The 72,089-nt window shown below is 45.7% G+C and overlaps 1 protein-coding gene across 1 annotated transcript; it reads right to left on the bottom strand.

Moving 5' to 3' along the window:
- Positions 1-28,729: 28,729 nt before the first annotated feature.
- Positions 28,730-47,479, bottom strand: KIAA2013 (KIAA2013 ortholog). Its single transcript, XM_040430580.1, has 5 exons — positions 47,345-47,479; positions 42,067-43,196; positions 32,218-33,071; positions 29,186-29,595; positions 28,730-28,870 (listed from the first exon to the last, which is right to left on the bottom strand). The coding sequence occupies exons 2-4, from the start codon at positions 43,019-43,021 to the stop codon at positions 29,578-29,580; spliced, it is 1,827 nt and encodes a 608-aa protein (XP_040286514.1). The 5' UTR covers positions 43,022-43,196; positions 47,345-47,479; the 3' UTR covers positions 28,730-28,870; positions 29,186-29,577.
- Positions 47,480-72,089: the final 24,610 nt, after the last annotated feature.

Here is a 72,089-nt window from a genome sequence, read left to right on the forward strand (position 1 = left end):
TTAATCTTTTTAAGACATCGCTGTACTTCTTCCTGGATCAGACAAGGCACTTTTAATGGAGAATTTACTTTTACACTCTGCATTTCTAGTCACTCCCTCCATTCCACCCCCAGTTCCATTACCTCGCCCCAGGTCTCTATCTGCACTATCTTCCCCTCCTATAATGTAGCCCCTAGCTTAAACACTTCTATAACCTTCTAGCCATCTTTTCCCCCAAAACAGCTGCACCTTTCCCATTGAGGTGCATCCCATCCCTACGACAGAGCCTGTAGCTGACAGAGAAGTTGTCCTCGTTCTCCAGAAACCCAAATCCCTCCTTCCTACACCAGTTCTTGAGCCATTTGTTAACCTCCCTAATCTCCCGCTGCCTTTCTTGTGTCACTCGTGGTACAGGTAGCATTTTGGAAAATACTACATTTGAGATCCTTGCCTTGAGCTTGTGACCTAAATCCCAAAAATCTTTTTTAAGTACATTTAAGTGATAGATTCCCTTAACAAATTGTTGGGTCCCTTTCTTTAATTCAGCTGGCAGTTTGGGTAAAATCTTGTGCTAAACAGCTCAAGCACGTGCCAAATGAGTCCTCATATTCATGAGCTCCTGGCATTCTCTGCCCACCTGCTGATGATACATATGGAAAAGGTCAGTCAGAGGCAGGTGGGCGAGGAGCGCTGTGAGCTCATGAATATCAGGACTCGTTGGCATGTGCTGGAGCTGTTAGAACCAAGCAGCAGAAAACTGGTGACAGATTCCCTTTAATAAACCTTGAGTTCAATATGAAATATTTTCCTTATCCTCCATTCACATCCAAAGCTACATTCAAAATTCTTATGGTTTTCCTTGGGTCTGTGTAACTGTCAGGTGAACTCCAACAATGCTGGTAAGCCATAATAACCATAGGCACCATGCGGTTGAATTGCAGGGAGCCAATGAGGTGAGAGAGGGAGCCTCCTTTCTCTGTAAATCGCTAAGGTGTGATGGTCAGCATTAACCGCTGCAACTAAAGGGGTTAAGCCACTGTCATCAATACTGGCAGTTATGGGAGGGGCCTGGCTGTCAGAAATAGCCTGACTCCTGACCCCAGCAAGCACAGCTCCTGTCAGGGGCGTAGCTATGGGCTCATGGGCCCTGGTGCTAGAGTTCAGCTTGGGCCCCCCCCTTCCCTCAGTGCTTTGTGGCCAGGGGCAGGGGAGCACATAGCCTTCGTGCTGCCTGAGGCAAAAACCTCACCCTCACCCCTGACATGCCAAATTCTTGGCCTAACCCCTTCCCTCCAGCCAGAGGTGTAACTTGACCAGCGTGCACGTTCTATAAGCCAGTGTCTTTTTATGTGGCATAAGGGTCTTTGGGCCCCTTCAAGCTCCTGGGCCCGGTAGCAACTGCTACCTCTGCACCCCCTATAGCTACGCCCCTGGCTCCTGTGCTGTCCTTACACGAAAGGGGTTAAAGGGGAATACTCTCTAATGGTCACATAACCAGCCAGCCTCTCCAGTGACAGTAGTTGACTGTATATTTGCAGATCTCTGTATAAGAAGTTGGACAGCATCCATGTTGAACACGTTGCAGAACTATAAACCAGGTATTCACGTCCATTTGTTTTTGTCATCACACATACCGGTGTGTATTCCAACCCTCAGCTGCAGCCTCTGGCTTGGCATGTGCGGAATGATCACTTGCCGAACAGCAGCCACCAAGTCCAGGGACATTTTTGCAATTTCATCTGCGTGTTTTCCATTGCTCCTCTCTGGTAACCCACTAACCACCATATAAGCATCACCGATTGTTTCCACCTACGGCAAGAGATATAAATTACCTATACAGACAGGATTATATTATAATCTATATAATGCTACAAATGTATCTATCTCTAGGCTACAGCCTAAATTAGGATAAAGGAGTTGTCCCACAAAAAATATTCTACATTTTTTAAACCAGCACTTGGATCTTAAAGGGATTCTGTCATGACATTTTAGGCCTATAACCTAAACATATGGCCAGGTCCGTCCAAATAGTATGAATCCGAAACTGTACTTATTAAATGTGCCTGTGGCTCTATTAGCACATAAAACAGGTTTTTATAACCTGTCATTCACCTACCTAAGGTGCCCAAGGGGACGTCGCTTCATACACCTTAGGTAGGTGAATGACAGGTTATAAGAACCTGTTTTATGTGCTAATAGAGCCACAGGCAGATTTAATAAGGACAGTTTTTGATTCATACTATTTGGACGGACCTGGCCATATGTTTAGGTTATAGGCCTAAAATGTCATGACAGAATCCCTTTAAAGGCACTGGCCACTTTCTGATTACTGCTGATTATTGTGTTTGTAAAATAATTATTTGGCACTTATTAAATCTAGAAAACGGCACAGAATTATTAGTAAGTTATGGTCCCTTTGTTCGCCAAGTGCTTTGTGCTGTCCATACAGAGGTCCTGTCCATAAAATGGCTGCTGATGGAGGGTTTTTACATGTGGTATAGTTGTTGGGTTATTCAATAAATTTGTATTTGTATAGTCACCCACTGTTTGTGTATTTCTTTGTCTCTTTGTCCACCTCAACAACATCACAGAGGTGGTCCCAGATGCTCAGTTCCACCGCTCTCAGAGGCTATGATGGTGCAAAGCAAGATGGCAATGGAGGCTGGAATGGAGGTCTAGCCTCTTCAGCGATGAGTCCCACTTTTGTCTCAGATGCAATGATAGCTGAAGATTGGTCTGGAGACCACGTGGGTAACACCATGAAGATGCCTTCACAAGGGAATGTCATACCAGTCCAACTCCCAGGATTATGGTGTGGGTGGCATAATGTATGGTAGCTGTAACCTTCTAGTCTTCATTTCAGGTGTACCAACAGCTCAGGAGCTGGTTTTCAACAGGACAACACCAGGCCGCTCATGCTACTGTGAGCATCCTGCATGGCGTATTTTATATATAAAATGTCTCAGTAGGGGTTAAAACCGATCAGTGACAAAAGGCTAGTTTCACACATGCGTCAAAGAAATCCAGCAGGTTTTTCCAGCAGAGAAAAGATTGCTGGAGTTCTGGCATAGTCAGATAGTGCCACATGCTTGCTGGACACCATTGACTATAACAGGATGTGCTGAGGATCGACCCACTCCCTGGCATGTATGCTGGGATTCGGCCAGAGAAAAACCCTTGCGTCCAGCCCTGTAAATGAGCAGAGATCCCCTTTTTTGTCAATTAGTACTCATTATGGCCCACATCAGACCACCTAAAAGGACCCTATCCAGTGGTGTACCTATAATAGAGGCAGACCATGCGACTGCTATGGGGCCGGGGGTGAGGGTGCACGGAACTTGTTTTTCACTTCCCCATGTGAAAACACTGCATTTTCACACAGCCGCCACTAGGGGGAGCTCAATGCAAAGAGATTATTAGAGCTTTCATGGTAGTTTTATAGATTCCTATTCACAGAGCTCCCCCTAGTGGTGGCTGAGGCAGTCAACTAGCTTTGAAGAGAAGCAGGAGATTTATCAATGTATTTTTGGCAGTTGTCTGGTTCACATACATATAATATGATAATAAGCACCATATATTTGAAGCACTTCTTCCACTTTTTCTGACATACGTCGGATAAAGTGGGTGACGCCAAAGGCAACTTTTTTACTACAGTTTGTATTTAATTAAAATTTCTTCCACTCGATTAAAAGAAAAACAAAAAACTTAAATTCGTCAAAAATCTGAGGCATTGTGCATGTTCTGCATTGCCTGGGAGTGATTCACACATACACTGGGAAACTAGGTGCAGGGGGCCCATACTAAGTTATGCTATGAGGCCCTATGAGATCTGTGTACGACCATGGCCCTAACACTGGTTCATACCCACCTTATATACGTTGTATGACTCGATCCTGCTGTCAAAACAGATGTACAGATTATTCAGCATTTCCACGACCTGTAGAGGGGTGCAGGAAGCTGAAATTGAAGTGAACCCCACAATATCTGAAAAGAAGATAGTAACCTGCAAGGGACAAAAATATTGAAAACATATTATGCAGTACCAATACATCCCACAAGACTGAGGAACAGTGAGCTAAGAAAGCTGGTTTGGTATGAAACTACTACTATAGTAGCCATAGCAACTGCTACTGCGACCGCAATACTAAGGGGAAGTCCTTTTCCCTTCGGTAGCTGAGACCATAGCCTGCTGAAGGGGAGCTGCTGTAACCTGCATTATCTCAGGGCGTATAGCAGCTGGAGATATGAGCCAGGTCTTATTTTAAAACTGACAATTTTAACTTCTGATATATTGATGACTTGTACTCAGGATACGACATCAGGTTTATTTACAGATGCCTGAACAGGCAATAGAACCTATCTTGGCCCAGGGAAAAATTAACCTAACAATGAATGTGTGCGTGATACACTACTTGATTAGTCACAGACAAGAGAACAAAAAAGCTACAGGAATGTTAAAAACACAGTCATCACTCCACTGGTGAATGTGTTTGTTAGTCAATTAGAGGGGGTAAAGAGATGTGCACAATCTCTCACCCTGGTGACTATGGAGGCAGGTTCCTGCCGTACCGCGTCTGCGGTGTTATCGCCAAACTAGTCAAGTTGTCAAACACCCATGCAGGGTAGTGGGATACTTGAAACGTCAGCTTACTAGAAAGACTAGACGTATTGTTTGGCAGCTAACACTACATGCAGGCTTGACACACAGATATGACTCCTGTGTGCCAACTGATAGTTACACCAGACCTATCAAAGCAATCCAGCCGGACTGCTATTTGTCTCTTAGCAGTGGAGTGGTGACAGCTGTTTAACCACTTACCGTCACGCTAACGCCGAAAGGCGTCATTTCTGCGGCGCTCCCAGGTCACACTAACGCCGATTGGCGTCATCTCGCGTGAGCCGAGATTTCCTGTGAACGCGCGCACACAGGCGCGCGCGCTCACAGGAACGGAAGGTAAGAGAGTTGATCTCCAGCCTGCCAGCGGCGATCGTTCGCTGGCAGGCTGGAGATGTGCTTTTTTTTAACCCCTAACAGGTATATTAGACGCTGTTTTGATAACAGCGTCTAATATACCTGCTACCTGGTCCTCTGGTGGTCCCCTTTGTTTGGATCGACCACCAGAGGACACAGGTAGCTCAGTAAAGTAGCACCAAGCACCACTACACTACACCCCCCCACCGTCACTTATTAACCCCTTATTAGCCCCTGATCACCCCATATAGACTCCCTGATCACCCCCCTGTCATTGATCACACCCCTGTAAAGCTCCATTCAGATGTCCGCATGATTTTTACGGATCCACTGATAGATGGATCGGATCCGCAAAACGCACACGGACATCTGAATGGAGCCTTACACGGGCGTGATCAATGACTGTGGTGATCACCCCATATAGACTCCCTGATCACCCCCTGTCATTGATTACACCCCTGTCATTGATCACACCCCTGTAAAGCTCCATTCAGACGTCCGCATGATTTTTACGGATCCACTGATAGATGGATCGGATCCGCAAAACACATACAGGCGTCTCCCTGGAGCCTTCCAGGGGGGGTGATCACCCCATATAGACTCCCTGATCACCCCCCTGTCATTGATCACCCCCCCTGTCAGGCTGCATTCAGATGTCCGTATGATTTTTACGGATCCACGGATACATGGATCAGATCCGCAAAACACATACGGACATCTGAATGGAGCCTTACAGGGGCATGATCAATGACTGTGGTGATCACCCCATATAGACTCCCTGATCACCCCCCTGTCATTGATCACCCCCCCCTGTCATTGATCACCCCCCTGTCATTGATCACACCCCTGTAAAGCTCCATTCAGACGTCCGCATGATTTTTACGGATCCACTGATAGATGGATCGGATCCGCAAAACGCATACGGACGTCTGAATGGAGCCTTACAGGGGCGTGATCAATGACTGTGGTGATCACCCCATATAGACTCCCTGATCACCCCCCTATCATTGATTACCCCCCTGTCATTGATAACCCCCTGTAAAGCTCCATTCAGACGTCCGCATGATTTTTACGGATCCACTGATAGATGGATCGGATCCGCAAAACACATACAGGCGTCTCCCTGGAGCCTTCCAGGGGGGGTGATCACCCCATATAGACTCCCTGATCACCCCCCTGTCATTGATCACCCCCCCTGTCAGGCTGCATTCAGATGTCTGTATGATTTTTACGGATCCACGGATACATGGATCGGATCCGCAAAACACATACGGACATCTGAATGGAGCCTTATAGGGGGGTGATCAATGACAGGGGGGTGATCACCCCATATAGACTCCCTGATCACCCCCCTGTCATTGATCACCCCCCTGTCATTGATCACCCCCCTGTAAGGCTCCATTCAGACATTTTTTTGGCCCAAGTTAGCGGATTTTTTATTTATTTTTTCTTACAAAGTCTCATATTCCACTAACTTGTGTCAAAAAATAAAATCTCACATGAACTCACCATACCCCTCACGAAATCCAAATGCGTAAAATTTTTTAGACATTTATATTCCAGACTTCTTCTCACGCTTTAGGGCCCCTAGAATGCCAGGGCAGTATAAATACCCCACATGTGACCCCATTTCGGAAAGAAGAAACCCCCAGGTATTCCGTGAGGGGCATATTGAGTCCATGAAAGATTGAAATTTTTGTCCCAAGTTAGCGGAAAGGGAGACTTTGTGAGAAAAAAATAAAAAATATCAATTTCCGCTAACTTGTGCCAAAAAACAAAATTTCTATGAACTCGCCATGCCCCTCATTGAATACCTTGGGGTGTCTTCTTTCCAAAATGGGGTCACATGTGGGGTATTTATACTGCCCTGGCATTCTAGGGGCCCCAAAGCATGAGAAGAAGTCTGGTATCCAAATGTCTAAAAATGCCCTCCTAAAAGGAATTTGGGCACCTTTGCGCATCTAGGCTGCAAAAAAGTGTCACACATCTGGTATCGCCGTACTCAGGAGAAGTTGGGGAATGTGTTTTGGGGTGTCATTTTACATATACCCATGCTGGGTGAGAGAAATATCTTGGTCAAATGCCAACTTTGTATAAAAAAATTGGGAAAAGTTGTCTTTTGCCAAGATATTTCTCTCACCCAGCATGGGTATATGTAAAATGACACCGCAAAACACATTCCCCAACTTCTCCTGAGTACGGAGATACCAGATGTGTGACACTTTTTTGCAGCCTAGGTGGGCAAAGGGGCCCATATTCCAAAGAGCACCTTTCGGATTTCACAGGTAATTTACCTACTTACCACACATTAGGGCCCCTGGAAAATGCCAGGGCAGTATAACTACCCCACAAGTGACCCCATTTTGGAAAGAAGACACCCCAAGGTATTCCGTGCGGGGCATGGCGAGTTCCTAGAATTTTTTATTTTTTGTCACAAGTTAGTGGAAAATGATGATTTTTTATTTTATTTTTTTCATACAAAGTCTCATATTCCACTAACTTGTGACAAAAAATAAAAACTTCCATGAACTCACTATGCCCATCAGCGAATACCTTGGGGTCTCTTCTTTCTAAAATGGGGTCACTTGTGGGGTAGTTATACTGCCCTGGCATTCTAGGGGCCCAAATGTGTGGTAAGGAGTTTGAAATCAAATTCTGTAAAAAATGACCAGTGAAATCCGAAAGGTGCTCTTTGGAATATGGGCCCCTTTGCCCACCTAGGCTGCAAAAAAGTGTCACACATCTGGTATCTCCGTACTCAGGAGAAGTTGGGGAATGTGTTTTGGGGTGTCATTTTACATATACCCATGCTGGGTGAGAGAAATATCTTGGCAAATGACAACTTTTCCCATTTTTTTATACAAAGTTGGCATTTGACCAAGATATTTATCTCACCCAGCATGGGTATATGTAAAAAGCCACCCCAAAACACATTCCTCAACTTCTCCTGAATACAGAGATACCAGATGTGTGACACTTTTTTGCAGCCTAGGTGGGCAAAGGGGCCCATATTCCAAAGAGCACCTTTCGGATTTCACTGGTCATTTTTTACAGAATTTGATTTCAAACTCCTTACCACACATTTGGGCCCCTAGAATGCCAGGGCAGTAGAACTACCCCACAAGTGACCCCATTTTGGAAAGAAGAGACCCCAAGGTATTTCGTGATGGGCATAGTGAGTTCATAGAACTTTTTATTTTTTGTCACAAGTTAGTGGAATATGAGACTTTGTAAGAAAAAATAAAAAAAATAAAAAATCATCATTTTCCGCTAACTTGTGACAAAAAATAAAAAGTTCTATGAACTCACTATGCCCATCAGCGAATACCTTAGGGTGTCTACTTTCCGAAATGGGGTCATTTGTGGGGTGTTTGTACTGTCTGGCCATTGTAGAACCTCAGGAAACATGACAGGTGCTCACAAAGTCAGAGCTGCTTCAAAAAGCGGAAATTCACATTTTTGTACCATAGTTTGTAAACGCTATAACTTTTACCCAAACCATTTTTTTTTTACCCAAACATTTTTTTTTTATCAAAGACATGTAGAACAATAAATTTAGAGCAAAATTTATATATGGATCTCGTTTTTTTTGCAAAATTTTACAACTGAAAGTGAAAAATGTCATTTTTTTGCAAAAAAATCGTTAAATTTCGATTAATAACAAAAAAAGTAAAAATGTCAGCAGCAATGAAATACCACCAAATGAAAGCTCTATTAGTGAGAAGAAAAGGAGGTAAAATTCATTTAGGTGGTAAGTTCCATGACCGAGCAATAAACCGCTAAAGTTGTGGAGTGCCGATTTGTAAAAAAGGGCCTGGTCTTTAGGGGGGTATAAACCTGTGGTCCTTAAGTGGTTAAAAACTAAAACTGCCCCCCCGACATGTTTCGCCAGTATTCTGGCTTCTTCAGGGGTAATGGGCAGCAATGAGTGACCTCTGACACTGGAGGTTTAAATAGGGAGTGTACCGATTGACAGGTACTACCTTCCTATCAGTCACGGGCAGGACACTCCGCCAGCCAATGGATATCACAGGATATACGCCCACCAGTTTATTGGCACAACTCTCACCGTCGCCTCCTACGTACGTCATCACGATCGCGCTGTCCTTATAGCGCATGAGTGGACACTTAGAGATCTGTGGCTATTTTGTGCCATACTGCGCATGTGCTGCGCCGTATGTGTCTGCGCACAACCTCTGAAAAAGAGGAAGAGGAAGCTGCGCAAGACACAGTTGCGCCGGCACTTAGAGATGAAGTGCTGTTGTTGAAGGTGCAGGCACCATCGCGCTGCCCTAAAGAGCGCATGCGCAGGATACTAATAAATCAACAGCTGTTTCATGCTGTACTGCGCATGCGCAAATACTTAGAGGTCCACGGCTGTTTCATGCCGTACTGCTCATGCGCTGCACCGTGTGACGCTGCGCACAGCCTCTAACCCAGAGGGAGAAGGGGCTACGCGAACACCAGTTATGCCGCCATTTGGAGATAAATGATGTTATTAGACGTGCAGGCCCACTGCGCATTGCATTGATGCGTGTGGACTCTACCCGATACTGACATGGGGCCGAACGCTTCTGCGCATGAAACTGCACATAGGCTGTGATGAGGTGAACTTATATTTGATGATATATTAGACTAATATTATGTTGAAGTGGTAATACACTGCTCAAAAAAATAAAGGGAACACTTAAACAACACAATGTAACTCCAAGTCAATCACACTTCTGTGAAATCAAACTATCCACTTAGGAAGCAACACTGACTGACAATCAATTTCACATGCTGTTATGGAAATGGGATAGACAACAGGTGGAAATTATAGGCAATTAGCAAGACACCCCCAATAAAGGAGCGGTTCTGCAGGTGGTGACCACAGACCACTTCTCAGTTCCTATGCTTCCTGGCTGATGTTTTGGTCACTTTTGAATGCTGGCGATGCTTTCACTCTAGTGGTAGCATGAGATGGAGTCTACAACCCACACAAGTGGCTCAGGTAGTGCAGCTTATCCAGGATGGCACATCAATGCGAGCTGTGGCAAGAAGGTTTGCTGTGTCTGTCAGCGTAGTGTCCAGAGCATGAAGGCGCTACCAGGAGACAGGCCAGTACATCAGGAGACGTAGAGGAGGCCGTAGGAGGGCAACAACCCAGCAGCAGGACCGCTACCTCCGCCTTTGTGCAAGGAGGAACAGGAGGAGCACTGCCAGAGCCCTGCAAAATGACCTCCAGCAGGCCACAAATGTGCATGTGTCTGCTCAAACGGTCAGAAACAGACTCCATGAGGGTGATATGGGGGCCCGATGTACACAGGTGGGGGTTGTGCTTACAGCCCAACACCGTGCAGGACGTTTGGCATTTGCCAGAGAACACCAAGATTGGCAAATTCGCCACTGGCACCCTGTGCTCTCCATAGATGAAAGCAGGTTCACACTGAGCACGTGACAGACGTGACAGAGTCTGGAGATGCCGTGGAGAACGTTCTGCTGCCTGCAACATCCTCCAGCATGACCGGTTTGGCATTGGGTCAGTAATGGTATGGGTGGCATTTCTTTGGAGGGCCGCACAGCCCTCCATGTGCTCGCCAGAGGTAGCCTGACTGCCATTAGGTACCGAGATGAGATCCTCAGACACCTTGTGAGACCATATGCTGGTGCGGTTGGCCCTGGGTTCCTCCTAATGCAAGACAATGCTAGACCTCATGTGGCTGGAGTGTGTCAGCAGTTCCTGCAAAACGAAGGCATTGGACTGGATCACCCGTTCCCCAGACCTGAATCCAATTGAGCACATCTGGGACATCATGTCTCGCTCTATCCACCAACACAGACTGTCCAGGAGTTCGTAGATGCTTTAGTCCAGGTCTGGGAAGAGATCCCTCAGGAGACCGTCCGCCACCTCATCAGGAGCATGCACAGGCGTTGTAGGGAGGTCATACAGGCACGTGGAGGCCACACACACTACTGAGCCTCATTTTGACTTGTTTTAAGGACATTACATCAAAGTTGGATCAGCCTGTAGTGTGTTTTTCCACTTTAATTTTGAGTGTGACTCCAAATCCAGACCTCCATGGGTTGAAAAATTTGATTTCCATTTTTGAATTTTTGAGTGATTTTGTTGTCAGCACATTCAACTATGTAAAGAACAAAGTATTTCAGAAGAATATTTAATTAACTCAGATCTAGCATGTGTTATTTTTGTGTTCCCTTTATTTTTTTGAGCAGTGTATATTAAACCAATATTAGTGATGTGCACATGGTACAAAAGGCTTTGTATAACTCATGCAGCACCAAGGCTGCATTATAATAGTGGGCAAGTGTATAGTGGTCTGTTAAGCTGGTGGTTTACTAAACAGACAAAAGATATGGGAAAGAAGAATAATTGGATACGACATCAATATTAGGCTAGCAGATTTGCCCCTGCGCTCCTGTAAGATTCGGCTAAGGTTTGACTGGATGCACGCCTCGTATAAATAAACTAGCTGCATCTACGGCAGTCTGTACGCCTGGCGTAAAGACTACTCCTCAGCCCCTGTCCTGTTTCCAAGTGTAAATGTTAGTCTCCAACACCCAACTGTTGAACACGGCGTAAAACCTGCTGTGCATCTAAAGGGGGTTACATGGATTTGTGTGCATGCTATCCCCTCCTTTCCCTATCAATCACAAAGCAATAGTATTGTAGAGTAATTCACGGCACTCAGAATTTGATATGAATAAAGTAAATAATTTTATTTGAAATGCCACTGGCATTGCAATGCCACTTTTCTCCAGTCAGGACTGCTTGGAGGCCGTGAACAAGGTCCGGGAGGACCGAAACGTTGGCCTATGTAACTGATAATCACCAGTGGCATTTCAAATAAAATTATTTACTTTATTCATATCAAATTCTGAGTGCCGTGAATTACTCTACAATACTACTTTGGAGATAACCTCCATCACTGAGCACCGAAGACAACACTATACTCAGTAGAGTGCCAGCCATCAATTGTGTTCACTTGTATCCTTCCCAGTCTGACCCGCGTCACCCGCTTTGCTATTGGCGTCCCCTTTGTGCTTCCCGCCCCTAAAGAATCTTTATTCCAGAATTTTGGAGCAAATTTGGAGCTCCAATTTACAATATCCTTGTGATCCCACCTCATTTCTGGACGGACCACTTTCCGCTACCGGAATTGTTCATCATAATGCAACCAGGCCACCCCCCGTAAACCCTATACGCTTCGCGTATAGCATCAAGATAACAAAACAGCGCCGAACAATTCTCCGGCACCTTCTCCCCAATCACACTCGCCAAAATCGCGAATGCCTGCAACCATTCGACAAACGTCCGCGGTATCAGCCTAAACCGTCGTTTCTCCTCCTCCTCTTTTTTACCCTCGTCCTTCCTCGCCCTATCCAAATTAAAACTCTCAAGGGGGAGCAAAGCAAAAATCTCGACATACTCCCCCTTCCAAATCCGCTTCCACACCTCCGCCTTCAAATGAGCCCCCAAAGGCCCCTCGAAACAAACATACACCTCTCCCTTTGCCTTATCGTCCACCCGCACTGTCTCCTCCTCTACCTCAGCCCCCGCCTGCGTCTGCACCGACACCCCAACGCCCGGCAACGCCCGCCGAGGCTTCCCCCAACCCAAAAACTCCCGACGGACCCTGTACACCCCACACCTGTAAAGGGGATCCCCCCGCCACCCCCCAGCTAGCCATCAAGCCCGCCAAACCCCCCAACAATTGCCCTAAACCCCTGCTGACATCCGACTGAGGCCCACTACCCCCCCCCCCCCAGCCCCTATGCTCTGCACTACCTGAGCTAATGGTCCCCAAGTAATCTCACCTGGCTGCCTGGGTGCTGTGTCCCCATCAGCCGCGATTCCTGACTGCAGACGAACCATCCCTTGAGGAAGATCTTCAGATCCCGCAGCCAAGCCATCTTCATACTGTCCCCTGGAAACGCTGGGACCAGGGACGACGCGCCTCTCCACGACCGGATCCTGAGGGGCAGAGCCCTCCTCTTCACTCTGCCTCCTGGCAGAGCTGGGACCAGAAGTATGGCAGCTCCCTCCAGGACAAGCCGGATCCATCATGCTGCATCTTCTCCCTGTCCCCTGGCCGGACTCGGACCAGGAACGCTAGGGTTAACAGAGGCACTGTGGGCGGAGCTACTCCTCACACTCCGATCGGAGGGCCTTCTGCTCATCTCTCCTTCCATCGCAGCAGCCCCGTACTTCAGCCTGTTCCTCCCACGCCTGCCAGGAGTTAGGGAGGCCTCCGCCGCACAAGGTCCCGAACCCCCGCCGCTGCCGCTAGATGGTGGATTCCTTCCACGTCGGGGCCTAGAAGAAGCTGGCACCGGAGGCGCCCGACGTGAAGGGTCCTGTGGAGGGCTCCGGACACGGCGCTGAGCCCGAGGGGGGGATGATGATGGACTAAAGCGCGCCGGCGGCCGTGCCCCCCGCGGCCGTATTAAAGGTGGCTGAGGCAGGACAGGAGCCTCAGCCTCTCCCCTCAACAGCATCCGAACCTGTTACTGGGCCCATGCAGAGCCGTGAACCGCTGCCGCCGCCCGCAACTCCCGGATCGCCGCTTCCAACTGCTCCATCACCGCAACCAGGTCTGGCCAGCTAGCTTTTTCAGGTAACCAAAATGGCTACCATAATCTTCCCCCCTGCTCTATTTAACCCCTTTGCCCCTTTCCTTCTCCTTAAACCCACCAATCCGGACCTCCTGCCTCCACCCACCCCCCTGCTATGCCAATCCTATTATTCCCTGGGGCTCCCTAACCAAGCCCCCCGTCATGTGGGCCTTCCCTTAGGGGCCCCCCTTCCCCCCTTTTCAGTCCGGCCATTTCCTTTTACATTGTTCCTTACTCTGTTCTTTTTTCCATGATATGTAATGTAAAAAAATAAAAAAAACATTCTTGGCAGAGAGAATAACACATTGGCCTAGATTTACAAATGTATGTGCACCTAAAATCTGTCTAAAAAGTGGCACAATTTGGTGCAACTGGAATTTCCCTAATGTTTTGTCTTGCTCGGACAAGGGTGAGACTTAGCTGGAGTGGGTGTGGCTTTTGCTAAAATGGGCGTGACCTAGGAAACATTTTGCTCCAAAATTCTGGAATAAAAAAATTCACTCTCACAGTAGGTCAACCAATAGTTGGTATAGAGCTAGGGAGCCTTCACACGCTGCAGATTTTGGTGCAGAAATTTCTGCATCTGAAAACCAGTTCATTCATGTGAATGGGGTTGTTTTAATGGCAAGCACATCGATTTCTGCGAGGCTAATTCTGGTGAATGGAAATTTTCTGCAACAAAATCTGCCACACGTGAAGGCACCCTTAGACAAAAATGTCTATCCCTGCAGCACATTCCTCCTCCAGCCTGAGCCCCTGTGATAGATCTGGCGCAGGTCTAGCTGGCCGGTCTAAGCTTACACCATCTATTGCATTATTTCAAAGTTTGCCTTTTCTAGTTAAGCCCCTGGGTATAACCAGTAGAAATTGAATGCAAAAAAATTATTTCCCAGCTTTCCTAAAGACCTGATTGTGAAATTGGCGCAGTCATACTTCTACTGCTTCCTATACAGCAGGCTTGTAGCCTTGCAGGAATCAGGGAAAGCTGGGTGGCCATACCTGTGGGCCCTGGTTTTTGGAGGGCATTCATCTTTCTTAGAAACATTTATGACCACTTTACAACTAGATGATAAAGAATCTAATACTGTAGTTTTCTCTCTCTATGAAGATCAGAGCGGGGGGGGGGGGGGGGGGGGGCTGTCAGCTGCACTGTGCGCTTCATCACCTCTGATTACTGGCAATTACACAAACAATGGTGGCCAGTTAGGATCCACGCTGCTCTCTCCAGACACAATGTCCAGGAGAGAGTACAGTCATTATCTGAAATGTTAGAGGAACAGATGGGGGTTTGAAAATACAAGTATTTTCCTGAAAATAAAGAAAAAAGGTGAAGTTCTGCATTATATTATCTCACTCGCTATTTACGGTACATCCACAGATATTTAAAGGGGTATTCCTTAATTCCTTAGTCCTTAGGATACCCATCCATATTTTAATAGCAGGATGCCAGGAGCCAGATTCCCACTAATCAGCTGATTATCTGTGCACCCAGGCATGGTGCCATAAAGTAATTTTCGCTGTGCCTGGTACTGCAACTCCCATTGAAGTGAAGGGACCGAACTGCAGTACCAAAATGGCCACAACCGCTGGTGCCACAATTCGGCTGATTATCCAGGGATCCCTCATAAATCATATACTGATGACCATTTACACTGTGCAGTCACATAGTAAAAGTTGGTGCCAGTTAACCACGGATTATTAAAGGGAACCTGTCCTATTACTGCGCACACAAGAAAACTTCTCAATCAGTGGGTGGGGGGCAGGAGCGAACGCAGATATATCAAAACCCAGAATGTGTAATGTCAACCCCAACTGTTGACACCCAAAGGAACAGACTGCTGGAGTTCACCATAGCCGGATAGGGCCGAGCATCGCCAGATCTATGTTGACTACAGTGGGATCCGATTTGGGTTGCCACCCGGCCGGTATCTCACGGCAAGGCTGGTATTTTAGTGTCCCTGCCGGTGACGGTAATTTTCCTAAAAGGACTGCTACTAATCAGTGCTCCGCAGCCTTTAAACTTCCCCCGCCTGCCCCCAGCGATATACTGCCACATGTTCAGGTTTGATGCAGTTTTTGAAGCCAAAACCAGGAGTGGATTCTAAAAAGTGAAGAAGTTGTATCTGCCCTTAATACTTTCTCTCCTGTTATGATGCACTCCTGATTTTGGCTTCCAAAACTGCATCAAAAAACCTGGATATGTAGCATCACCCTTTAGGCCTCTTGCACACAAACAATTTTTTTTTTTCCGTTTACGTTCCGTTATTTGCGTTCTGTATACGGAACCATTCATTTCAATGGATCCGCAAAAAAAACGGAAGGTACTTCGTATGCCTTCCTTTCCGTATTTCCGTTTTTCCGTTCCGTTCAAAGATAGAACATGTTCTATTATTGTCCGCATAACGGAAAAAGATAGTACTGTTCTATCAGGGGCCAGCTGTTCCGTTTCGCAAAAACCGGAATGCACACGGACGTCATCCAGATTTTTTGCGTATCCATTTTTTGCTGACCGCAAAATACTGAAAAAGCCATACGGTCGTGTGCAAGAGGCCTTAGCCTCAATGGAATAACCCTTGTAATTTCAAAAGACTTCTGACTTCTGTCATAGAAACATGTCTCCTCTTAGATCCCACTGATTACTGATAAGAGGGACTGAAGAGCTCAGCCGATGCACTGTCACACTGATCAGATTCTTCCAGTCCGGGAGGAGCAGGGTTAACTGTATACGAGAAATAGATTTATTTTTTTATGACCCCGTAAAGTGTTCTGCTCTCCGATGTGAGTTGAAGGAGCACAGAATTTCTGCTCCTTTGTTTTACCAAACATTTGGGGGTAAATATCCAGACCCCCGCTGATCAAAACGTCTGATATGTCAGAATTTTTTTATTTTTTTATAAATGAGAGTTAACCTTACCTTAGCCTATTAAAGGATTGTCTAAGATTAGAAACGCAGGTCTTTTTTCCAGAAACAGTGCCACTCCTATACACAGGCAGTTTCTGGTACTGCAGGAGCTCCCCTTTTATGCTAATCTCAGACAACCCCTTTATGCCGTTTTCACACGTCAGTGTTTAGTCAGTTATTTCCATCAGTTAGGGCTCATGCACACGACCGTGTTTTTTGTCTGCATTTTGTGCGGGTCGGATGTGGACCCATTCACTTCAATTGGACCTCAAGAAATCTGGATAGCACACAGTGTGCTTTCCACATCTGTATGTCCGTTCTGCAGCCCGACAAAAAACAAAACAAAAAAAAACATCTCCTATACTTGCCTGTTTTACGGACAAGGATAAGACTGTTCCATAGATTGCAGGACATGCCTTCCACAAAGTGCAAAACACGCGGCTGGTATCCATGTTTTGAGAACTTCAAAAACTGCTACAGCCATGTGAGCCAAAACCAGTGGAGCCTACAGAGAGATAAGGTATAACGGAAAGATTTGCTCCTGTCCTGTGTTTTGACCCACACCTGGTTTTGGTTCACAATCACTGATACAAATCACTGACCAAATCACTGATGTGTGAATTAGACCTTAAGGCGTACAGTGGGGATAGAGCCAAGTCTTGTAACTACAAACGAGGCTTGGAAGGTAACATCAGGACTTCCTGGGAGTTGTAATTTTGCAATAGATGGAGAAAGACAGCTTGCAGACCACTGCTTAAGACCAACCTGATCATAGCTTTCTGCCTCCACGTACTTATTCCTCCTCAGCTGTTTGGCTACAGACTTGGGCAGCATCTGGTGGAGCAGGTCTTCTGCCAAGCATCTCTCCTTTTTTAAATCTTCTGTCCTTTCCTTAAGGTTCCTGGCATAGTTCTGTATCCACGCAGTCATCTGCTTAAATGAAACCAGAACAATGGGGTATATAAGGCAAGACACAGTCAAGAGAGTCACCTTCAAGCTGAGTGTAGACAAAGTTTCTTTCGATTTATTCCTCAGTGTCTTAAAACCTTCCCAAAATAAACACTTTTGTATGGAAACTAGACCTGCGGCCAGTCCAGGATTACCGTACCATGAGGAATTTGTCCATAATGGTCTCACAAAGAATACATCCTGGAACTGACTCAAGTAGACTGACATATTGTTATTGTGCATCCAGCACATCTTCAGGGTGTCAGATAAGTACAAGGCATAGTTTAGTTTGCTGGTGATTTGGTACAGCAGAGGCTGAAGATCAGCAGAAGACAAAGGACTATAATAATTCATGTGACGCAGGTCCTCTGTGACTCTCATCAGAAGGTGAAGAGATGCCATGTCTGCCCAGGTTGGGTTGTTCTTTACCATATTCAGATTTATGGACTTACCTAGCTGATCTAATAACTCACCAGTGACCACCGATAAGGAGTCATTAACGCCAGAGCTGTTCACAAAATTGACTATAGCCTTTTCTATGAGTAAGTGACAAGTGGAATGAACTTCATCTGCTTCCAGGCAACTCAAGTTCTCATGGTGTACTTTTTGGGCCTCTCCACACAATAAGTGCATTTTGCGTAATAAAATGGTCTGTATGTCAGTAGAGTTGAGGTTATTCCAACAGCAGAATGTACTCTGGTCTTGGAGCAATATGGCGGTAAGAAAGGTGCAGGAGGAGAACGCTTGTAGAGCAGCCTTGGTGTTCATCCATTCCTTTATACAGTCATGTAAGTCAATGGAGACGGAGCCAAGGAGAGTGATCAGAGAAACCAGGCAGGCTGCCAAGATCCTTCTAACGGTTTGACTGCTTCTGAAGGAGCATGGAGGCAAGCACCTGAATCATAAGAGTGAATATATATAATACATGTCACAATGATGGCATCACCCAGATTTTCCTTTTTAATTCTGGATTTAAAGTGAATGTCCAAACTATTTTTTATTCTTAAAAGGTTCAACATTCTGTCCTGATTCATTACTTAATATATCTGTATAGAGGTCAGAGCTAATTTTCACTGATCTCCAAATCCTGTCTCCCTTAATGCCCTGATGTTATAGTGCTTGATAATACCTTCCTAAACACGCCCGAGTTAAAACTGGCTGTTTCACCATCCTGTAAATTGCTCTCCAAGAGTCATCTAGTTGAAGAACCACAGTTTCCTTGCTGTTAGATTGACCGTTCTACCTTGATTGACATGCTACCTGGCAGGGCTATGTACCTGATATCAAACACCCAGCTCTGCTGAGCAGGACGTCAGTCGAGGCAGCATTGCACCGCCCAAAAGATTCTTTACCACACCAGCACTGTACAGAAGACTCTTTACCACACCAGTACTGCCCAGAAGATACTTTACTACACCAGCACTGCCCAGAAGATTCCTTACACCAGCACGGCCAAGAAGACTAATTACCACACCAGCACCACCCAAAAGATTCTTTACTGCACCAGCACTGCCCAGATGTCACGGTGGGGAGTGGGGGAAACCCCCCATCGTACAAAGTAAAAGGGATAGGGGTAGCAGCTGGACCAGGCTACCAAGAAAAGGGAGCTGGTCACCTCCAGCACACCTGATACTGCCTGGGCCCCATACAGCAAGGTGCACGGCAGCCCCAGACAGCACTGCATCCAGACTTATGGTTCAACCCTCCGGGAAACCAGCCCCCTTCCGGAGGTATCAACATACCGGGTGACATATAGCATACATGCAGGGACCAACACCAACAACAGCCCAGACATGTAACAACCAACAAAAAGCTTCACACACCCAGAACATAAACCCACACCACACATACAACAAGTGAGGGTAAAGGTACATGGAGGGTACATAAGGGAGGATAATTTATGTTCCATAAGGTGGCCCTCAAAGACTGGGCAGAAACACCCAGGCAAGGAGCAAAGCTCCAACACCAAGCAAGGCTGTAGTACAACTGCACCCAGCCAGCAAGCCACAGGTATATATCAAGCCCGCGGCCACATCCAGGAAATACCTTAATCCCCACTAGCATGAAGATTAACCCCTTGCTCACCAAACAGCAGGGAGGCAAACCTTAAAGGGGAAGTGCACATGCAAACTGCCAACAACACGTTGCAACCGGCAACCAGTCTGTATGGCAACCGCGTCACGGTCAAACACCAATATGACCGTGACACCAGGAGACTATTTACCACACCAGTACTGCCCAGAAGATACTTCACTACACCAGCACTGCCCAGAAAATTCCTTACATCAGCACAGCCCAGCCCAGAAGACTCTTTACCACACCAGTACTGCTCAGAAGATAGTTTACTACACCAGCTCTGCTCAAAAGATTCCTTATACCAGCACGGCCCAGAAGACTCTTTACCACACCAGCACTGGCCAGAAGACTATTTACCACACCAGTACTGCTCGGAAGATTATTTACACCAGCACAGCCCAGAAGACTCTTTATCACACCAGCACCAACCAAAAGATTCTTTACCACACCAGCGCTGCACAGAAGATTTTTTACCACACCAACACTGTCCAGAAGACTCTTTACTACACCAGCACCACACAGAAGATCCTTTACCACACCTATACTGCCCAGTAGACTCTTTACCACACCAGCACCGCACAGAAGATTCTTTACCACACTAACACTGTCCAGAATACTCTTTACCACACCTATACCACCCAGAAGATTCTTTACCAAAGTAGCACCATCCAAATTACACTTGGTGAGGGATTTACACATAGTGTAGGCAGTTGTATAACTTAATTTTTTCCAGCAAGGTGAATGACCAATTTTAACAAGGGCATGTTCAGAGAGATATTAGCAAGCCCGATAAAATCACGGCGTTACTTTAGGCTACTTTCACACTTGCGTTCGGGGTTCCGCTTGTGAGTTCCGTTTGAAGGCTCTCACAAGCGGCCCCGAACGGATCCGTACAGCCCCAATGCATTCTGAGTGGATGCGGATCCGCTCAGAATGCCTCAGTTTGGCACCGTTTGTCCTCCGTTCCGCTCAGCAGGCGGACACCTGAACGCAGCGTTCAGCGTTCGGGTGTCCGCCTGGCCGTGCGGAGGCGAACGGATCCGTCCAGACTTACAATGTAAGTCAATGGGGACGGATCCGTTTGAAGTTGACACAATATGGTGCAATTTCAAACGGATCCGTCCCCCATGGACTTTCAATGCAAAGTCAGGACGGATCCGTCTGACTAACTTTTAGACTTAGATTTTTTTTTTAAATATAATGCAGACGGATCCGTTCTGAACGGATACCATCGTTTGCATTATAGGAGCGGATCCATCTGTGCAGACACCAGACGGATCCGCTCCGAACGCAAGTGTGAAAGTGGCCTTACTTTACTTAACTTTACTAAAATCTGGTGACAGTTTCTCTTTGTTAAACAATGCAACCCTGGCCTTCAGCACATACACAACACATAGAGGGAAAATCTGAAGCTTTTTGTACGCTCGTTATACATCGATCTCTATACGTGGTAAGCTAATGGTAAGAAAATACGAGTAGTTAATTGAAAAATAAAGGTAGATAAAAATTGTCGAATTTTTTTATTTAATTTCATAATCTGAGGTTTTTTTGTCATGTCATGGAACATATAAATTTCATTATGCTTTTTTTGCCAAATTGTATTTGGCATCAAATTGGTGTCGTCATTACTGTCCTTTGTGCAGCCATAATCAGATCACTGTAAATCCCCTGTAAATCTCTCCAATGAAGAATCTGGTAATACGCTTTCTATGTAAACCAGAAATATGTATTATATAAACCTTTAGATTTTCCCTCATATTGGATCTGCAGTAAATATCGTTTATCCCGCTTCATGAAAATGTTTAGTATTCCTTTTATCAAAAACTAGAATGCTGATTTTTCAAATAACAAAAAAAATTATAACAATTAGTCGTTATTTTTTTAATAATATAGAAATCATTTGGTAGAATATATTACAAAATAATTAAAAATAATTGTATAGAAATGATATACATGGACCAGCAGAACTAGTACTACAATTTACATTAGTGCTGTTCATGATTGCAGGTAATGGCTTACTTCATTCATTTTATGTATGGTATTAGCTATAGATAATATATGAGGAGTAGAATAATTTTCTGAAATTTCATTACACAACGAAGAAGCTTTAGGCCTCATGCGCACGACCGTATTTTGTTTCCATGTCCGATCCGTTTATTTTGCAGATAGGATGCGGATCTATTCATTTCAATATGTCCGCAAAAAACGCAGACAGCACACCGTGTGCTGTCCGCATCAGTATGTCCGTTCCGTTGCTCCGCAAAAAAAATAGTGCATGTCCTATTTTTTTCTAGTTTGCGGACAAGAATAGGCATTTCTATGGGGGTGCCGGGCTGGTGTGTTGCGGACCCGCAATTTGCGGGTCCGCAACACACCACGGATGTGTGAATGCAGCCTTATTCCAATGAATCTGCGAAAAAAACGGATCTGCAAAAAAAACGGATGCCATACGGAACTTCATCCGTTTCTTTTTGCGGATCCGCAATTTGCGGACCGCAAAACACATACGGTTGTGTGCATGTAGCCTAATAGAGAGGAAAGTAGAAGATCCCCATAGGACTAAAAAATTTGTAAAATTGATGCTGAGATTTTTATTTAAAATATGTCATATTTAAGGCATTTTCCCAGTAGAGACACTTCTGGTATATCCATGAGTGTTAATGTCTGATAGGTGGCGTCCCACAAGTAGAGAATGGGGGGTCCCCTGAAGCTTGCATGATTGTTACTGTAGCTCCCACAGACTTAAATAAAAGAATCAGGGCCAAATCTCTTTTTAATATGCGTCAGGATCCGGTGTCTGCAGTCGTCACCTAGTGGGACATTGAAGTCAAGGGTCCGCATTAACCCTACATGGTGAAGCCCTGTCAGTGGGACTCACAAGTATCGGACATTTACAATACATCCCCTTTTAGGAATCACAATTACATTTTGCAAAACATCATGAATGAATGTCACTTTTAAAATAATATTTTCGCAGAAAAATTTGAAATAATATCAAATGTTAGCTTGATCTCATCCATTGGATGTGTGGTGCCCTCCTTCTGCCATCTTGAATATAAGATATTTAGGTAGATTAAAACTATAACAACATTGTGGCTAGTTAGTGATGTGGAACTACAGGTTCCAGCATGCAATCTTATTATCTGCCGCTCTCTAAGGCTGAGACTTGTCTTGGAGTACCATTGTGTTTCTACACTTACCTGCAGTTGTCACACAAGCTGTCACGGTGAGTGCTCCTCTTCCCCTTCACAGACATCTTACTATGGATCAGGTTCATCTTGCTCTTCAGGGAGGCAGAAGACAGAGCTGCGGAGATGAACAAGTCACTTCTGCCACTTGCTGGCTTCTCAGACATGACAGAAGTTTGTAAGGTGGAGAGAGTCCCCTGCAAATCTGACACTGGTAGAAGCAAAATGTGCAGCTATCTGCACCTTCCCCAGCTGGAGGTTCTAGATGTCCTCAGAGCTGTCACTCAGATCAATAGTACAAAGGAGCATGGAGCATCCCATCTAATCTCATTACAGGGCAATTCATTTACAGAGCTGGAGAGGGAATTATGTGTGATGATGATACTGACGATACTGACAGAATATAATAAATACGGAAAATTATTAGATAGATGGACAGACAGAGACAGATAAATAGATACTTCTTTAAAACACCACCTCTTAGAAAGACTAGGGGGAACTTCTCATTTGCAGAGCTACAGGTGTCAGTTTTAAGTCTGTCTTTGCTTTGTGAGGTTGCACCAAGTTCATAAAATGGCACACAGTAATAATATATTTAGCGCAAGTGCAATGTGATGTACGTTTATGTCTGTAAAAGTACACCAGGGGGTTTCCTGGTGTGGAGATGCAAATTTTTTGTGACCATATGTTACCAAATGTTGCACATGGCCATCACTTGTGACTTTTTTACACCACAAAATTGGTGAAACAGATTTGATAACTAAACCCCTAAGTTTTCTATGCGAGATATTCAGTACTATCACGGGCTATGCATACTGGTAATCCTCCTCTAGAAGGGTATTTTTCAATGGGTGGTCATCTAAATGAGGTTCCTCTGTAGATATCAGAGTGGGGATAGTTGGGGAAGTGCTCAGTGGAGAGACCCAAGAACACTGAACACGATAGGACTGCTTCTACGGAACTTGCGTCTGTGGTGCCCGGCAGTGGGGTTGATGGGGGCGGATTAGAGCTTGGATTTCTCAGTCATGCAGTCTACAGGGCCCTTTACACGGCTGAGAATTGAACAGATCATTGCTAACAAGCGTTCGTAGTAGTGCACCACCGAGTACCCGCTCGTTCATCGGGTAATTGGATCGTTTGTGCAGCACAAAAAAATCCTTGTTTCCCGGTGGCAAATAGTGCTGTGTAGACACGAGTCTGTATGGGGAAGAGCGATGACATTAGCGATCACTCCTCCCCATACTCTGGAGGTCTCCTCCGCTAGCGATCAGCAGATTGTTGATTCATCTGCTTGTACATTGTCCCATGTATAGGGACCTTACCTAACCATCACCCAGCTGCACTTACACTGCTCCCTCTGTCACCCATATAGCGCTGTCAGCAGTTTAGAAGGGTCAAAACCATTGATGGACTTGGTCATATGATAGATACAGGATGTTATTATGAGGAGACAATGTGGTGTGACAAGGAAATCACAACTGATGCACTAAAATTCATACTCTGGAAATACCACTACATTTGATCCATTTTTGTCTATAAACAAAACAGGGGCGTACACAGATTTTTTAAGGCCCCATAGCAAAACTTAGTAAGACCCTCCCCTCCAAAGTAAAGTTTTTGCATATATTGAATAGAGTAATTGTTTAGTTCTTTACATAGGTCCCAGAGTCTGGAGGAAGAGTGGAGAGGCACACAATCCAAGCTGCTTGAGGTCCAGCTTTAAGCTTCCACAGTCAGTGATGGTTTCTGGAGCCATGTCATCTGCTGGTGTTGGTCCACTGTGTTATATGAAGTCCAAAGTCAGCACAGCCGTCTACCAGGAAATTGCAGTAATTCATGCGAAATGAGCCCCAACCAAGTATTGAGTGCATATACTGTACATACTTTTCAGTAGGCCAACCTTTCTGTATTAAAAGCATTTTTTTTAATAGACCTTATATACCGGTAATATTGAAATTTACTGAGACACTGACCTTTGGGGTTTTATTAGCTGTAAGCCATAATCATTGACACTTGAATTAGATCCCTGTGTGTGTAATGAATCAATAGAATATATGAGTTTCACTTTTTGAACTGAATTACTAAAATAAATAAAATTTTTGATGATATTCTAATTTATTAAGATGCAACTGTACAAGAATATAACCACTACACTGCGTGCAGAATTATTAGGCAAATGAGTATTTTGACCACATCATCCTCTTTATGCATGTTGTCTTACTCCAAGCTGTATAGGCTCGAAAGCCTACTACCAATTAAGCATATTTGGTGATGTGCATCTCTGTAATGAGAAGGGGTGTGGTCTAATGACATCAACACCCTATATTAGGTGTGCATAATTATTAGGCAACTTCCTTTCCTTTGGCAAAATGGGTCAAAAGAAGGACTTGACAGGCTCAGAAAAGTCAAAAATAGTGAGATATCTTGCAGAGGGATGCAGCACTCTTAAAATTGCAAAGCTTCTGAAGCGTGATCATCGAACAATCAAGCGTTTCATTCAAAATAGTCAACAGGGTCGCAAGAAGCGTGTGGAAAAACCAAGGCGCAAAATAACTGCCCATGAACTGAGAAAAGTCAAGCGTGCAGCTGCCAAGATGCCACTTGCCACCAGTTTGGCCATATTTCAGAGCTGCAACATCACTGGAGTGCCCAAAAGCACAAGGTGTGCAATACTCAGAGACATGGCCAAGGTAAGAAAGGCTGAAAGACGACCACCACTGAACAAGACACACAAGCTGAAACGTCAAGACTGGGCCAAGAAATATCTCAAGACTGATTTTTCTAAGGTTTTATGGACTGATGAAATGAGAGTGAGTCTTGATGGGCCAGATGGATGGGCGCGTGGCTGGATTGGTAAAGGGCAGAGAGCTCCAGTCCGACTCAGACGCCAGCAAGGTGGAGGTGGAGTACTGGTTTGGGCTGGTATCATCAAAGATGAGCTTGTGGGGCCTTTTCGGGTTGAGGATGGAGTCAAGCTCAACTCCCAGTCCTACTGCCAGTTTCTGGAAGACACCTTCTTCAAGCAGTGGTACAGGAAGAAGTCTGCATCCTTCAAGAAAAACATGATTTTCATGCAGGACAATGCTCCATCACATGCGTCCAAGTACTCCACAGCGTGGCTGGCAAGAAAGGGTATAAAAGAAGAAAATCTAATGACATGGCCTCCTTGTTCACCTGATCTGAACCCCATTGAGAACCTGTGGTCCATCATCAAATGTGAGATTTACAAGGAGGGAAAACAGTACACCTCTCTGAACAGTGTCTGGGAGGCTGTGGTTGCTGCTGCACGCAATGTTGATGGTGAACAGATCAAAACACTGACAGAATCCATGGATGGCAGGCTTTTGAGTGTCCTTGCAAAGAAAGGTGGCTATATTGGTCACTGATTTGTTTTTGTTTTATTTTTGAATGTCAGAAATGTATATTTGTGAATGTTGAGATGTTATATTGGTTTCACTGGTAAAAATAAATAATTGAAATGGGTATATATTTGTTTTTTGTTAAGTTGCCTAATAATTATGCACAGTAATAGTCACCTGCACACACAGATATCCCCCTAAAATAGCTAAAACTAAAAACAAACTAAAAACTACTTCCAAAAATATTTAGCTTTGATATTAATGAGTTTTTTGGGTTCATTGAGAACATGGTTGTTGTTCAATAATAAAATTAATCCTCAAAAATACAACTTGCCTAATAATTCTGCACTCCCTGTATATGTACAAGAAAATAACTGCTATGATACCGCCTCCTATGTACAAGAATATAACTACTATAATACTGCCTCCTATTTACAGGAATATAACTACTATAATACTACTACCTCCATGTACAAAAATATAAATTGTATAATGTTGTTCACTTTGTGCAAGAGTTTAGCTACGATCATACTTTCTGATGACCATGGTAACTGTCAGGTGGAAGGAATAATTAGGTAGCAAGTGAACAATCAGTTCTTGAAGTTGAAAAATGGCAAAGCAACAAGGGTCACATTGTGATCGCTACCGTATTTGACTGGATCAGAGTATCTCTAATGTGGCAGGTCTTGTTCAGTGCATCATTTATGGAGTTGTTAGTATTATTGTTTAAGGAAGAACAATAATAGACAGGGTCATGGGCACCAACGACTCATTGATGCTCATATTAAAAAAAAAAAATACCCCATCAGCTCCAGTTCTACAGAAGAGCTAATGAAATTTGCAAAATTGCTGAAAGCGCTCCTTAGTACCGGAGGACCAGGAAGCAGTGAAGGCTCTGTACTCACAGCTTCCTGGTCCTCGGCTGTTGGCTGTGCACAGCGTGAGGGCGCTCTGTGACCTCATGCTGTGCGATCCGGTTCACAGCACAGCCAGCGGAGGAGGAAGACAGAGCGCAGGCAGTGAGGAGCGGAGGCGTCCAGGAGCAGGAGAGGTAAGTGGTTTATTTATTTTATGATCTGACGCTGGGGGCTGCTGAAACATAGCTGGGGGCTGATCAAACATGGCTAGGGGCTGCTGAAACATGGTTGGGGGGTGCTGAACCATGGTTGGGGGGTGCTGAACCATGGTTGGGGGGTGCTGAACCATGGTTGGGGGGTGCTGAAACATGGCTGGGGGCTGATCAAACATGGCTGGGGGCTGATCAAACATGGCTGGGGGCTGATCAAACATGGTTGAGGCTGCTGAAACATGGCTGGGGGCTGCTGAAACATGGCTGGGGGCTGATCAAACATGGCTGGGGCAAAGAAATATGGCTGGGGGTTATGAGATATAGCAGGGGGCTGATATGAGGCATGGGGTCTCATCTAAAGTCTGAATGGGGGGGGATCTTCTTGATATTGGGCTCTGACCTAAGGTCTGATTGGGGTCTTACTAACATTGGAATCTTATCTGAGGTCTGATTGAGGGTCTTATTAACATTGGGGGTCTGATTGGGACTGTGAGCTGAGGTCTGATTAATATTGGGGGTCTGCTGATCTGAGGTCTAATGAAAAATATTTTTTTCTTATTGTCCTCCTCTAAAACCTAGGTGCGTCTTATAGGGCAAAAAATACGGTACTTATGGAGTAGAGGATAACGGGATGCACTATGGGAAGAAGATGGTGGAGGCAGTGTGATGTTCTCAGCAATGTTTTGCGGGGAAACCTTGGGTACTGACATTCTTGTGAAGTTACTTTGACATTTATCACCTACCAACATTGCTGCAGACCAAGTGTACCCCTTTACAGCAACAGTATTCCCTAATAAAAGTGACCTCTTTCAGCAGGATAACGACCTGGTCTCACTGCAAAAATTGTCCAGGAATGGTTTGAGGGAGATAACAATGCATTCAAGATGCTGACTTGGTCTCCAAATTCCCAAGATCTCAATTTGACTGGGCATCTGTGGGATCTGCTGGAAAAACAAATCTGATCCATGGATGCCCCACCTTGCAACTTACAGGTCATAAAGGATATTCTTCTGACATCTTGCTACTACAGAACACCTTCAGAGGTCTTGTGGAGTTCATGCATTGATGGGTCACAGCTGTTTTGGTGGCATAAGGGGGATTTACACAATAATAGGTTTTAATTTTATGGCGGATTAATGTAAATGCTTTAATATTGCCTTCTATGGACCAGAATTAAACTATTATAATACTGTCCTTCTGTAAAAGAATATAACTATTATAAATTACCTCATGTGTACAAGAACATAACTAGTAAAATACTGTCCAATGGACAAGAATATAATTACTATAATACTGCCTCATATTCTTGTACACATGACAGTATTACAGTAGCTATATTCTTGTACGAAGACCTACTATAATACTGCCCCCTATGTATAAGACTATAACACTACGACCTATGTAAAAGAATATAACTATAATACTGTCTCCTGTGTACAAGAATATAACTACGGTACTATAAAACTGCCCCCTATGTACAAGAATATAACTACTGTAATACTGCCTTCTGCTTACAAGATTATAACTATAATACTGCCCCCTATGTACAAGAGTATAGATATATAGACTGTATTCTTTCCCAGCACAATACAGATTTTTATGAAAAATAACACTAGAAAAGATGTTTTAAAACTGTGGATTTACTTAAATACAAAATTTACAAAAAAAACCTCAATCCAAACAATATCACTTCAATCAACAGGATGCTTGATACCTCTTGTAGGCCTTGGCTTGTGCGAGATTGGTACAGTCCGGGCGATACTATAAGGCTCCATTCACACATCCGCAATTCCATTCCGCATTTTGCGGAACGGAATTGCGGACCCATTCATTTCTATGGGGCTGTACGACGTGCGGCCCCGATCCGGAATTGCGGACCCACACTTCCGGGTCCGCAATTCCGATCCTGAAAAAAATAGAACATGTCCTATTCTTGTCCGCAATAGCGGACAAGACTATGCATATTCTAATAGTGCTGGCAATGTGCGATCCGCAAAATGCGGAACGCACATTGCCGCTGTCCGTGTTTTGCGGATCCGTAGATCCGGCAAAACACACACGGATGTGTGAATGGACCCTTACAGTTATCACTGTATTCATAAAATTAAATAAGAACAGATTTCACTGTAAACTTTTCTTTAACGAGAAAACCATTTGGATCAATCATGGACATTTTATTACATATCTACTAATTATTAGCATATTGCTTTACTGGTTATTAGGAATCACGATGAGGCACTTTATGCCTTGTGCCTCATCGTGGTCCCTTGTTCCAAGTACCAACGAGGTGACATTCATATCGCGCATATACTAGGTGGTTACTAAGGATTTCCCAAGTGGCTTCAGATCTTCACACACAGCAGTTGGAAGGGTGCATTTTGGTTACACCGTGAGACGGGTTCGTTGGGGTTTTGCAGCAGAGCGGCCTCTTCTGGTTGAGCTGGGAATTTTTGCATCATTATGTGCTGTCAAACATTTTCATCTTCCTGTTTAACCAATAAAACATATGAGTATCTTAAGCTCGGCTAAAACAATTACGACTACTGGCTACACATCAATCATATATATCAGGAGGGGACATTTACCGAGGATGTCACCCTGTGGCTCTGCAGCTGCTGCAAGAATACAACCCTGACTAGTGATGGAGGTTGTACGCTGTGCATTGTTCTAGCAGGAAAGGTGCAATGCTCTGCTTACAGGGAAAGGGTCTAAGCTTGAAAACAGGAAGGCCCCACATTAACTCCTTCTCTCTAGTGCAGGCATCCTCAAACTGCGGCCCTCCAGCTGTTGTAAAACTACAGCTCCCACAATGCCCTTCTGTAGGCTGATACCTGTAGGCTGTTCGGGCATGCTGGGAGTTGTAGTTTTGCAACAGCTGGAGGGCCGCAGTTTGAGGATGCCTGCTCTAGTGTATCTGATGTGCAGTTAACACAACATGTGGTAACCATCAATGGTAGATCTCCAGGAGTCCTTTTGTTAAAAAATGACATTACACATCCTGTACTTATCCTGAGCCACATCTGTATTATACTCCAGAGCTGTACTCACTATTCTGATGGAGTCCCTGTGTACACACATTACATTACTTATCCTGTACTGATCCTGAGTTACATCCTGTATATTTCAGAGCTGCACTCTAAGCTCTGCAGGATTTAGAGCTGAAATGCCCAGTATCCCCTGCCTGCTCATATGTCTGCATAGCTTGGTCTCAGAATTTCATTCTGGTAATTGTACTATTTATACTAGGAACTTTACAGTAATGTGATGGAGTGAAAACAGCCCCCCTGCATTATAGGAGTTCAGCTGAGCTGTTAGGGGTGTGAGTTGATGACTGTTTCCAAAAACAACCATTAGAACTGTCAATGTGGTATATAATACATGATACAACTCAAAATTAGTACAGGATAAGTAATGTAATGTATGTACACAATGATTCTACCAGCAGAATAGTGAGTGCAGCTCTGGAGTATAATACAGGATGTAACTCAGGATCAGTACAGCATAAGTAATGTATGTACACAGTGACTCCACCCGCAGAATAGTGAGTGCGGCTCTGGAGTATAATACAGGATGTAACTCAGGATCAGTACAGCATAAGTAATGTAATGTATATACACAGTGACTCCACCAGCAGAATAGTGAGTACAGCTCTGGAGTATAATACAGTATGTAACTCAGGATCAGTACAGGATAAGTAATGTATGTACACAGTGATTCCACCAGCAGAATAGTGAGTACAGCTCTGGAGTATAATACAGGATGTAACTCAGGATCTGTACAGGATAAGTAATGTATGTACACAGTGATTCCACCAGCAGAATAGTGAGTGCAGCTCTGGAGTATAATACAGGATGTAACTCAGGATCAGTACAGGATAAGTAATGCCATGTATATGCACTGTTGTGGTTCTTTCGACAGGAATAATAGTTGTGCCTGCAGCTCTGTTCCTCCCTTCAAATAAGAAGAAATCTGCAACAGAGGCTTTCATTTAAATGTGAACATATGGGGGGTGGGGGGCTACTGAGGTGCGATTTTAACCACATGAAAATCATATATGAAAAATCGCACATGGTTTTGCCTAGGCAACGCAATAAGGTAATTAACCATGTGATACATGTAAAAGAAATGTAGTTCGCCTGCCACATTGGGGTGCCACGGCTAAACCACAAGCAGTTTTAACTGCACCTCAGTAGCTACATGTGACTACACCCGAAGAATTATCTGTTCCTCAGGTTCTCACAACTGCACTTATGAAGGGATGGAAGCTGAGAACTGAAGGAGAGGGGCATGCGTGGGATCCTAATAAGTTGTTTAGACCAAGACAATTTTTAGAAGACACATTATCTGCTACAAATTATTAATTAAGCAACCCACTCACACCAGATTTATTGGCAAAAGATGCCCATCTGCAAAAACCAGCAAAAGAAAACCAGAAAAGTTTCCATAAAAAAGCAGAGACAATTTACTCCATGAATTCAACCAAAATCAAGGGTTCTTCTGGATAATGTTGGATAGGAGGAGTGACCGACCCGAAACACACCTTACTTGGAATTAAACCAATAATGTTCATCTTTAATGTACAAAAAGTGAAGAAAAAAAAAAAAACGGTCAACGCCGGGAAGAGTAAGTAGATGGCAGGAAGGCTTGGCTCCACCTCGGTAACCCTACGCATATTTGCAATGCAGAATTAACCCGATGAGGGCTGACCCTGATGTGATCCAGTAGTTCTGGCTGGACATGCATCTCTATATTCCGAGATAACATAGGAAATATTGTCTCATGTACATAGAGTCTATTTTACAGCTAGCAGCGGAGGGTGATGGCAGCCAGCGTGCAGGGCAGGACTGATCCACTGTGGCTCATGGAAGGTCCTTCTTATATCTCGGAAGCTGCATAGTCTTCAGTCTTTCGAAACATTTGTATTCCAAGTAAAAGACTAGAAAATGTTTGACATTGTCTCAGTGCTTTTTATTTTATGGAAACTGAAGAACCCACCACCACATGCACACATCACACAAGAGCCCCGATCTGCAGGCTGCATCACTGGGCAAAAGCATAGCTAACGGAAAGAAAGGCAGCGCTGATCTAAGAAGCAGCCAGTGTTATACCTTACTCCTGAAGAGCGGCTTGGCACCCGGACCACAGTACTCATTGTAAATGAGCTTAAATAGGAAGAGGTGGAAGAGGGTGATTAGAGAGGCCACACTGAACCAGAACAGGAATGGCAGGCCTGGGTACTGTTTGGCCATGTGCTCTTCATGGGCCAGGATCTCCTTCAGGTGTAGAGTGTGTCTCAAGTCCTGCAAGTGGGTCAGTTCTGTTGAGATGTAAAGCAATGGGGTTAAGGGCTGGGTGACCATCACAGGAAATACATGTCCTCGGAGCTCAGAGGTCAGCTCTACCGGTTCGTGTAAACACCCGGCTTCGCAAGCGTAAAGTTTCACCAGCTTGTCCTGGAATTTCACAGAAACGTGCAGAAAGGGCTTCTCTTCTTGGTCAAGCAGGACGGCCAAGTTAATAAGGTCCTTGTTATAATGTATGCCTCGTAGGGAGTAGCTGTTGTGAAGAACGTGAGGGTCAGATTGGAACTGCAGGTGGTTTTCGGTGAACTGCAGACCACCAAAGCTGAGAAGCATTCCCTGCATAAGCCCGTGGGCACCGGCCGATACAAGGCTTTTGCAGCCTCTTTTCTGCAACGTTAGTTTCCACAGCTCCCAGAGTTGTACAAGCTGCGTAATCCCGCTCAGCTTGCTAGGCCACAGATTCTCTGCATGCATAGTAGCATGGCCACTAAAGCAATGGTCGGCATAATTCAGAGACAGCTCCATTTTATCTCTTTCTTCGTTGCTTATGAGGGGATCTACCAGAGGAGCTGGGGAGCAGGAGAGAATGTAGTAAAGTGTGATGTTGATGGTATCGCTGGAGGGAGTATGTGCATCCTTGATCTTTCTCATTTCAATGCCTGAAAAACAGAAAACCACAAGATTTTATAGGTATAGGTGGTGACTGCTTGTACTTACATGCCTGTGAGGGGTCAGGGAAACTCATTCTCTGCAATTCTGGGCTGCCTTGGAGCAAACTGTGGGGAAAAAAGGGAGGTCCGCTTAAGAAACCCATTTTCAATAAGGGCTCTTTCACACCTGCGTTCTTGTCTTCCGGCATAGAGTTCCGTCGTCGGGGCTCTATGCCGTAAAAATCCTGATCAGGATTATCCCAATGCATTCTGAATGGAGAGAAATCCGTTCAGGATGCATCAGGATGTCTTCAGTTCCGGACCGGAACGTTTTTTGGCCGGAGAAAATACCGCAGCATGCTGCGCTTTTTGCTCCGGCCAAAAATCCTGAACACTTGCCGCAAGGCCGGATCCGGAATGAATGCCCATTGAAAGGCATTAATCCGGATCCGGCCTTCAGCTAAACGTCGTTTCGGCGCATTACCGGATCCGACGTTTAGCTTTTTCTGAATGGTTACCATGGCTGCCAGGACGCTAAAGTCCTGTTTGCCATGGTAAAGTGTAGTGGGGAGCAGTATACTTACCGTCCGTGCGGCTCCCGGGGCGCTTCAGAGTGACGTCAGGGCGCCCCACGCGCATGGATGACGTGATCGCATGGATCACGTCATCCATGCGCATGGGGCGCTCTGACATCATTCTGGAGCGCCCCGGGAGCCGCACGGACTGTAAGTATACTGCTCCCCCGCTCCCCACTACTACTATGGCAACCAGGACTTTAATAGCGTCCTGGGTGCCATAGTAACACTGAACGCATTTTGAAGACGGATCAGTCTTCAAATGCTTTCAGTTCACTTGCGGTGTTACGGATCCGGCGGGCACCTCCGGCAAATGGAGTACACGACGGATCCGGACAACGCAAGTGTGAAAGAGCCCTTACCCTGTTATGGAAAACTCTGGTTATAGGGAGAAGTTTCCTATTCAAGATATTCATGTATGAACCAAACAAGAGGGCAGCTACAAAGACAGTCTCTTGATATGGAAGACCCTGCGTAATATTTTACTTCCCCTGTCATATAGGCTGGGCACCGCCTCCTGTATTTGTATTAGACGTTAATTATCATTGGTGGCGCAGTGCGCCCGCCCCTCCTCCTCCCGTCTCTCCTCATTGGCAGCGGCAGCAACATGAGTGCGCTGACAGCATCGCGCTCATGTTCTGTGATACTGCCGATAATGCGTCCAGCGCGCTATCGGCAAGGTTAGATGCCGATACCGATAACTTTGAAAATCATGATTATCGGTCGATAATATCAGTAACTTCGATAATCGGTCGATCCCTAATTGCTATGGCAGCCTGGGGCCTTGTGAAGGCTTACCTGCAGCAGGGCTTAAAGTGTTTTTCTTAAAGGGTTTATTCACTGGAAAGGTCATCAGTATCTGATCAGTGGGGGTCCAACACCCGGGACCCCCACCGATCACCTGTTTGAGATGGCATCAGGCTCCTGTGAGCACCGCGGCCGGCTTTGTGCTTTTCCTATGCCAGTGACGACGCGTTCATCGGTCACGTGGCCTAGAGCTGTAATACCAAGCACAGCCACTATACAATGTACGGTGCTGTGCTTGGTAAGCCGCAAGAAAGCAGTGGCGTTCACCGGAGCAACGGTGCCTTCTTAAAACAGCTGACTGGTGGGGGTCCCGCATGTTGGTCTTCCACTGATCAGATACTGATGACTTTTCCAAAGGATAGGTCATCAGTAAAAAAAAAAAAATCTTGAAAAACCCTTTTAAAAGGCTATGTACACCATTGGGGGCATTTTTTTAAAAATATTGCATTGTTACTCATTTTGAGCTAAAAATCATTTTTAAATTGGTCTTTATTAAAAATATGGAGCCCTTTTTCTTGTACAGCTTTGAGTTTCTCTAGTAGCAGGATCTAAATTTTCTCCCTGCTCCATCAGGCAGCTCAGCTGACGGCTCCTTATCTCTGCTCTCTTACCTTATAAACATTATAGCTCATTATAGTTTAATTTGTCTTACTGATAAGACTGTGGCTTAAATAAGTGTTTATGATCTCTTAGTAAATTAGAGATAAGGGGGTCATTTATTATACTGAAAGACGCCTAAATTAGGCGTATTTCAAGTGCAGATCTGTGACTTCGCCCCGCTCACGCTAGGTCTAAAATTGTGGGCGCGGAATGGTCGGAGAAGGGCCGGTATACCCGTCTCATTCACCATTTTCTACACCTGTTTTAGGCGTAGAAAATGATCTATATGTAAGACAACTAGAAAGTTGTCTTACATTTAGAACTGGCGCTGGATCGTCGAAGTTATGGAGAGGCTGGCTCCTCTTCATAACTTCAGCGGATCCACCGCCAGCTATGGGCCTAATAAATGTGCCCCAAGGTTATTGGATCACCGCTGAGCCCGCACATGTGCACTGCTCTGCCCACTGTGGACAGAAAGGAAAGAAACGCTGAACTTTACATGGAGCGCATGGACCACAAAGGGCGCACAAAAATAACCGGTCATGGGCAATGTTTTAGTTTCGGCAGTGTTCAATTTATTCGTAAGACAACGCGTTTCGGGGTGCTAAAGTCCCCTTTATCAAGTCTGAACTGGATGAGCAGGGCGAGTGCCGCGGTCATTCACAGAGGCACGTGTAGAACGAGGTTCAGCGTTCTACACGTGCCTCTGTGAATGACCGCGGCACTCGCCCTGCTCATCCAGTTCAGACTTGATAAAGGGGACTTTAGCACCCCGAAACGCGTTGTCTTACGAATAAATTGAACACTGCCGAAACTTAAACATTGCCCATGACAGATTGTTTTTGTGCGCCCTTTGTGGTCCATGCGCTGCACGTAAAGTTCAGCGTTTCTTTCCTTTATACCGTTACCCCTGCCCAAGGCGATTGGACAAATCTAGGCTGCACTAACCGTTACTCATCCATATTTGACCTTCATTGCGGTTGCATCCAATTGATGCAACCTCAATAGGTGAGCAAACTATTTTCTTTCAGTAGAAATTTGATTTGCTGAACTTACTCACCCTATGAGCGCCTTCTCTATCCCATTGGCCACTATTCACTGTGGGCAGAAGCACTGATCTTAACAGTGTGCAGGCGTGGGCACGGCGCTCGCAGGAGATCTAAGCCTGAGGAGGAGGATGAATTAGGAGAGGAGGGCAGGCCAGAGGACTCCAAGGGGAGCAGTTATGCCGCCACATCAGAGGGGCCTGGGCACTTGCAGGACCTACGGTAATCTGCATATCTTTATAAAGTGTTTTTTTCATCGTGTGGATGTGGGAAGGACACAATAAGGCTACATTCACACGTCAGTATTTTTCTATAATCCGATTTTCTGTCCGTTTTTTGCGGATCCGTTGTTCCTGAAAATGTTTCCGTATGTCATCCGTTTTTTGCGGATCCGCAAAAAACGGAAACATGTATAAATTTCAATAAGCAAATAAAGTTGTTTGGATTTCTTAAAAAAAAATAAAAATAAATTAAATGTAATTTCCAGGAACGGATTCCGTATAAAACGGATGACATACGGAATGACATCCGTATGTCTTCCGTTTTTTTCGGATCCATTGACTTTGTATTGTACCAGGATCCGATTTTCAGGAAAAGAATAGGACATGTTTTATATTTAAACGGACATGCGGAACGGAACAACGGAAACGGACAGCACACATTGTGCTGTCCGTTTTTTTCCAGGACCCATTGAAAATGAATGGGTCCAGATCTGTTCCAGAAAAAACGGAACAGATCAGGAAAGAAAAAACGGACGTGTGAATGGACCCTAAAAGTACTATTTCTATGTTGGGCAACTGTGCTATAACATGACATGAGCGGTCTAAAAGGCTCAAGGGAGGTGACAGACTCCCTTTAAGTAAAGCTGGCCATTCAGTAGCTGTCGGCTGGACCATTGGTCTACTGACAGCTATCTATCCCGGCTCCCCTATACACATACAGGTTCAGTGAAGCCTCTATAGACCCGGAAAACAAAAGGATTTGCCCACTCCTTCTCTCCCCAACATCATCTGTGAGGGGAGAGTCCGGAGCTCCCCACACACATTAGAGTGTATGCCGAACCAGCTGTTCAGGCAGCAGTACACTAATGCGTATGGGGTCTAAAGACAGAAAGACCACCAGAACTTGCAAATAAATGTTCCTTGTTTTAATGAGCAGAGCATTCTTTACTGGTGTTATGTTTCCACTCCGCTGATTGTGAGCTTCAGTCAACGTGTCAATTACTGATATACGCCGGCCTTTTAATGGGTCACTGCTCACGTCCATTATACCACGCCCAATCAGATCACGCCGTACTCCTTGCTGTTTGTTCTGTACACATAGAAACCAACCAACGTCCCGGGTCACCTCGCCTGCTCGCCACCTCCTAAAACTGGATTAACCAGTGGATGTGACCTTCCTTCCACCAGACATTTACATTAACTTAAAGCGAACCTCTCACCATGAAAAGGCAGCATGATCTGTCAATGAGCAGATTGATGTACAGGGAAAAGATTCTGTATAACTTCTATTTTATTCACTTCCCTCTTAATTCTGGGCTTAGGAGTCCAGTGGGCGGTCCTAACCGTGACTGACAGCGTTCCCTACAGTGATAGCTGTCAATCACAGAGCGGGACCGCCCACTGGACTCCTAAGCCCAGAATAAAATAGGGATTTCAATCAATGAAATACACGTTATACTGAGATTTTCCCATAAAACTAGATATAACTCTGCTCCATTCCTCTTGTCATAAAACATGCTGCCTGCAGATCGCACCGCAAGGTGACAGGTACGCTTTAAAGATCTGATCAGTAGAATAGTTCCCACAGTATGGCCTCTGAAACGCTTTCTTCTCTGGCCTCACCAGCAAACAAATTACTCTGCAGCACCCGTATTACCCCAGCAGCATCAACCACAAGGCACTGCACACACTATCCCTAGTACCACCAAACACCTCCCCAGCAGTACCAACCACAAGGCACTGCACAAACTACCCCCTAGTACCACCAAACACCTCCCCAGCAGCACCAACCACAAGGCACTGCACAAACTACCCCCTAGTACCACCAAACACCTCCCCAGCAGCACCAACCACAAGGCACTGCACAAACTATCCCCTAGTACCACCAAACACCTCCCCAGCAGTACCAACCACAAGGCACTGCACACACTATCCCCTAGTACCACCAAACACCTCCCCAGCAGTACCAACCACAAGGCACTGCACAAACTACCCCCTAGTACCACCAAACACCTCCCCAGCAGCACCAACCACAAGGCACTGCACAAACTATCCCCTAGTACCACCAAACACCTCCCCAGCAGTACCAACCACAAGGCACTGCACAAACTACCCCCTAGTACCACCAAACACCTCCCCAGCAGTACCAACCACAAGGCACTGCACAAACTACCCCCTAGTTCAACCAAACACCTCCCCAGCAGCACCAACCACATGGCACTGCACAAACTACCCCCTAGTTCAACCAAACAGCTCCCCAGCAGCACCAACCACAAGGCACTGCACAAACTACCTCCTAGTACCACCAAACACCTCCCCAGCAGCACCAACCACAAGGCACTGCACAAACTACCTCCTAGTACCACCAAACACCTCCCCAGCAGCACCAACCACAAGGCACTGCACAAACTACCTCCTAGTACCACCAAACACCTCCCCAGCAGCACCAACCACAAGGCACTGCACAAACTACCCCCTAGTTCCACCAAACACCTCCCCAGCAGGACCAACCACAAGGCACTGCACAAACTACCTCTTAGTACCACCAAACACCTCCCCAGCAATCAAGTGTAAGATACCACCTAGCCATGCTAAGTATATGGCATTAATGAGAATATGTCATCAGAAAATTATCTAGTTTTTAAATAAAGGGGGTCATTTATTAAACAGAAATACGCCTATATTAGGAATATTTCTGGCGCAGATTGCGGCGCAAAAGTTCTTTTGTGCCGCAATGTGCGACTTTTTCTCGCTCACGCCAGGTCTAAAAAAAGTGGGAATGGTGTGGGTGGAAAATAGCTGGCAGGCCCGTTTTAGGCGTAGAAAATGGTCCAAATGTAAGACAGCTAGGAAACTGCCTTACATTTAGAAGTGGTGGTAGATCCACTGAAGTTATGTAGAGGCCGGCGCCTCTACATAACTGTGGCGGATTCACTGCCACTGCAGGGCCAAAGTTTTTTTGTTAATTTAGAATTTTTTTAGATATTTCTTTTTTTTAATCCTAAAATCTTGCAGGTTTCAAACACAACTGATCCTCTCCCTCCCCACAGAATGACCTTTGCACACACCAGAGCAGGTGTAAAATAAAACAGACGTCAATGTGTCAGCTCCAGTCTACTGTGTCTATGGCCGATGTGGCAGCTGTATGGCATCTTTCTAAACGCTCTTACGGGCCGCTCATCTGGACGTTTATAGCATATCAAAAGGATATAACATAAACCTCTGGGACCTGCTGCGGGCCAACAGGGACGGAGAGGAGGCCATGAATGCTCAGTGCTCTCCATCCCCTGCTATGGAAATATCTGAGTGAGCGCCCTCCGCTATAGCCTGTGGATGTGTCATAAATGTCCAGATGGGACAATCCCATTAACAAAAGCTTAGGCAAGATGACTGCCCCCAAAATCATGTCCAGCAAATCAAAGAAAAAAAAAATCTGTAACCAGATTAGAAAACAAAAAAGTGTCACTATTTTTTGTCTTTTCACGCAGGCTTTCGCCTCCCCCTGTTGCATGCTTTTTACAGCATTGCTACAACTTGTATAGTAAAATGTACAGGACACTGAGGCCTCATGCACATGACCGTATGCGTTTTCCGGTCGGCAAATCACGTGCATCCTATATTTTCCTGTTCTGCATGTCCCACCCTATATTAAAAATGACTATTCTTGTCAGCAAAACGGATAGGTAAAGGACATGTTCTATCTTTTTTCTAGGGGACAGTGGAAAGGACATACAAATGAAATCAATGGGTCTGCATTCGATCCACAAAGAAATGCAGATTGGAAGCGGACCAAAAATACGGTCGTGAGCATGGGACCTGACTGTGGACAAAACCTATTCCTTTATTCAGATATGGACTTGTTCCAGTCTCTATGCAGGGAGGGCAGATGAGAATACAGACAGGGACAGCCCTAAGTCTAGCTATTACCACATATCTTCACATAGTGGCACTCACCATCTGTGGTCAAAATGGGTGAAGCATCTGCAAGCACTGCCATCTGCACTACTTACCGACAGGTCAGATCGGCGCGTACGTTGTCACTCGGCTTCATGACTGGTCAACAGCAGCTGTGTGCCACTGTGCCCGTGTTCTCTCTTCCGTGGCTTTGCCCAGACCGACCAACTGGCTGCTTGTCACTAATCTATTTCTGCTTACACCCAACATAGAAGGGCATGGTGTGAAATGGCATTCTGCCAATCTGTATACCCCCATATCAAATTAGAATACCCTGGTCTAGATGTTGGTGTTCTGTTAGGCCACATGCACATGGTGGATATTCATGTGGAACTCCGCAGCATAATAATACCGCACCAGCTAAGTACCATATTTTTTGCTTAAAGGGGTTCTGCAGTTTGTTTAAACTGATGATCTATCCTCTGGATAGATCATCAGCATCTTATCGGCGGGCGTTCGACCCCAGGACCCCCGCCGATCAGCTGTTTGAGAAGGCAGCGGCGCTGGCAGTGGCGCCGTGGCCTTCTCACTGTTTACCGCTGGCCCAGTGACGTCACGACTAGTATCAACTGGCCTGGGCGCGTCTAAGCTCTGTTCACTTGAATGGAGCTCAGCCGCGCCCAGGCAAGTTGATAGTAGTCGTGATGTCACTGGGCCTGCAGTAAACAGTGAGAATGCTCATGGAGCGCCGCTGCCTTCTGAAACAGCTGATCGGCGGGGATAAGATGCTGATGATCTATCCAGAGGATAGATCATCAGTTTAAACAAACTGCAGAACCCCTTTAATAAAGACGCACTTTTCCCCCCCAAAAGTGTGATATGGGGGTCTGATCTGAGCATCTGATATGGGGGTCTGATCTGAGCATCTGATATGGGGGTCTGATCTGAGCATCTGATATGGGGGTCTGATCTGAGCATCTGATATGGGGGTCAGATCTGAGCATCTGATATGGGGGTCAGATCTGAGCATCTGATATGGGGGTCAGATCTGAGCATCTGATATGGGGGTCAGATCTGAGCATCTGATATGGGGGTCAGATCTGAGCATCTGATATGGGGGTCAGATCTGAGCATCTGATATGGGGGTCAGATCTGAGCATCTGATATGGGGGTCAGATCTGAGCATCTGATATGGGGGTCAGATCTGAGCATCTGATATGGGGGTCAGATCTGAGCATCTGATATGGGGGTCAGATCTGAGCATCTGATATGGGGGTCAGATCTGAGCATCTGATATGGGGGTCAGATCTGAGCATCTGATATGGGGGTCCGATCTGAGCATCTGATATGGGGGTCCGATCTGAGCATCTGATATGGGGGTCAGATCTGAGCATCTGATATGGGGGTCCGATCTGAGGATCTGATATGGGGGTGCGATCTGAGGATCTGATATGGGGGTCCGATCTGAGGATCTGATATGGGGGTCCGATCTGAGATGGGGGTCCGATCTGAGGATCTGATATGGGGGTCCGATCTGAGGATCTGACATGGGGGTGTAATGGAATATATTTTTCTTATTTTCCTCCTCTAAAACCTGGGATGTGTCTTATCACCAGATGCATCTTATAAAGCGAAAAATATGGTAGATGAGATTTAGAAAATCTCATCTACACAGTGCAGAAACTGACCTGAGGTGTGGATTTAAAAAAAATTGAACATGTCAACTCTTAGTGAGGATTTGCAGTGCAGATTTCACCCTTTGCCATGCAAATTGTGAGATCTGGGGCAAAACGAGAACGAAATCCCCAAGTTATACATGCGCAGAAAACCAGCAGAAACTACCCTGCTGTGGGCATCTTACCTGAAACAAATAAATCTGACCAGATCTGTTGGTGCTCATTGTAGAGGTCGTCAGCCCTCATGTGCATCACCTCCAGCATCTCTTTCTTTGCAGACTCTCGTAGTTTACTAAAGCTCTCCTCCAACTTTCCTGAGTCTATGGGTTCAGAGGTATAGATGACGGAGAGAACGGTTTCATCAAATTCGGACCTGGGGCTGACCTGCACTCGGTTCACCAACTTTTTAGTTGCAATCACGACCAGGATACTTTTCCCATCTTCTAACGACACCCGTCCAGAGGAGAGAAGGAACTGTCTGTCCTGCATCTTCTCTATGCTAGTGGAAAACTTGGCTCCAGCAGGTGGCTTCTGGGAAGAAATATCAAAAGCCACCACCCTGTCGCTGGGGTTGGAAACGTGGATCCTCTGAATGTATAGGTGTGGTCGGTTCCTGTGTGCAAAGTAGTCTTCACGGACGGAGACACAGTCACGGTGGGAGTCTGTCAACTCCATTTGCATGCAGCGAACAGTCCTTATCAAACCTTCTCTATAGAAGACAGCAGTGCCCTGAACTTCTGCCGCTGCCCCTGAGCTCTTCACAGAGGTCACCAGGGAATAGTCCGTCATACGGAACGGTACAGTCACAGAAGATACCCATAAAGTATTCTTGCGAATATCAACCAGCATAAATCCATTTCCAACAATGGCCGGCCCCTGCAAGTTAGATTCCTCTCCTGGGAAGGAGACTATCATTAAGTCCCCCTTGTCCAACAAGGTCTTCCACTGCTTAGTCTGTGTCTGTAGACAAGCCCCAGGGCCACTTCGCGGCTGACCTGAATACCACAAGGATCTGAACAAGGATCCAGTAGACATATACCAGTAGATTATCAGAAGAAAACCCAGGGCAGCAAGGATGCGGCGTGCCCAGCTGCTGGACAGCAGTCCTGGGAAACCTTTGAGCCTCTGATGTAACCACATCTGGGATTCAGTCTGGAGATGACTTCTTAAGAAATTAAGGTTTGAAAGAAGGAAGGAGGAAGAGAAGTTAAATCACCAAGTCATGTGTCAAAGAGTTGGGTCATTGTGGGAAGGGTCTCCAAAATGGTCATACTTCCAGCATCACTGCAGGACATGTCATGAGCGAGTCCAGATCCTGGAAAATATGACATGGACTAATTAGATTAGATTAGATGTACTGCTCCGGGAAGTCAGAAAACACAGATATCCCCTAACAGCACAATGTGACCACCGACCTCTAGAGTAACACTTTACGCTACTTTCACACTCACGTTTTGTGCGGATCCATCATGGACGGATCCGTTCAGATAATACAACCGTCTATATTCGTTCAGAACGGATCCGTTTGTATTATCTTTAACATCGCCAAGACGGATCCATCATGAACACCATTGAAAGTCAATGGGGGACAGATCAGTTTTCTATTGTGTCAGAGAAAACGGATCCGTCCTGGCACACAATGTAAGTCAATGGGGATGGATCCGTTTTCTCAGTTTCACCAGACGGACACCAAAACGCTGCAAGCAGCATTTTGGTGTCCGTCTCCAAAGCAGAATGGAGACGGAACGGAGGCAAACTGAGCGGATCCATTTCCATTCAGAATGCATTAGAATGCAAACTGATCCGTTTTGGACCGCTTGTGAGAGCCCTGAATGGATCTCACAAACGGAAAGTCAAAACGCCAAAAGTATACTAAACCCTGACATATAGCGTAACACTTTACACTGACTTCTAGCGTAACGCTTTATAATGAATCCCAACCTCTACAGCGATAACTTATACTGACCCCTGACCTCTAAAGCAACAATGTATACTGACCTCCGACCTCTACGGCAATAACTTATACTGTCCCCAACCTCTACAGTAACACTTTGTATTGACCCCCCCCCGACCTCTACAGCAATACAATATATACAATATGTCAACAGCAATTACATACACTGCCTGAGACCTCTATAGTATCACTATAGCACCCTTTATACTGACCTCTAACCTCTATAACACCCCCTATACTGTATACTATAACCTCTATAACACCCCTTACCCTGACCTCTAACCTATATAACACCCCCTATACTGACCTCTAACCTATATAACACCCCCTATACTGACCTCTAACCTATATAACACCCCCTATACTGACCTCTAACCTATATAACACCCCCTATACTGACCTCTAACCTATATAACACCCCCTATACTGACCTCTAACCTATATAACACCCCATATACTGACCTCTAACATATATAACACCCCTATACTGACCTCTAACCTATATAACACCCCTATACTGACCTCTAACCTATATAACACCCCCTATACTGACCTCTAACCTATATAACACCCCTATACTGACCTCTTACCTATTTAACACCCCTATACTGACCTCTAACCTATATAATACCCCCTATACTGACCTCTAACCTATATAACACCCCATATACTGACCTCTAACCTATATAACACCCCCTATACTGACCTCTAACCTATATAACACCCCCTATACTGACCTCTAACCTATATAACACCCCCTATACTGACCTCTAACCTATATAACACCCCCTATACTGACCTCTAACCTATATAACACCCCCTATACTGACCTCTAACCTATATAACACCCCCTATACTGACCTCTAACCTATATAACACCCCCTATACTGACCTCTAACCTATATAACACCCCCTATACTGACCTCTAACCTATATAACACCCCCTATACTGACCTCTAACCTATATAACACCCCCTATACTGACCTCTAACCTATATAACACCTCCTATACTGACCTCTAACCTATATAACACCCCCTATACTGACCTCTAACCTATATAACACCCCCTATACTGACCTCTAACCTATATCACACCCCCTATACTGACCTCTAACCTATATAACACCCCCTATACTGACCTCTAACCTATATAACACCCCCTATACTGACCTCTAACCTATATAACACCCCCTATACTGACCTCTAACCTATATAACACCCCCTATACTGACCTCTAACCTATATAACACCCCCTATACTGACCTCTAACCTATATAACACCCCCTATACTGACCTCTAACCTATATAACACCCCCTATACTGACCTCTAACCTATATAACACCCCCTATACTGACTTCTAACCTATATAACACCCCCTATACTGACCTCTAACCTATATAACACCCCCTATACTGACTTCTAACCTATATAACACCCCTATACTGACCTCTAACCTATATAACACCCCTATACTGACTTCTAACCTATATAACACCCCCTATACTGACCTCTAACCTATATAACACGCCTATACTGACCTCTTACCTATATAACACCCCTATACTGACCTCTAACCTATATAACACCCCTATACTGACTTCTAACCTATATAACACCCCTATACTGACCTCTAACCTATATAACACCCCCTATACTGACCTCTAACCTATATAACACCCCCTATACTGACCTCTAACCTATATAACACCCCTATACTGACCTCTAACCTATATAACACCCCCTATACTGACTTCTAACCTATATAACACCCCCTATACTGACCTCTAACCTATATAACACCCCCTATACTGACCTCTAACCTATATAACACCCCCTATACTGACCTCTAACCTATATAACACCCCCTATACTGACCTCTAACCTATATAACACCCCCTATACTGACTTCTAACCTATATAACACCCCCTATACTGACTTCTAACCTATATAACACCCCCTATACTGACCTCTAACCTATATAACACCTCCTATACTGACTTCTAACCTATATAACACCCCCTATACTGACCTCTAACCTATATAACACCCCCTATACTGACCTCTAACCTATATAACACCCCCTATACTGACCTCTAACCTATATAACACCCCCTATACTGACCTCTAACCTATATAACACCCCCTATACTGACCTCTAACCTATATAACACCCCCTATACTGACCTCTAACCTATATAACACCCCCTATACTGACCTCTAACCTATATAACACCCCCTATACTGACCTCTAACCTATATAACACCCCCTATACTGACCTCTAACCTATATAACACCCCCTATACTGACCTCTAACCTATATAACACCCCCTATACTGACTTCTAACCTATATAACACCCCCTATACTGACCTCTAACCTATATAACACCCCCTATACTGACCTCTAACCTATATAACACCCCCTATACTGACCTCTAACCTATATAACACCCCTATACTGACCTCTAACCTATATAACACCCCTATACTGACTTCTAACCTATATAACACCCCTATACTGACCTCTAACCTATATAACACCCCCTATACTGACCTCTAACCTATATAACACCCCCTATACTGACCTCTAACCTATATAACACCCCTATACTGACCTCTAACCTATATAACACCCCCTATACTGACTTCTAACCTATATAACACCCCTATACTGACCTCTAACCTATATAACACCCCTATACTGACCTCTAACCTATATAACACCCCTATACTGACTTCTAACCTATATAACACCCCCTATACTGACCTCTAACCTATATAACACCCCTATACTGACCTCTTACCTATATAACACCCCTATACTGACTTCTAACCTATATAACACCCCTATACTGACCTCTAACCTATATAACACCCCTATACTGACCTCTAACCGATATAACACCCCTATACTGACCTCTAACCTATATAATACCCCCTATACTGACCTCTAACCGATATAACACCCCTATACTGACCTCTAACCTATATAATACCCCCTATACTGACCTCTAACCTATATAATACCCCCTATACTGACCTCTAACCTATATAACACCCCCTATACTGACCTCTAACCTATATAACACCCCCTATACTGACTTCTAACCTATATAACACCCCCTATCCTGACCTCTAACCTATATAACACCCCCTATACTGACCTCTAACCTATATAACACCCCCTATACTGACCTCTAACCTATATAACACCCCCTATACTGACTTCTAACCTATATAACACCCCCTATACTGACCTCTAACCTATATAATACCCCCTATACTGACCTCTAACCTATATAACACCCCCTATACTGACCTCTAACCTATATAACACCCCCTATACTGACCTCTAACCTATATAACACCCTTTAAACTGACCTCTAAACCCTATTACACCCCTTTTCCTGGCCATTAGGTGCCTTAGTGATGGAATCCCGCTCAGACAACAGCCACAACCCAAATGTCATTGCCTCCTATAGTGAAGTCGCACGCAGCCCCCTTTACCTCCACGGCCCACTCCCCCGCATGAAGCCCGGTGACCTCTTCCTCCTCCTTTCAACTCGCAGCTGTCACCACAACAACACGGAAGTGTCACCGGTCACCACCAGCAATCGCGATAACTAGGACGCTCCCAGCATCCTCCGCTGTCAACAGTGGATCACATGACAGTCACGTGTGTCTCGTCATGGCGGGGCGGTGCTTGTCATGTGACAGCGCCCCTAGTGGTCACACAGGAGCATGATGCGTCTGCCGAGTATGTGGTGCAGCCTGGCCATAGTCCCGTCTATTGTCGGGACCAGTCACCCCGGAGACAGGGATCTATAGGCTGGAAGGCGCTGGACTGAATGGAACCACTTCTCAGAGCTGCAGCTTGTCCTAAGGCAATATGCTGTATTTATTGAAATAAAGCTTAGTTCTTGCAGAATGCTTCACAATTTTCAAGACCTCTGCTTGCTGAATGTGGTCTTTATTGTTTAGATCCAGTGGCTGAAAATATGGGCATTCCACTCTGTCATTCCTTTTAGTATGTCCCGATGTCCTAGTGTGATCTGTGGGGGTTCCACCAATCAGCTGTTTAAGGAGGCACTGACCCTTCAGCAAGCAGTGCACTCTCTTCCTAGGTCAGTGATGTCATGTTCATGTGAAGCTCAGTCCCAGTCAAGTGAATGGGACAGAGCTGCAATACCAAAGATAGCCACTATGAAATGAATGGCGCTATGCCTGGTCAACTTCCAGGAGGCAGCCTCTTCAAACAGCTGAATGGTGGGAGAAGTTGGACCCCCACTGATCAAATACAGATAACCTATCAGAAAACACTCGGACAACCCTTTTAAAGGGGCTGTGCACCTTTAGGAGGGAGGGGGGTTTAGCATACTTACCTGCCTGCTGCTGGCTCCCTCCTCTCCCCAGCTCTGGCTTCTCTGTTCAGCTCCCAGGATGTAAACTTCTATGCCACTGCAGCCAGTCTCTGGCCACAGTGGTGACATACCCCGTTTGCGTGACCATTTGACGTGACGCCAGCGATTGGCGGCAGCAATATGGAAGTTTACATCCATGGAGCCACATGACGGAGCCAAAGCCAGGGAGAGAAGGAGCTGGGACCCAGTGCTATGAAGCAGGTAAGTATGCTTCCCTTTTGTAGGTCTGCCAAAGAGAGGGGGGTTAACCCCCCCAAGGGTGAACATTTCCTTTAAGGGATTGCTACAATTGTATTCACTTTAGGCCTAGTTCACACCAGTTATTTAGTCAGTTATTTTGATCAGTTATAATGAGCCAAAACCAGGTGCGGGTCAAAAACACAGAACAGGAGCAGATCTTTCCATTACACCTGATCTCTGAGTATGGCTCACTACTGGTTTTGTCTCACAGGCTCATACACACGACCATATGTATTGTGCGGTGCGCAAAAACAGATCCGCAAAAAATACAGATAACGTCTGTGTACGTTCTGTATTTTGCGGAACGAAACAGCCGGCCCCTATTAGAACAGTACTATAGGACATGTTCTAGTTTTTGCGGAACGGACATGCGGAAATGGAATGCACACGGAGTAACTTTATTTTTTTTTTTGCGGATCCATTGAAATGAATGGTTCCGCATAAGGTCCGCAAAAAAAAATCGAACGGTCACGGAAATAAAATGTGTTTGTGTGCATGAGCCCTAACTGATGGAAATATCTGATCTAATAACTGAGGTGTGAACTCAGCCTAAGGCCTCATGCCCACGACCGTTGTTTTGGTCCGCATCCGAGCCGCAGTTTTTGCGGCTTGGATGCGGACCCATTCACTTCAATGGGGCCACAAAAGATGCTGTCCGCATCCGTTGCTCCTTTCCGTGATCCGCAAAAAAATATATAATCTGTCCTATTCTTGTCCGTTTTGCGGACAAGAATAGACAGTTATATCAATGGCTGTCTGAGACGTTCCGCAAATTGTGGAACGCACACAGACGTCATCCGTGTTTTGCAGACCGCAAAACGCACAACGGTCGTGTGCATGTAGCCTAAGACAGTCTACATGTTTCCTGCACAGACACATTGTAGAACATTTTCACATTGTAGAAATGCTTTCCTTGTAGATTCCTTATAATTCCTTTATGACAATTACACCTGACACAGATCTATAATACGGCTATGTACATGAGGCCTCAGATTCATTCATTGACAACAGGCAGGGATATTGAAAACGCAGAGGAATCGAAAAACCAAGTATATTAGAAAGTTGCAGAACTTTTCAACATATGATGGTTAACGGGGGTATTCTGGTTATATAAGGTTGTCCCCTATGCAGAGTATAGGGGGATACATATTAGATCACTTGGGGTCCAACCAGTGGGTTCCCAATGATCACAAAAATAGGCGGCCCTGTGTGGGACCCCAAAATGAATGGAGCAGCCGGCAATGCGCACTGCAGCTCCATCCACGTCTATGGGACTGCAAGACATACCTGATCCCAGCAGTCGGAATATAAGTCAGTTATAACTTGATATAATCAGAATACCCCTTTAAGTTTTACTTACAAAGAACCAGACGTTCCTCCTGTGAACATGGCACATGTGATTAAACCTGCGCCAATTTTCACCAACATAAAGCTGAGCCTAAAACACCACTTTTTAGAAATGTGCCCCAAAGATTGCATACGGCCGGCACCGTTACTTGTACAACCTCCCATTCTGTTTGCCTGTTTTATACATGTTTTTTGCTATTGAGTTTGTAACAATGAGTCTGTGTCCTATCCCTCAGGAGCGCACTCATATTAGTATCTCCATAGACTGCAGAGTCCTCCTCCGCTACCCGGCAGGAAGCTGGAAAGTGATGCCACATACACATTGCAGTGGATTCTTCAGAAACACAATGACTCTGTCACCCAGATTAACCCTATACAACAAGGCATATAGCCCGGTACGGTTGCTGGCGCTGAATAAAACAATACCTGTCTTTTATCTATAGGTAGTAGTGTTGTGGAGAAATTTAAAGTTTTATAAATATGCTAATGAGTTATTGGAGCACCAGGAGGCGGGCTTATGTGGTTTGAGCACCGCTCCAGCAACATCCCTGGTGCTCCATACTGACACCCCTCTCCTTCATAACCCGTCCCCCCCCCTTCCTTTAGATTGACAGCGCTAGACCAGAGATCTCGCGCCTGCGCACCAACTATCTAGAACGGATTCAAGCCGACTCCAGGTTCTAGACAGCGGGTGCAAAGGCTGTCAATCTAAAGGGAGGGGGCGTGATTTGAAGGAGAGGGGCGTCATAAGCCCACCCCCTGGTGCTCCAATAGCTCATTAGCTTATTTAGAAAACTTCCGATTTCTCCACAACAATAGATGAAAGACAGGTATTGTTTTAATCAGCGTCAGCAACCCTACCGGGCTATATGACTGGTTGTATAGGGTTGAGCCGCTTTTACTGAATGGACCCGGTGAAGAATACCTGGAGAAGTAAATACAAAGCTCATGAGACATTGAAAGGTTTGTGGATAGCTTAGATTGTTAGACAGAGATGAGAACTCTTACTTCCTTTAAAGGGGTACATGATAATTGTCTGACACGTGGCTGTCCAACCTCTGGGCCACCTGCAGATTGTGAGGATTCCTGGTCCCAGTAACTCATCATTAATGTCTATGAGACATTTGGAAACACAAGCGCGACCCCGGCCGGTTCTACAGCATGCATTGCCTTCAGTGAGAGTCACAAATTCATGGACTACACATCTGAGTTCTTAGGATCAGCTGGGTTCCAGCCTTCAGATCCCAACCATCATTGATACAACCAGTGATCTCCAACTGGACTCAGACCGGGGTCAGAGAACTCCCATTTTCAGAGGTGGGACCCCTGCAGCGAACCGGACCCCAGGGGCAATATGTGAGTGCACGGTGGGCTGATGGAGGTAGTAGTTGTACTCACGATTTTGCAGCTCCCTGGGTCGGCGTGCAGTGACGAGGAAGACAGCACTAAATCCTCCGGGGCACTCTCTATTGCAGGGAACACCAGCCAGATGGAAGTTGAGGTGCCCTTGATGGTAATGGGTATGCTTAGGGTGCTTTGGTGGCTGGGCCCCTGTGTTCGTGATGCCAGCACCGTGAGGTGCAATTAGGAGATGATGTGAAATAAGGAGACCAAGTTTCTTAACAAACTCCCAGTACTTTACTGAAGCTGATCCAAAGGTCATCAATGTATGCAAAAGTCATTTACAGCAAAGCAGCTTTTACAGTGATTCAGATTAGTTCCCAGAAGTTGCATAAGGGGCAGTTTTCTATGACAATCAATCTTTCTCCCTTGTTTCTCCAGGCTGGAGGGATGTACTATGTCTGCTGCACTGTATAATCATATACCTCTGTATCCCTTCTAGGAATACTATATTCTGACAGATGGCCTTTCTGTCCTTAGTTATGGTGGGCAGCTTGTAGCTAGGAGACTAGAGCCTGATAAACGACAGTTACCTTCCTTTACCAATATTCTCACTCCCCCTCTGAGTTGTCTGGTTCTTCTGTAATCTTTCCCTTCTATGGGCTGAGGCATGGAACTAACTCTGGAGTTTTTATAACTCTCCAAAATGGCTGCTGAGGTGCAGTTTTGTCCTCAGACATCACACACACTGACCTTCTTCTCCTTCTCCTCTGTACTCTGACAGGGCGGAGTCAGCCCTGGGAGGCTTGTTAGAACCTCCCCCTCCCTATGCAACTTTATTGGAACTCCTATACAAGCACAACTTACATGAAACACGATCACAGCATTAAGCAGTGTGTTTCAGGACTCTGCACCCCCATCTATAAGTATTACTATGCAGTGAAAGGAGCATTTCAAATGCAGTAATATTGCAATGCACAGCAATAAAAATAAATAAATATTTTTTTAATGTATATTACATTTTCTTCTCTGGTGGCGCCCCCTACTGTTTATCCTTTTGGACTGGTTCACCTTCTCTTTCCTACAGTGGTGGACTCACATGCTCAGTAACTTGCCATCTCCTTTCCTCTCCATGCAGGCAGACCACGCAACTACTATGGAGCCTAGGAGGAGAAGGGGGCCTGCGCTTAAACTCTCTCTTAGGCCTCTTCCACACGGGCGAGATTTTCTTTGCGGATGCGATGCGTGAGGTGAACGGATTGCACCCGCACTGAATCCTCACCCATTCATTTCTATGGGGCTGTGCACATGAGCAGTGATTTTCACGCATCACTTATGCGTTGCGTGTAAATCGCACCATGCTCTGTATTGTGTGTTTATCACGCAACGCAGGCCCCATAGAAGTGAATGGGCCTGCATGAAAATTGCAAGCATCCGCAAGCAAGTGTGGATGCGGTGTGATTTTCACGCATGGTTGCTAAGTAGATGATCGGGGACGATCGGGATGGGGACCCGATCTTTATTATTTTCCCTTATAACATGGTTATAAGGGAAAATAATAGCATTCTTAATACAGAATGCTAAGTAAATTATGGATGGAGGGGTTAAAAAATAATAAACAAATTTAACTCACCCGATCTACTTGGTTGCGTATTTTTATTATTTTTAACCCCTCAATGGACATTTTACTTAGCATTCTGTATTACGAATGCTATCATTTTCCCTTATAACCATGTTATAAGGGAAAATAATAAAATCTACAGAACACTGATCCCAAACCCGAACTTCAGTGAAGAAGTCCGGGTTCGGGTCTGGGTACCAAACATGCAGATTTTTCTCACGCGTGAGCAAAACGCATTAAAACGCTTTGCACTCGTGCGGAAAAATCGCGCATTTTCCCGCGACGCACCCGCATCCTATCCGGCCCTCACACGCGATGCCCGTGTGAAAGAGGCCTTAAACACTCCATTCTCATGCAGTCACCACTAGGAGAGCTTAGTGCAAACAGGTGATTACAGCTTCCTCTGCAGAAAATGGTAACTGTATAAACTGCTATGCTCTGAGCTCCCCCTAGTGGTGGCTGCAGGCAGACAGTTCTGTAATATGTGAAGTGACGCAGGAGATAATCTATGTATTATACCAGTTGTCTGGTGTAAATATACTGAGAATAAACGCCCTATTTTTGAAGCACCAGTTCCTAGTTTGACTTTTTTAAATTAATTTTATATATTTTTTTAATTAAAATTGCTTCTGCTTAATAAAAAAAAAATCATTCATTTGTCAGAAATCCAGGGTGTTGTGCTTTGCTTTTCAAATTGCTTAGGAGTGTCTGACACATGCCTACTGGGAAATTAGTGGTGCATGGAGGCCCTACTAAGTTTTATGGGGCCCTATGAGATCTGTGTGATAAGGAAATTAATAAAGTATAATAAACTTAATTAGAAAAACTGTCATCTGATATTACTCTTAGATTTAGCTAACATACAATGTAGAGACTGTGGAAAGTATGGTTGATTCCTAGAGTCTGTTTTTGCAATAAGGTGTGTTCAGAATTAACCTTTAGGCCTCTTTCACACGAGCGTGACGGATTACGTCCGGATGAATTCAGTGAAACTCGCACCATTTTGCAGACAAGTTCAGTCAGTTTTGTCTGCGATTGCGTTCAGTTGTTCCGTTTTTTCCGCACAGGTGCAATGCGTTTTTCACTGAAGCCCCATTAACTTCTATGGGGCCAGGACTGCGTGAAAAACGCAGAATATAGAACATGCATAAAAAAAACGCTCATGTACACAGACTCATTGAAATGAAGGGGTCCGGATTCAGTGCGGGTGCAATTGCGTTCACGTCACGCATTAGACTCGCGCGTGTGAAAGAGGCCTAAGTACATAGAAGCTAGAAAAAAATGGTAAATATAATAGTTCAAATAAGGTTGTGGTCAACTTAACCTCTGAAAGGACATCTCTCAGAACATTATCGATCATCCTTTCCTAATGATTAGCAAATTGCGGTGTGAGAATATTATTGGATAAAAGATTTACTCTAAGGCGAGTTTTCCGCACAAGTGCAATGCGTGACGTGAACGCATTGCACCCGCACTGAATCCTGCCCCTTTCATTTCAGTGGGGCTGTGCGCATGAGCGATGTTTTTCACGCATATTCTGCGTTTTTCACGCAACGCAGGCCCCATAGAAGTGAATGGGGCTACGCGAAAATCGCAAGCATCCGCAAGCAAGTGCGGATGCAATGCGATTTTCACGTATGGTTGCTAAGGAGATGATGTTAATAAATAGGGATGAGCTCCAAGAGACAATTAAACTCCATTTACTTTATTATTTTCCATTATAACATGGTTATAATGGAAAATAATAGCATTCTTAATTACAGAATGCTTAGTAAAATGGTTCTTCTATAGAAAGAAGGTAGAAGATAGAAGGTTCTTCTATCTTCATTCAGCAGGACCTGTGCTGATATGGTGAGCGCGATGACGTCAGCGCAGGTCCTTTTGCAGGAAGAAGAAAGAAGATCGGCTGCATGATCAAGTGGATGAGGTGACATTGTACTAAGCATTCTGTATTCAGAAAGCTGTTATTTTCCATTCTAACCATGTTATAAGGGAAAATAATAAAATCTACAGAACACAGAACCCAAACTTCAGTGAAGAAGTCCGGATTCGGGTCTGGGTACCAACATTCCGTTTTTTATCATGCACATGCAAAACGCATTAAAACGCTTTGTACTCGCGCTGAAAAAACTGAACAACACAATGCAATCGCAGACAAATTGCGTGAGAACTCACGCCGGTTTCCCTGAAGCCGCCCGCAACGCATTCGGACTTAATGCGGTACGCTCGTCTGCAAGGGGCCTAAGGCCCCTTTCACACGAGTGAGTATTCCGCGCGGGTGCAATGCGTGATGCGAACGCATTGTGCCTGCATGGAATCCGGACCCATTCATTTCAATGGGGCTGTCTACATGTGCGTTGGTTTTCACGCATCACTTGTGCATTGTGTGAAAATCGCAGCATGTTCTATATTCTGCGATTTTCACGCAACGCTGGCCCCATAGAAGTGAATGTAGCTGCGTGAAAATCGCATCCGCAAGCAAGTGCGGATGTGATGCGTTTTTCACGGATGGTTGCTAAGAGATGTTGTTTGTATACATTTTTTTTTTTATCACGCGCGTGCAAAACGCTTTTAAACGCATTGCACCCGCGGGATAAAAAACGGAACAACTGAACGCGATCGAAGGCAAAACTGAATGACTTTGCCTGTGAAATTACGCATTTTCACTGAACGCATTCGCAACGCATCCGGACCTAATCCGGACATGCTTGTCTGCAAGGGGCCTAAAGGGGAAGACGTACGAGAGGACATGACCTGTTAGATAATGATTGGATGAAGCTGATTTTTGTCATGTATAATTTTGCAATAAAATGATGACTATTCTCTTTGTACGTTGTGTTCTGTTCTGCTTTGACCAGAACATTGTAGAACTAATAATAAACTTCTTTAATTTAGGGCTCATGCACACAAACATATTTTTTGTTCGTGTCCGTTTTTTTGCACCTGTATGCGGAACCATTCAATTCAATAGGGCTGCAAAAAATTGAAATGACTCAGTGTGTGTTCCGTGTCCGTATGTCCGTTCCGCAAAAAAAAAAAAAAATTCTATTATTGTCCACATTACAGACAAGGATAGGACTGTTCTATTAGGGGCCAGCTGTTCCATTCCGCAAAATGTGGAATGCACACAGCCAGTATCCGTGTTTTGTGGATCCGCAATTTGCGGACCGTAAAACAACAGTCGTGTGCATGAGCCGTTAGAAAGAAGCTGACTGTCAAATCCTTGCTGGAGATTGAGAAGTTCCACAACACTGTGTATGCCTCTGTATGGTTACTTTCACACTAGCATTTAAGTTTTCCAGTATTGAGATCTGTCATAGGAGAAAAATGCTTCCGTTTGGTCCCCATTCATTGTCAATGGGGACAAAACTGAACTGAACAGAACGGAATGCTCCAAAATGCATTTGGTTCCATATGGTTGCGTTCCCAAACCGGAGAGAAAACCGTAGCATGCTGCGGTTTTCTTTCCGTCATGGGATCAAGAGCAAAATGGCATGACACACAATGCAAGTCAATGGTGCTGGATTGATTTTCAATGTTGTTCATATCGGATCCGTTATTGCTATTTTAAAGATAATACTGTAGTGTCCCACTAGGTAAAGGTGGGCACTGCACAAAAGGGGTTAATGTGTCTTAATTGCATTTAATGTCATATGTATGCATTTTCCCTGTGTCAGCTGGGTGTCAGGCCTGTCAGGGTGCCGTTTAGCCTCCCGGGCGTTAGAGGGAGCCAGAGAGCCCTGGTCATATATAGGTAGGCCCAGACAGGGGAAGTTAGTTCATTCCAGGGGACTAGAGGAGTTACTTCGTCCACCTGAAGCTCCTGAGGCTAGGATTAGCTCAGTAGAGACACCCCAGTTGCAGGACAGAACCTCCTGGGAGAAACCCACAGTCATTATCAAGACCAGTCAGGATATTACAAGCAAAGATAAGTAACACTGATGGGCAGATGCTATATAGGAAGCAAAGCAAGGATTTAATACGAGAGGAAGATATATATATATACCAAGGATTTAAGCCACCATTTAGGCATCCGGGCCTTGGGATTGAAACCAGACAGGAGTTCTAGAAAGGACAGTGTACGCTATTTCTGAGGAAAGGTACAACCTGATTCTGAGTGCATTGTGGATTTACCCTCTGAGTATCTTGCATAATCAATACCTGCCATCTTGTGAAATAAGCCTGCTTGTGAAGCTTGTGATCTAAAGGACTGTATTACCATCTGTATGTACAAAGTTGGACTGTTCAGTAAAGCAACGTTTGGTTCACTATACCACCTGTGTACCTCACTTATTCCAACTATAAATCGGTGTGCCACCGTTACAGGCACTGGCATCACGAATCCAAAAGGGACCTTGCCCCAGGCACTCAAAATACCTGTAACATCCAGGGCACCTCACTCCACCATCAGGCCTGGTCCCTACATACCGAGCGTGCCCCAGAGGAACTGTGTCTACCTCTCCTTCACTGCCGCATGCCTGCCCAGGGTTCTCCAATACAGTGAGCAACCCTCGATTGCCCATAACCGTGACCTCACTTCGCTATACCCTGCAGGTCTGGCGTGCTGCAATACAACCGGATCCGTTCACAACGGGGGAGTTGCCGTTACACCTAGAGGCTTCGCTTTCTATGCAACTGCCGCACCCTCTCCATTTTGATTTACAGGGCCAGGAGTGATGACTCCCTGCCCTGCTGTTCATCCTCACAGGCCACTGGCTACTAGGCCTGATAACTATGTGATAAAGTATGAAGGGCGCAGGCAGTTGTGAAGTGTTGGCATCATCGCAACGGCTTGTGCCAGGACGTAGGTATCTGAGGTTGCACGCCAGAAGAGAAATGGGTGACACCACACACTGAAGCTTGAAATGGATATCAGGTTTTTTTCCCTAGTCCCTAGCAGGAACATATAACAGTGGGCAATATAGGGGGCAATATTGTAACTACTGGGGGCACGATAGAGGGCGTTATTATTAACCCCATCCCCGGTATATATATTCTGGGCTGTAATAACCAAAACCAAGATGTGCAGTTTTGCTATACCTTTATTTAACATGTTCTATCTTTGTGAGAATTGTACAGTTGTGGCCAAAAGTTTTGAGAATTACATAAATATTGGAAATTGGAAAAGTTGCTGCTTAAGTTTTTATAATAGCAATTTGCATATACTCCAGAATGTTATGAAGAGTGATCAGATGAATTGCATAGTCCTTCTTTGCCATGAAAATTAACTTAATCCCAAAAAAAACCTTTCCACTGCATTTCATTGCTGTCATTAAAGGACCTGCTGAGATCATTTCAGTAATCGTCTTGTTAACTCAGGTGAGAATGTTGACGAGCACAAGGCTGGAGATCATTATGTCAGGCTGATTGCGTTAAAATGGCAGACTTGACATGTCAAAAGGAGGGTGATGCTTGAAATCATTGTTCTTCCATTGTTAACCATGGTGACCTGCAAAGAAACGCGTGCAGCCATCATTGCGTTGCATAAAAATGGCTTCACAGGCAAGGATATTGTGGCTACTAAGATTGCACCTCAATAAACAATTTATAGGATCATCAAGAACTTCAAGGAAAGAGGTTCAATTCTTGTTAAGAAGGCTTCAGGGTGTCCAAGAAAGTCCAGCAAGCGCCAGGATCGTCTCCTAAAGAGGATTCAGCTGCGGGATCGGAGTGCCACCGGCCCACCACTACAGAGCTTGCTCAGGAATGGCAGCAGGCAGGTGTGAGCGCATCTGCACACACGGTGAGGCGAAGACTTTTGGAAGATGGCCTGGTGTCAAGAAGGGCAGCAAAGAAGCCACTTCTCTCCAAAAAAAACATCAGGGACAGATTGATCTTCTGCAGAAAGTTTGGTGAATGGACTGCTGAGGACTGGGGCAAAGTCATATTCTCCGATGAAGCCTCTTTCCGATTGTTTGGGGCATCTGGAAAAAGGCTAGTCCGGAGAAGAAAAGGTGAGTGCTACCATCAGTCATGTGTCATGCCAACAATAAAGCATCCTGAGACCATTCATGTGTGGGGTTGCTTCTCATCCAAGGGAGTGGGCCCACTCACAATTTTGCCCAAAAACACAGCCATGAATAAAGAAGACAACCAAAACACCCTCCAACAGCAACTTCTTCCAACAATCCAACAACAGTTTGGTGAAGAACAATGCATTTTCCAGCACGATGGAGCACCGTGCCATAAGGCAAAAGTGATAACTAAGTGACTCGGGGACCAAAACGTTGACATTTTGGGTCCATGGCCTGGAAACTCCCCAGATCTTAATCCCATTGAGAACTTGTGGTCAATCCTCAAGAGGCGGGTGGACAAACAAAAACCCACTAATTCTGACAAACTCCAAGAAATTATTATGACAGAATGGGTTGCTATCAGTCAGGAATTGGCCCAGAAGTTGATTGAGAGCATGCCCAGTCGAATTGCAGAGGTTCTGAAAAAAAAGGGCCAACACTGCAAATACTGACCCTTTGCATAAATGTCATGTAATTGTCGATAAAAGCCTTTGAAACGTATGACGTGTGTGTAATTATATTTCACTACATCACAGAAACAACTGAAACAAAGATCTAAAAGCAGTTTAGCAGCAAACTTTGTGAAAACGAATATTTGTGTCATTCTCAAAACTTTTGGCCACGACTGTATGCATGTTTCACACGGTAAAGATACTGGGTAGTACGTTCACTAAAGATAATTCTTATCACACTGCCTGAAGAATGTATTTAAAAGAAAATAATAAAGTATTTATTAGTAACTGGTAAAAACTGGAAAAATTCTGTGCATCACTTTCGTGAATTTCAGTCCAGACTGGACTTATGTAGTCAAGGATAGATATTGACCCGTGTAAGGGATCGCCTCTTATTCGGGGGTCATTCTCACAGATACGACTTTAGGACACCAGGTTTCAGGTCCAAACAGTGCATTTATTTTACACTCCAACCAATATAGGTCATCATGAAGTCGCAGCTTCACCGAACACATGTGACATCCACATAAAATAACAAACACTTGCCCGTCTAGGCTCTAACTAACACAGAGTTTCCTGACTCACCTAGGTCACAGTTCACACCCTGTGAACTTGTGCGGCTTTGTCAGCCAATGTCCCACAGCCTCCTGGCTGTACAGAGCACAGTATGCCCACTGTCTCTAGTTCACTGTTTCTTGTGGGGGATTGGGGCTCAGTAGTCCCCCCAACTCCAGGCTATCTCCCAGCCTCGTGGTCCCTCAGCCTTGCCCAGCTGAGACCACACAGACAGAGCCTTCCCAGGCCTCTGCTGCACACAGACTATCCAGAGTGAGCCACACCCAAGATCCAGTAGCAGGATTAAATAGGATCCCTGGACATGAGCATGTCTCAAGTCCCGGACTGGAACCTGGGGAAACAACACCTCAATGTTCACATTGCCACACCCGCTACATAAAAAAACTGTCTGGACTAAATCCTAATCCTGCTGGCACATTGGTGCTAATAACCCGCAGGAGAAGGAGTAAGGACACGGTCCATGTATTGTGAGTAGGCACAGGTGCGCTCATTTGCAATCCTACCTAACTCTGTGCAGCAGAGCAGCTTATAGTGAATTAAAGCTGGAAGCCCTGTTGAGAATATTAGTCTATATCGACATCAGATCTCATAATCTGTTTAATGTAATGCGGTTCACACACAACACCAGGACATCCATGCAACAGCAGCCATACAATAACCGCTGTATGTACAAATGCACACTAGGCTGCCTCAGTCTGCATACCCACTCATGCGTGACCGCACTGGGTCTAGGTATCGGACCGCATTCACACTTGTATCCAAGCTAGCTATTGAGCTGCCTGACAACTTGTATGCGCCCTGCCTATAGAACCGTGTCCTAGATAGAGATCAACGGCTCAACGCGTTTCTACGTGACATATTTAGCCCCGTGTCATCAGGAGCAAAAGGTCTCTCAATAAGGTAAACCTGTAAAGGAAAGGTGCCCCACACTGTTGCGTGTTAAGGCTCCGGCGCTATGACGGCCGTACGCGGCCGCATGAACGCCGAGAAGATATCACAAAAGTGATATCAGACGCGAATCAGAAACGAGCGCGTCATCTGACATCCGCCCATTGACCCGCCGAGCACCCAGGTAAGCTAATACACTTCCTTACGATTGCGCAATACGCGCTGCTGTATTGGGGGAATCGAAGTCTGCGGCAATATGTCTTTTGCTCGCCTAGTGCCGATGTGGATATAAGAATCGACCCATCAAAGGAAATGCCTTTTCATAGGTAAATGCATTGATATCAAATTCATTCTAGTCAAGATGGATGTTCATTGCATTTAAGAGCCATGCTCGACTATATTTTGTATGTCAATTTTGTATGTCTTGAGTAGGCCAAAGTAAGGTCGCACAAAGGTTTCTGTGTAAAAAGGTTTCTACTCTTCAGTGTTATTCTTCTCATTAATGTACCGGTCTGAGAAGCCTCCTTGTCTACTTAAAAATTTATGACGGGAGATTAAGATAAGCTCTATGCAGCTGGTGATAATTACCTATACAATTAGGTATTTATTAATGAAGCAAAATATATAATATTCATGTATTCATTTAATGAGCCTTAGTCCTTAGCATAAGACAATCAGTAGGACATACAGTTGTGTTCCAAATTATTCAACCCCAATGCTGTAAAGGGTTTTAGGGAATTTAGTGTACATTTGTAATTGTGTTCAGAATGAAATCTTACAAGGACTTTTTAAAGAACCAAATGCAACTAAAATGACATCATTCGCAAATTCAAGGCAAAGGGCACTGTTGAAACGCTACCTGGTCGTGGCAGAAAGAAGATGCTGACTTTGACTGCTGTGCGCTACCTGAAGCGCAAAGTGGAGAAAAGTCCCCGTGTGACTGCTGAGGAACTGAAAAAAGATTTGTCGGATGTGGGTACTGAAGTTTCAGCTCAGACAATAAGGCGCACACTGCGTAATGAAGGCCTCCATGCCAGAACTCCCAGGCGCACCCCCTTGCTGTCTCCAAAGAATAAGAAGAGTCGACTGCAGTATGCCAAAAGTCATGTGGACAAACCACAAAAGTTTTGGGATAGTGTTCTGTGGACTGATGAAACAAAATTAGAACTGTTTGGGCCCATGGATCAACGCTATGTTTGGAGGAGGAAGAACAAGGCCTATGAAGAAAAGAACACCTTGCCTACTGTGAAGCATGGTGGGGGGTCAATCATGCTTTGGGGCTGTTTTGCTTCTACAGGTACAGGGAAGCTTCAGCGTGTGCAAGGTACCATGAATTCTCTTCAGTACCAGGAGATATTGGATGAAAATGTGATGCAGTCCGTCACAAACCTGAGGCTTGGGAGACGTTGGACCTTTCAACAGGACAATGATCCCAAGCATACCTCCAAGTCCACTAGAGCATGGTTGCAGATTAAAGGCTGGAACATTTTGAAGTGGCCATCGCAGTTACCAGACTTAAATCCGATTGAGAACCTCTGGTGGGACTTAAAGAAAGCAGTTGCAGCGCGCAAGCCTAAGAATGTGACTGAACTGGAGGCTTTTGCCCATGAAGAATGGGCGAAGATACCCGTAGATCGCTGCAAGACACTTCAAGCTATCAAGCTATGCTTCACGTTTAAAAGCTGTTATAACTGGAAAAGGATGTTGTACTAAGTACTAAGATTGAATGTCACTTGGGGGTTGAATAAAACTGATAATGATGTGAGCACAGAAAAGACATTTGTGGTTATTTCATTATAAATGTTATGTTATATTTGTGGTCAAGGCTACGGCCGAGCTCGTGCCTGAACGTGCCGAACCTGACAGAGGAAAACCACCATGCCTACCTGATATGGCTGGAGAGGTGCCCTTAGCCATGCCGCGGGTAAGCCTAAAAGGGGGCATACCCTGATGATAATAAAGAGAAAAGGGGAGGGTGGGTGGGGCACCAGAAACGCACGCAAATGGGGAGAGGGCATGCCTCCTTTTAAGGGAGCCTACGCCCCTCCCACAAATGCAGGCTGACATGTCAGCCTTAACCTACTTGTGGTCAAGGCTACGGCTGAGCTCGTGCCTGAACGTGCCGAACCTGACAGAGGAAAACCACCATGCCTACCTGATATGGCTGGAGAGGTGCCCTTAGCCATGCCGCGGGTAAGCCTAAAAGGGGGCAAAAAGACAAACAGGTAGAGAGGGAAAACCTTTATTGGCAGTGAACCGAATTACAAAACCAACTTGTGGAAAGCCTGGGATATCTCGACCTGGGGGTTAGGTATGTATCGTGTGAAGCAGGAGGAGCGCCAGCGACCCATTTTGCGGATGATGTGGCCGGGGACGTTGTGTTGTGAAGCTGCGGATGCAGCTCCAATGCGGAAAGAGTGCCCTGAAATGGCCTTGGGGTCGAAACCCCAACCCGTAGCCAGAGTGCGGACGTGTGAGATGAATTGCGAAGCGGTGAGGGCTGTGGCCTGGAACGGGAGCAATGGTTGGTCAGGGGCGGAGTCCCCCAGAGCCAACAGCAGACGCTTGAGTACCTGGACCGGGCACCATGTGTTGGCAGAAGGGAAGAAATCCACCTCCACTGGTGGACCTACCTGCGAGGTTTTGGAAGTAAGGAGGTGCAGGGAGAAATGGTCGTGGTGCCAGACTAGTTGACCCCTGGTGAGGCCCTTGGACCTAGCTGAAGTGCGGGTGACTTCGCCGGGTCTTAAGAACCCATAGAAACTGAGGTACATGGCAGCCTTGATGACTATGCTGGGAAGGAGCCCAAAAGGAAGACTATCTAGGGAGGTTGAAAGTTTCCTAAATAGTTCCCCCGATACGGGCTGCCTGCTCGGGGTGGCTGTGATACTACTTTTCTGAACCCCCCTAAGGGTTGCCCTGACTGCTTGGGATAGAAAAACCGACCTGCTTTCGGGGTCTTCCAACATGGAAAAATGTTGGACTCCGGCCAAATACACTTTAATGGTGCTGAAGGACAGCTTGAGATCGAAATGACAGAAGGCTATGAAAGCTGTGATGTACGTGGTTTTGTTGGTGTCACGACTTGGGTTTAGGCCCCTGAACCTGTTGAAGGTGTTCCAGGTGGTCCTGTAGTTCCTGGCAGTGTTGTGAGACAAAGACTTCTGCATCAATGTTTTTGCTGAATTAATGAAAAGGTTTAATCCAACACTAGCAATTGGTACATCGGAGGAGGAAGCCCCACACGGTCTGCCGCTGGCATGACCTGGAAGAAAGTTTCGTAATTAAAACGAGATAGGGCATCTGCGGCCACATTGTGAACCCCCTGGATGTGCTTGCATGTTACGTGGAAATTGTGCACCAGCGAGAGCCAGACCAGCCTGCGGACAAATGACATGATCTGGAGTGACTGAGACCTGCCCTTGGTGATGATGTCCACCACTGTTTGATTGTCAGTGATGAACGCCACCGAAGAGTTGGCCCACTGGCTGCCCCAGACCTGGGCAGCTGCCACAACTGGGTAGAATTCCAGCAAAGGGGATGACTGCAAGGCGCCTCTGGCTGTTGATACCTCGGGTGGCCAAGGGCCCGCGAACCATTGGTTCCCACAGATCGCCGCGAACCCCCCGGAGGCGGCGGCGTCCGAGAAAATCAAGGTGGACTCTGGCCCTAGCCGAGGAACAAACAACGAGACTCCGTTCCAAGAGGCCAGGAAGTTCTCCCACATGGACAAGTCGGCCATGGCTTGTGCGTCTAAGGTGACGAGGCTGTCCTGCTCTGGGGCTGAGGGGAGCAATTGGAGAAGCCTGGACATGAAGGCCCTGCCCTAGGGCATGACTTTGGTGGCAAAGTTGAGCATGCCTAAAAGGGACTGCAACTCGACCTTGGTGCAGGTCCTGCAGCCCGCCGCAGTTGAAATGGCTGCCTTGATCTTTGCCAATTTCTCGTCTGGAAGCCTGGCCTCCATCTTCCCTGTATCTAGCGTTATGCCTAGGAAGGTGATTACCGTGGCGGGTCCTTCGGTTTTTGCAGCTGCCACCGGAACATTAAGTCGGCCGAACAGGTGCAGCAGAGCCTGGAGTTTGCAAGGCTGGCGGTCTGGGCTTTCAATGATGAGAAAATCATCCAAGTAGTGGATGGTCATAGGGCAATCACAGTGGTTGACCAGGATCCAATGCAATGCCTGAGCGAACTGGTCGAACAGCAAGGGACTGCTCTTGGACCCGAACGTCAGGCGATTGGCAAAGAAGTACTGATCTTGCCACTTGATGCCGTAGAACCCCCAGAGCCGTGGATGAATGGGCAGCAGCTTGAAGGCGTCGGCGATATCTGCCTTTGCCAACCACGCCCCCCGACCTACCTGGAGGATCAGCTGTATGGCTTCGTCTATGGTGGCGTAGCTCATGGAGAACTCCTCAGAAGGCACTAAGGAGTTAAGACTGGGTATACTGGAGCCGTGAGGCGCCGACAAGTCATAGATTAAACGTGCTTTATTTGTGAACTGCTTGGTCACAATACCGATAGGGTTGATCCTCCAGAGGTCGAATGGAATGAAGGGGAAGGGGCCGATGAGAAACCCCTTCTCCAACTCTGATTTGATCAGAGTCCCCACCGGCTCAGGGTCCCTGCTCGCTGACAGTAGATTGGGCCCTTCCCAGGAAGTTTGTGGGAGAGCTACTAGCCCCGTGTGGAACCCGGTGGTGAACCCGGAGACCAGGAACTGCACCCAATGCGGCCTATGGTGCTCACGCAAAAGGGACTCTAACAAGACCACGTTGACCCCGCTTAGTCAGGATGGCCTTGTTCTTTGAGGACACGCCGTCTGCGGGTGAGCCCTGAAACAGCCTGTGCAGACGTGGAGAGCCCTGCACTTGTTGTAATAACAAGCCTCCTGATTAAAGTTATTGCAAACCTGGCTGTTGCCCAGGAAAACTATTGGCCGGCCTAACTTATCCGTGGTAGCGCCAGGTCGTGGGAGGGGCCCGGAGCTACTACGGAGGGATCTGCCCTCGGATGTGGAGGGACCTGAGTTGGGGCACCAGTCCGACGAGTGAGTAATGGACTGGCATGACGTACATGCCGGTGCCCTGAGGCACGCGAAATGTCGGCAAAAGAGCTCCATGTCCATTACCGCCCAGTTCGTGAGGTGCTGGAATTGGACCAGCGAGGCGGCGGCTTTAGCTGAGAACGAACGATGGTAATCGTAAAAAGCCTGCCCACCGTACTTGTGGCCCAACTCCGTGACCCTGTATAAGTAAGTGTCCAACTCTTCCCGCCTCTCAGGGTGGACGGAGCAGATGATATCTCTGTATAAGCTAAACGCCAGGACAAACTCCATGGGGGTTAGCTTCCTGTTGAGGCGGGGGTCCCTCGCTTTGAGGACGATGGACATGTCGCCGCAAGCAATGGTCTTGCTCTCCACTGTGTCATGGGTTGCTATCAAAATAGACGCCAGGTTGACGTCCTTGCCCTCTAAAATGTCCTTCTTGATGTTGCTGGGGATGAAATGGGCCGGAGCTACCTCGGGTGCGCAAAGAACCCTACCTGGGGGAACCAACCCTGCCACGGGGGCCACCGGCAATGGAGAGGCGACCTGCTCGGATGACAGTCCCTGGTGAGACTCAACTGCCAGGAGTCTGGACTGCACGTCTGAGACTGAGGAGGCAATAGTGTTCATCATAGCGTGCAGTTGTGTCAGAGACACTTGCATAGTGGACATGGAGACTTGCTCCAAGTCCTGGGCTGCTGGCTCCGCCGTGAGTAGCCTGAATAGTTCGGCTTTACGGGCGGAAGCGGGGTGTTGGATCCCTCTTCTGTTAAGCTCCGCAATTAACTTGGCGATCGTCCAACTCCTCAGTGATGAGGAGCAGGGCCGCTCGGATGCGGGTGTCTCCGGGATGGACAGAGCTTCCTCGATATTGGAAATCTGCGACATATCGTGGCTGTGAGGTGATAAACAAAAAATTAACATCTGAGCTGGAGACCCCAAGTGACAGAACGACGACACCCGAGCCGTGAATGGTGATGAAGAGCGAACTTGGGGCGGGCGAGTGCCTAGAGCTATGAAGGGGGTACTACTGTGGAAGACCTTACCAACCTGAAAGTGAAAACAAGACGTAAGCGCTACGAGGACGTGGCCATTGACAGAGGAGTAAACACATGGAAAAAACACCAAACCTGGGGTCGTACCGTAGAAAATAATATCGATCGAACCTGAAAAACAATGATAGCGACAAAGAATAGTGATTAACCGCATGATCCTGACCTGTAACCGGTAATGGAAAACGTAAAAACCGGCAGCGTGACGGGGAATAAAAACATGGGAGAAACGTAAGCCTGACGACGTGACAGGCAACAGACAGGGTACAGTAGATACGTAAGCCTGAAGCGTAACAGGCAACAATTGGAAAAACGTAAGCCTGAATCGTGACAGGCAGCAGGACATATATTGAAACGTGAACCGGAGAGGAACCGGCAAGAGAAAAAAGGAAAAACGTAAGCCTGCCGACGTGGCGGGCAACAGACATGAAATAACGGAAAATGTGAGCCAGGAAAGTGACTGACGCTAGACAGAGAAAAACGTAAGCCTGGAACGTAACAGGCAGCAGACATGTTATAACAGAAACGTGAGCCAGAAACGTAACTGGCGACAGAAAGAACACAACAAGTGAGCCTGCAAACGGAAAAACAGACAGCAAACATGAGAATAAGCCCCTTTTTTTTTTTTTGATTGTTCCTGACCCCGGCTCTGACGAAACTGAAACGTGAGCCTGAAGCGCGACCGGGAACCGGTATGGTATGAGAGAAAAACGTAAGCCCGTAGCGCCAAGGGCAATGAGATGACAAGAAATACGTAAACCTTACACAAAATAGGCCCCAAACATGGCGGAGCATGATATGACATAGAACCAACAAGTAATTACCGAACAATGTCCGTAGATGCGGCAGAGCAGAATGGCGGTGTTCGCAGCGGGTGGAATTTGTAGAGAACTTTGGCAGACGATGGATGTCAAGCACGGCAGAGTAACCAGAGTCTGCAACAATAACCAGTAGCCTAAGGGGCGCCGGGGAGGAGGGGGTCGGTGGCCCCTGCTACGCCATAGTACGACCCTGAACCAGGGAACTGCGTGTCCCTGTGACTGATGAGACTGTGTTTGTGGGAGCTGAGGTGCGAGGTAGCGGACCGCTGCCGTGGGGTGTGGAGGGTTGACTGGTCTGCTGTTTAGCAAGACAGGGGGGGGGGCACGTGGGAGCCAGCGGAGTGCCATGACCCTGGCAAGCAGATGTGATATGTGTGAGCTGGCGAGGGCCTATGATGGGGCTTATGGTGTAGAACCAGTGTGTGTAACCATTTTTTTTTAATTTTTTTTTTATATAACTTTATTGCTGGCGAACAGCAGCCGGCGCCGGCCAGTGGCTGCGTGTGAAAGAAGCGGCACCCCTGGGTCTAGACGGACCCGCCCGTGGGGTGAGCGCCAGGACCAGCCAGACGAGGGGGGTTGAGCTGCTGTGGCGGCCGGAGCCAGGACGGGAGCCCGACAGCAGAGGCCGGCCGGGACGCAAGATCCGTAGCCATGGCAACGGAAGCGCTGCCGGCGTCCCGCGAGATCTGCTCAGGGCGGCACCTGAGCAAGGACGAGCCGGGCGTGCGAACCGGGATGCGAGGTGAGTGGCGAGTGGACGGGGGGGGGGGGATGATGGACACGCCGGAGAGGGGTGCGGCGGAGCCTGAAACTTACCCCGACAGCCGACCGGAAAGCGATGGAGGGGAACCCTCAGCAAACTTACCTGCACAGCAGTACAGCAGGACGGGGCGTGACGTCAGGCGGGAAAAGGCACCAGAAACGCACGCAAATGGGGAGAGGGCATGCCTCCTTTTAAGGGAGCCTACGCCCCTCCCACAAATGCAGGCTAACATGTCAGCCTTAACCTACTTGTCTGACTTACAAGTGCCTCTTTGATTTAATTGTAAACAAGATGACTGAAATGATCAAAATCAATGTCAAACTGGCCAAAACACTAAATTTCAGTGGGGGTTGAATAATTTTGAAAACAACTGTATATATATTACTTTATATTATATTGTTATATGTTATGAAGACAACATGTATCCAGTATATTATATATATTTCTCATTAGAAGAATATTCATCTCTAAAAGAGTATCTGTAAAGATGTGTGTTTTGTAACAATTAATCACATTATTGGTATGACAGAGGAGGTACTAATATCTCTGTGAGAAAACAAGGCTATTCATATCATTACGGTCCATAAATCAACAGTGTTAGAAACAATCAAAGAGATGCCTAGAGCTCTGTCTCTAATTGCTAGAAGTGTCAGAAATAATCCCTATAGCTTGGAATTAAAGCTTCTAAGGTCAAATATATAGAATACGTTTTATTCAGACTTACATAAGTTAACCCTTTATACTATGATGCAAATAGCTTACACAGCAGTGCCACCTAGGTATGAGTAGGTGACATTACAACAGTAGCAAAAGTGCATTCTAGGTAAGGTTATGATGTCACATTTTTTATCAATGGTCACGCCCATCCGACAATGATTGGAAAGTTCCAAAGTAGGGAGGTGTGCCTAACTGATAAGTTTGTGGTCATAAACCACACAAAGGAGGAAAAAAAAGAGAGGTTGAGCTCTCTAGAGGGGTCTATCAAGATGAAAGCCATGATGAGATGCGCTATGATGAACCACCCAGCTTTCCTAGGAGCAGAAGTGAGATTCCTACTAGGACTTGGTAAGAGACACAGAAAATGATATTTCATTTTATTAAGACTAATTTGATAGTGTGGGTGAAATTATACCATCTAGATTGGCGAATAAATGAATAAATAAATTAATTGATCATCTCCATATTGAGATGTAGTCTTAGGATATTGTGAGGCTTCATTCTACCTGCAGAATAATCTACAGGGAGTGCAGAATTATTAGGCAAGTTGTATTTTTGAGGATTAATTTTATTATTGAACAACAACTATGTTCTCAATGAACCCAAAAAACTCATTAATATCAAAGCTGAATATTTAGTTAGTAGTTTTTAGTTTGTTTTTAGTTTTAGCTATTTTAGGGGGATATCTGTGTGTGCAGGTGACTATTACTGTGCATAATTATTAGGCAACTTAACAAAAAACAAATATATACCCATTTCAATTATTTATTTTTACCAGTGAAACCAATATAACATCTCAACATTCACAAATATACATTTCTGACATTCAAAAACAAAACAAAAACAAATCAGTGACCAATATAGCCACCTTTCTTTGCAAGGACACTCAAAAGCCTGCCATCCATGGATTCTGTCAGTGTTTTGATCTGTTCACCATCAACATTGCGTGCAGCAGCAACCACAGCCTCCCAGACACCGTTCAGAGAGGTGTACTGTTTTCCCTCCTTGTAAATCTCACATTTGATGATGGACCACAGGTTCTCAATGGGGTTCAGATCAGGTGAACAAGGAGGCCATGTCATTAGATTTTCTTCTTTTATACCCTTTCTTGCCAGCCACGCTGTGGAGTACTTGGACGCGTGTGATGGAGCATTGTCCTGCATGAAAATCATGTTTTTCTTGAAGGATGCAGACTTCTTCCTGTACCACTGCTTGAAGAAGGTGTCTTCCAGAAACTGGCAGTAGGACTGGGAGTTGAGCTTGACTCCATCCTCAACCCGAAAAGGCCCCACAAGCTCATCTTTGATGATACCAGCCCAAACCAGTACTCCACCTCCACCTTGCTGGCGTCTGAGTCGGACTGGAGCTCTCTGCCCTTTACCAATCCAGCCACGGGCCCATCCATCTGGCCTATCAAGACTCACTCTTATTTCATCAGTCCATAAAACCTTAGAAAAATCAGTCTTGACGTTTCAGCTTGTGTGTCTTGTTCAGTGGTGGTCGTCTTTCAGCCTTTCTTACCTTGGCCATGTCTCTGAGTATTGCACACCTTGTGCTTTTGGGCACTCCAGTGATGTTGCAGCTCTGAAATATGGCCAAACTGGTGGCAAGTGGCATCTTGGCAGCTGCACGCTTGACTTTTCTCAGTTCATGGGCAGTTATTTTGCGCCTTGGTTTTTCCACACGCTTCTTGCGACCCTGTTAACTATTTTGAATGAAACGCTTGATTGTTCGATGATTACGCTTCAGAAGCTTTGCAATTTTAAGAGTGCTGCATCCCTCTGCAAGATATCTCACTATTTTTGACTTTTCTGAGCCTGTCAAGTCCTTCTTTTGACCGATTTTGCCAAAGGAAAGGAAGTTGCCTAATAATTATGCACACCTAATATAGGGTGTTGATGTCATTAGACCACACCCCTTCTCATTACAGAGATGCACATCACCTAATATGCTTAATTGGTAGTAGGCTTTCGAGCCTATACAGCTTGGAGTAAGACAACATGCATAAAGAGGATGATGTGGTCAAAATACTCATTTGCCTAATAATTCTGCACGCAGTGTAGACTCATAATCTAGCAAAGCATTAAAGGGCTACTGTCAGCCCACTAAACCGTTTTTTATTTTTTTTGCTTAATAATAACCGCTACACTGCGATTTATCCATACATAAGTAAAATAAGAATTTTGGTTCAGTAGAATTTGCTAAAACCCTATTTTTATAATATGTAAACTACCTTGCTACCAGCAAGTAGGGCGGCTACTTGCTGGTAGCAGCCGCATCCTCCGATGGTAATGACGCCCCCTCTGCTTGTTGATTGACAGGGCCAGCGGACGGGATCTTTCTCCGCTGGCCCTGCCTGTTTTCATTCAATATCTGGCGCCTGCGCCGCGGCCGTACCTCTCTTCAATCGGCGCAGGCGCACTGAGAGGCGGCCACTCACTCGGCCGCTTCATCCTCAATGCGCCTGCGCCGGGTGTAGATGTGACGTCATCGGCGCAGGCGCATTGAGGATGAAGCGGCCGAGTGAGTGGCCGCCTCTCAGTGCGCCTGCGCCGATTGAAGAGAGGTACGGCCGCGGCGCAGGCGCCAGATATTGAATGAAAACAGGCAGGGCCAGCAGAGAAAGATCCCGTCCGCTGGCCCTGTCAATCAACAAGCAGAGGGGGCGTCATTACCATCGGAGGATGCGGCTGCTACCAGCAAGTAGCCGCCCTACTTGCTGGTAGCAAGGTAATTTACATATTATAAAAATAGGGTTTTAGCAAATTCTACTGAACCAAAATTCTTATTTTACTTATGTATAGATAAATCGCAGTGTAGGGGTTATTATTAAGCAAAAAAAAAAAAAAACGGTTTAGTGGGCTGACAGAAGCCCTTTAAATGATTGCTTTTATATATATGTATTAAGGCCGATTAATTGGCCTGTATTTGTGGGAGGGGCGCCCTGCC

Source organism: Bufo bufo, chromosome 1 (genome assembly GCF_905171765.1).
Source record: "Bufo bufo chromosome 1, aBufBuf1.1, whole genome shotgun sequence".
NCBI lineage: Eukaryota > Metazoa > Chordata > Amphibia > Anura > Bufonidae > Bufo > Bufo bufo.

Coding starts and splice junctions, on each gene's coding strand:
- KIAA2013 (XM_040430580.1), bottom strand. CDS start 43,021: ATGTGGTTACATCAGAGGCTCAAAGGTTTCCCAGGACTGCTGTCCAGC. Junction 33,072..42,066: donor GTCAGATTTATTTGTTTCAG/GTAAGATGCCCA, acceptor TCTGTTTTTCAG/GCATTGAAATGAGAAAGATC.